The 72089-nt window shown below is 45.5% G+C and overlaps 1 protein-coding gene across 1 annotated transcript; it reads right to left on the reverse strand.

Annotated features, from left to right (window-relative positions):
* Window positions 1-17075: 17075 nt before the first annotated feature.
* LOC121282033 (disintegrin and metalloproteinase domain-containing protein 12-like) lies at window positions 17076-52024 on the reverse strand. The gene is made up of 14 exons (XM_041195390.1): window positions 51882-52024; window positions 45910-46025; window positions 40223-40311; window positions 35045-35123; window positions 32783-32859; window positions 32093-32225; window positions 30835-30888; window positions 29305-29376; window positions 28072-28244; window positions 26483-26564; window positions 22748-22884; window positions 20862-20967; window positions 18304-18355; window positions 17076-17810 (listed from the first exon to the last, which is right to left on the reverse strand). The coding sequence occupies exons 1-14, from the start codon at window positions 51934-51936 to the stop codon at window positions 17683-17685; spliced, it is 1353 nt and encodes a 450-aa protein (XP_041051324.1). The 5' UTR covers window positions 51937-52024; the 3' UTR covers window positions 17076-17682.
* Between the last annotated feature and the right edge of the window lie 20065 nt (window positions 52025-72089).

The following is a 72089-nucleotide window of genomic DNA, read 5'->3' on the forward strand; positions in this document are numbered from 1 at the left end:
GAAGGTGCAATAAATGTGAACAGTTTTGCCTACCTGTTTTAGGGGTTGAGTTTTGCCAGGAATTCTCTGTACATCATAGCGTTTTTCTTACCCAATGAAAGCGAAAGGTTTCTTAAGAAAAAACCCAGGTCCAAATGTAACCATAGCAGCCTGCAAGTTCCTTGGAGTGACTCCCGCTTTGAACATTGCTCTGCCTCAAGTGAGTTTCTGCCCAGATTCCGTTATAATTATGGAGGTGGGAGAGGACATCCTAGGCCTGTCATTGATAAAGGGAGGAAAGACTTGTGTCTTTCACAACCTCAGGATGTCCCAATTTACCTGACAGCCAAGTAAATACTTTTGGAGTGTAGCCACTATTGCACTGTAGAAAACATAGTACCCAGTTTGAACACAGCAAGTTCCCACAAATGGAATTAGATAATGGCCTGGGAAATTGTTTAGATAATGTTGGTTCGGGTATAATTTGCATATCCATGGTTCACGGAGGCAGCTGTTCATGTAGAAGTTCCACTGCCTTCAAACGCATCCAAATTCCATTAGTAGGATGTCAAAAATACGACTTGTGGTCTTTATGTCATTCATGAGAAGGGCCTGAATTTTCATTTCCAGGTCAGGAGAGCAGGGCAGGGACAATCCTCTGCTCTGAAAACCCAACCAAGGAAAAAGTGCCCCTGGAGGTCAGTTTTTCAGTCCAGGGCTTGTGGGGTGGGGGTAGGGAATGGGAAAGAGCGGGTGAAAATGGGAATTGTGGCGAGTTACCCCGTAAAGTGGCCGAATCCTGCCAGGTGCGGAGGCGGGGCTGGGCGAAAGTCTGGCCTCAGTGTGCCGAAACTTTGTTGAGGCTTTGAAGATTAGAAATAATACAAAAAGCAGCCCTCCAGCCCCCTGCCTCATAACCCGTCAGCCCCTCCACCCCCACCCCACACACACACACACACTCCCCATGCCCAATTCATGACAACTCCTGCTACCTCATGCCCCCCCACTCACCACTCTGTGGTGCCTCATACCTTCCATGCCAACCCACTGCCCTCCACCAAACCCCATGACTCCTCGTGCCTTCCATGCCAATCCAGGCCCCTCCATCCACCCCAAGGCCCTTAATAGCCCCTATGCCAACTTAGTGTCAACTCAAGCCAACCCATACCCCCTGAACACCACCCTTTGCTCTTATACCTAACATGTCAACTTACCCAGTATTCACCATGGGTGAACCTCAGGACTCGTGCCGAGAATAAATAAAGTTCTTAAGAGCCTATTGACGAATTCACTATTTAAAAAAAAAAACACCCTTGTTGATAAGAACCCATTTACTGCATTAAAATTCCTTTAATTTCTTATGAAACCAAGCATTTGTGTTCAAAGTCCCACTTCAAAAATGTATATAACCACTTGCAGCTGTCAAACTGATAGGCATCCTACTGTGATAATGAAATCAGTCATGCGGCATTAATCCTCTAATGATAACCCTTAGGTTTATGAGCAACAGAGTGGAACAGTAAGCACTGATTTTTTTTTTAGAACACTTTCTTCATTCTTTCATGGGATGTGGGCATCACTGGACAAGGCCAGAATGTTTTGCCCATCCCTAACTACCCTTGAGCTGAATGGTTTCTTAGGTCATTTCAGAGGACAGTTAAGAGTGAACCACATTGCTGTGGATCTGGAATCACATGTAGGCCAAGCAAGGTAAGGACAAGAGATTTCCTTCCCTAAGAGTTTTCAAAACAACAATCAGTTTTATGGGCACTATCACTGAGGCTAGCTTTATATTCCAGATTTATTAACTGAATTTAGATTCTATCATTTGCCATGATGGGATTGGAACTCATGTTCCCCAGGTATTACCCTGAGTCTCTGGATTACTAGTCCAGCAACATTGCCATGACACCACCATCTCTCCTATAACCACAGACTGCTTTTTTGACCATTCCAATTAGTTTGACAGTTCTAATGAGTTTATGCACATTTTACCCACATTCATATCTATTTTTACAATCACAAAGCACATCTTAGCACTCCCAAATGGCACCTTATTCTCCCAATGCTGTCCCAGGACCACATCCAAAAGGAAAACTACCTCTCCAAAGAACTCTGGCAGCTTTAGAAATTCTCTATCTGGCCTAAAGTGCACGTGTTGTGTTTTAGACATATCACTAGCCAAAATCAAATCTGACTGAGGCAGTTGCACTTTAACATGTGCAGTTGTCTCCATGAACTGCAGAAGTGTAAATTAGAACCTGTCCCCATTACCCAGCCTTGCAAAAATGATGGGGGCTGGGCTCTTGGGGCAGGTCTCCCAAATCTGGGCCTCCACTGCCATTTTTGCAAAGACTGAGAACCTTTCTGTCTACATTAAAATTCAGGCCAAGGTCTAAACATACTGGAGTTATTTGGATGGATTGGGTGCATTTTTGGAAAGCTAAAGTGGCCTTTCGGATAGGACCAGAGAAACATTTTGGAGAGGTCAAGTGCCCTTCGGGGGATCAAGTTCCTTCTCGGATTATTAAAAATAGTCATGAAGTGGCCTTAGTTGACTTGGATGGTGGATGAGGATTGTGTGGCAGCTCTGAGGGGTGAGGGCTAGACTGTTCTTTGTTTTCTTGCAGCTGGGACAGTCATAATAGGGTTGGTAACAGAATGTGCCTGTTAAAGGAGTCGTCATAGTCTTCTGTGTGTTAACATTAAATTTTTATTAACTATATCTAATTATATAGATGTTATGATCAGAAGTCATGGCTGCCACTGACTACATGGTGGTAGCTCTGGAAGTTTCAGAGCAATTTAGAAGTGGTCAAAGGTTAATACATCAAACCTCTGGAAAGTAACACTCCTTGCATTGTATAAACATTCCAACCAAGCTAACACAAAGTAGCTGAGATGTCTGCACCAGCCAGCTATGGACAAAGGCAGAGCTATTTGTGACTCCTCGTCACCAACATTGTGCTAATGGTTCTACAGTTATCTGCTGGAAACACAATGGGCTTAAACCAGGGGAGCCACCTTAACTGAATAGCTTGACCTGAAACCACCCTGTCACAGACTGAGACTTGAGATGTTTGAATTGTTTTAATTGTGCAGGCAAGCTCTGGCTGGGTTGGACAACTGGCCCTCATCTAACCTGACTCTGCTGGGAAGAATTTGTATTATTGCCCACAGAACTGCAGCAATCTCTACCTACTTCATTTTGGGATATCAACACCACCGGAAAAGCCAACCTTACGCCATCAGTTTTCACCTAGCCGAACTCTGCAAAACAATTCCTCATAGGACTTTGTATTGTGGTATTTGGTCTGGGTCCCTTTCTTTCTCTTATACCTCTTTTATTGTATGAGTGCAAAAAGAGGCGGAGGTTGCAAAACCCTTTTCAGCATTTTGTGTGAGTGTAAAATAAACCAACCCTCTTATTTTTATTCTAAACCTGGAAAAATTTATCAATTTTGCTTCCAATTTCCATCCCTCCATCACCTTCACATAGCTCATCTTCGATACTTCCCTTCCCTTTCTTGAACTCTCTATCTCAATTTCTGGTGATAGACTGTCCTCCAATACTCATTACAAAGTACTCATTACAAGCCCACCAACTCCCACAGCTACCTCAACTACTGTTCCTCACACCCTGCTTCCTGTAAGGACTCCATCCCATTCTCTCAGTTCCTTCGCCTCCGTCGCATCTGCTCCAATGATGCCACTTTCCAAAACAACACTTCTGACATATCTTCCTCCTCCCTTAACCAAGGTTTCCCACCCACTGTAGTTGACAGGGCCCTCAATTGTGTCCGCCCCATCTCCCATGCCTCTGCCTTCACATCTTCCTTTCTCTCCCAAAACCATGATAGGGTCCCCCTTGTCCTCACTTTTCACCCCACCAGCCTCCACATTCAAAGGATCATCCTCTGCCATTTCTGCCAAATCCAGCATGATGCCACCACTAAACACATCTTCCCTTCACCCCCCCATCCGCATTCCATAGGGACCGTTCCCTTGGGACACCCAGTCCACTACTCTATCAACCCCAACACCTCATCCCCCTCCACGGCACCTTCCTGTGCAACCGCAGAAGGTACAACACCTGCCCCTTTACCTTCTCCCTCTTCACCGTCCAAGGGCCCAAACGTTCCTTTCAGGTGAAGCAATGCTTCACTTGCACCTCCTTCAATTTAGTCTACTTCATTCGCTGCTCCCAATGCGATCTCCGCTACATTGGAGAGACCAAATGCAGACAGGGTGATCACTTTGCAGAACACCTTCGGTCTGTCCGCAAGCATGACCCAGACTTTCCTGTTGCTTGCCATTTCAACACACCAAGCTGCTCTCATGCCCACATGTTCGTCCTTGGTTGTTGCAATGTTCCAGTGAAGATCAATGCAAACTGGAGAAACAGCACCTCATCTTCCGACTAAGCACTTGACAGCCTTCCAGACTTAACAATGAGTTCAACAACTTCAGATCATGAACTCTCTCCTCCATCCTCACCGCTTTTTACCCCCTTTTATCAACATTCATTTTTATTTTTATTTGTATTTATTTTCATTTTTATTCATTTATTCATCGTATTATCTCCAACTTTTATCCTATTTTTGAACTTTTTCCCCACCACCCTCCCCTCCCCCCACAAGGGTCATCTGCTACTTGTTCATGTTGTTCTTTCCAGGGTGCTTACCCTTGTCCTGCTATTATCTCATTCTGCTTTCTTACCTTAATGCCACTATCAGTACCTCCTTTAGCCCTTGCCCCTACCATTAGCTGACCCTTTGTCCTTTTGTTCATGACATCTTTGTCAATCTCTCCTTTTCCCCTACCTATCGCTGGCCTTCTATCCAGCTTCACTTGCTCCACCCACTTAAACAGTCTAAATTTCATCACACTTTTACTTCTCTTCAGCTCTGGAGAAGGGTCATATGGACTTGAAATGTTAATCCTGTTTCTCTCTCCACAGACGCTGTCAGACCTGCTGAGTTTTTCCAACATTTTCTGTTTTTGTTTCAGATTTCCAGCATCTACAGTATTTTGCTTTTATTTTAGTTTTCCTCTTATTTTTACCTTATCTCAAGTCTGCTTTAAGGTTAGTAACAGAGGATTGGACCACTCCAAACCAGAGGGTTGGGGAAAATACACCACCACTTACGAAGGGGGAAGTCAAAAATCAGAAACAATTTTCTATTTATGGATGGGTAATGAGTAGAAAAATAAGGGCAGTTCTAACTTAAACCCCCACCTGTCAGTAACATACAGATATACAGTAAAGAGTACAGGCATGTGCTAGCTCCATGCCTAGCTCTTAACACATCTCTGTTCAACACCACACTGACCATAGACCTGTGTCATGTGCCTTCTTATATCACCTGCGTGGATGGTGCAGTACTCAATCTTACATTAACAATGTATATACCAGATCCTTATACTATACTTCCCCACTCCCCACCCCCCAAGTCTTTATCCCATGGATATAGAGTTACATTAGCTTACTTCAAGTCTTACATTGTTATAAGTATTATGCATTTACTTTATTGTTACAATTTTAATGCTTTTCCAACATTATTGCTATTACAGTATTAGCATTAGCAACTTTCTCATTATCCCATCGCCGCCCACCCCCCACCACCTTCAAGTCCTTGAAGTTAGAGACTCAAGCAGCCTCGAGGCCCTATAACCCTTCTACATCTTGTTAGCTGTTCTGTTGGAAGAGCTCTGTTGGTTCTGGTTCTTGCTGTTGGCTTGAAGGTTCGACTGGCTTTTGGGTATGTTATCACTCATTTCTTCCACAGTTTTATGTTGAACCACACCTGGTCGATTTGGCTGTTGCATTGATCCATGGTTGCAGTTACTCTCAATCATTTCTTGCGGGACAGATGAACATTGTATTCTTCTACTAGGCGCTGCATTTTCTTCTTCTTTCTCCGTGTGAGCCATCTGTTATGAACATTGCGGTGGGTAAAGCGGAGTTATTTAAAAATCCCAGAGGGAAGCTTTAAACAACTGTCATAACCTATAATTTTAAGTGTTAGGTTTGAGATGCGACTCTAAATTCAGGAAACAGACCACCAGTTCTGGAGGTTTAACATTAAACTGAATGAAACATCTTATTAATTTACATGGGTTAAACTATGTATACCCATGGCTTCAAATTACTATTATCAAAGCTTTTAACGAATTCCCAAACTAATCTCCATTAGGCAACAGCAATCCATAGACTTAACCAAATACCAGACAAAGCATTTTCACCTTACGCATTCAAAATGAGGTTCCTTTCACTTTGGTTCCTGTGGAGCCAGTTGGAGGCTTACAGCTGCCTTTTTATCTCATATTATCTTCGCTCTGCACACCTGAAAACTGCAGAAGTTACACCTACGAGCCCCGTTGAATGTTAATTCTCATTGTATCAACAACCTCTGAACTAAACCTCTTTAACAATAAAACCCCTTTCATAGGACCAATTTTATTAGTAATATAAACATATTGCTTGGTATCTGCTAGATAGGCATCAGTTTTCACCCCACTTCTTGAATGGTCTATTCAAAAAAATGTACGCTATTTCTCTTGCGTATCAAAACTAGTACACATCAAAGTACCCAGACTAACTGGCTTAATCCAATTAAGACACATCCACAGACTAAACCTCTATTTTACAAGAAAATATTTTCCAATGATATTATGTACATTAATAGCTTCATCAGACCATCCCAAAGCCCTCTGAGGTTGAGGAAGAGCATTCTTGTGACAAGGCGAAAGTTTTGTGGTACGCTTACCTCTGTGTTTTGTTGTCAATGGTGAGAGACTGGGGAGGCAGTGGCATAGTGGTATTGTCACTGGACTAGAAATCCAGAGACCCAGGGTAATACCCCAGGGGTCTGGCTTCAAATCCCACCATGGCAAATGGTGAAATTTGAATTCAATAAAAAATCTGGAATTAAAATCTAATGATGACCATGAAACCATTGTTGATTGTTGTAAAAACCCACCTGGTTCACTAATGTCCTTTAGGGAAGGAAATTTGCTGCCCTTACCCAGTCTGGCCTACACGTGACTCCAGATCCACAGCCATGTTGTTGACTCTTAGCTGCCCTCTGAAATGGCCCAGCAAGATACTCAGTTCTCAAGGGCATTTAGGGGTGAGCAATAAATGCTGACCTTGCCAGTGAAAAAAGAAAAAGGTTGTGGTATGCTGGCTGGAAGCTGTAGTGTGTACACAGTCGGCGCTGTGTCGACCAGATGTACCATTGTCGTAGTTGGAGGTAGAGGCTTCGCAAACTGCTGATCATTCTCTGGTATTACTTCCACCAGAGGTGTGGTGGTAATTACATGGGCAGCAGGTTGATCTGACCATTAGGGGATTTCTGGAACCTGCACCAATAATGGACAAACCTGCTTCACAAAGAGAGATAGAAGGTGAAATCCAAGCCTGAACACTCCTAATGTTCGAGTATTCAGGACCGTGTGGCTGTGGCTGGCTAACGACAGGGGTAACCTTGACGTCCTCTGATGTCTGGAGGAGATACAGGTGACACAGGCATCCCTGCTCAGGAGATAGAAAGGCACGTACATCAGCTCAAAGACTTGTTTGCTACCATACCTCAATGGCTCCAGGGTCATGTCGATGACCAGGAGTCGTAGTCCCTCTGCCCCATAAAGTTGAGTGTCTGTTGGTCAAAGCCAGAAGTATTTAAGCCATGGTTCCTTGTCTGACAGGGCTGGCACCTGAATCTAATTTAAAATTTGTTAGATGGCCATTTACCAGGTCGTCAGTATTTCAAAATTTAGAACCACAATCTTTAGCCTCACCCAAAAAGCATGGGAGTGTGTCTTCAGCGTTTTAGGTTTCGATCCTGTTGAATATTTGTGGGCTATCTGTGCGATACGGGGGTTTTGACTTGCGCAGTTTACCCAAGTATCCTTGTCAGTTGCAGCGGAAGAATTGGGCTGTACTGACAGGACACTGATCTCTCCTGTGAGGGCGCTTTGCATCATAGTGCTGGTAAGGTCACTCTGCTGGGCGGTTCAGGAATTGCTTGCCCTGCCTTGGATTGTCCCTGCTTCTTTGTGAACTGATAAGCTAGACTGAGGGTTGGCTTCTGCCCCATGTTGTATTCTCTCCCCTTAGGATTGTCCCGTGTTGCTCACGTAGCTCAGGCAGACTAACTAGTGGGATTGTATTGTCTAGGGTAAGATCACCTTTAGCTTGTAGGAGGTCAGAGAGTGAATTGTCTGCAACACCCACCCCTTGATTTATTCAGTGATGTGAATAGCGAGGCGTTTAAATTAACCACAGGCTTGATGTTTAAGGACTTGGACAACCGTGAGGTTCCTGAGAGTTGAGTAAGTTAATTATTAACTTTCCTTTCTTTTCCACTTGGAGGCCACATGTTGAGGTTTAGAGTCAGGGATTGGGATTAGCAACAGGTTTCATTCAAAGTGCGCTGCTGACTGAATTAGTAAAAGGAGCCTCTCATGACTGGCTGTGGCCTGGGAGTTAAAAAGATTTAGCTCACTCTTGCAGGCTATTGACAATGCATGCTAAAGCTGGACTTTATGGAGTCTTCTGCTGCAATAAAACTTCTGTTCCTAGCTCTTCTGCCAGGAGCTTTCTCTGGCAAATTTTCTCAGCGTCTGTATCTTCAGCTGGGAGCTTCTTTCAGTTCATTGAAGATGATCTTTTTCTTAGTTTCTCAGCATTCTTGTGAGGCTGAGGGTTTTTTTGATCCCTAGCTTCCATCATGTTGTGATAATGTTGGATACAGGACATGTTTGTTAATCTACTACACTCAGTCCCACATTAATCCTATTTAGACAATTCACATCTAATGAATTAGATGTATATCAGACCCTTATGCTACAGGGGATAAGTGCTGGAGCACCGAGTCCAGTCTCTCAGGCAGCCCACCTCCACCCCTAGCAGCCCCTGTGGTGACCTCCACAATGCTTCCAGAGTCTTGAGGCTGACTCCTGATAACGTCCGCCCCTCCCACCACACCACCCACCCTGAAAAGACAATCAGATCATCTGGGGCACTTTCTCCTGAGCCAGGTTTGCAGAGTTGGGAATTTTACCTAATCTGCACTACTGACTTGGAAGCAACAATTCGGGTCCTGGTCTGGGCTCCCGTGTGTGCAATGCCTCGTGAGATGATTGGCATGATACAGTAAAAAAGGAAAGGCCAGGATTGGCGATCAACCTAAGATTTTTTAAAATGTTTTCATGGGATGAGTCGCGGGCTAGGCCATCGTTTATTGCCCATCTCTAATCACCCTTCACCATCTTCTTGAACCGATTCAAACCACGTGTAGTAAGTACACCCACAGTGCAGTTACGGAGGGAGTTCCAAGACTTTGACCCAGTGACAGTGAAGGAACGGGGAGATATTTCCAAGTCAAGATGATGAGTGGTTTGGAGGGGAACTTTCAGGTGGTGCAATCTGCTGCCTTTGTACTTCTAGGTTGTAGGGGTCACGGTAGAAGATTTGGAAGGTGCAGCCGAAGGAGCATTATGAGTTGCTGCAATGCATTTTGTAAATGGTACACATTTCTGCCACTGTCCGGTGGTGGTGGAGTGAATGTTTGTGGAAGGGGTGCCAATCAAGCGGCTTGCTTTGTCCTGGATGGTGTCGAGCTTCTTGAGTGTTGTGGGAACTGCACTCATCCAGGCAAGTGGAGAGTAATCCATCACACTCCTGACTTGTGCCTTGTAGATGGTGGACAGGCTTTGGGGAATCAGGAGGTGAGTTACCCTCTGCAAAATTCCAAACTTCTAATCTGATCTTTTAGCCATAGTTTGTATATGACTGGTCCAGTTCTTCAGGTCAATGGTAACCCACAGAATGTTTGTAGTGAGGGATTTAGCAATGGCAAGGCCATTGAATGCCAAGGGGAGATGGTTGGATTCTCTTTTGTTGATGGTCATTGCAACGCACTTGTGTGACATGAATGTTACTTGCCACTTAACACCTCAAGCTTGAATATTGTCCAGGTCTTGCTGCATGTGGGCACAGGCTGCTTCAGTATCTGAGGCATCACAAATGATGCTGAACATTGTGCAATCATCAGCGAACATCCCCACTTCTGACCTTATGATGGAAGGAATGTCATTGATAAAGCAGCTGAAGATGGTTGGGCCAAGGACACTACCCTGAGGAACTCCTGCAGTGATGTACTGGGACTGAGATGACTGGTCAAAGAACCACAATCATCTTCCTTTGTGCTAGATATGACTCCAACCAGTGGAGAGATTTTCCCTGATTCCTACTGACTTCAAATTTTTCTCGGGTTCCTTGATGCCACACTCGGTCAAATGCTACCTTGGATGTCACAGTCACTCTCACCTCACCCCGGGAGTTCGCCTCTTTTGCCCATGTTTGGACCAAGGCTGTAATGAGATCAGGAACTGAGTGGCCTTGGCAGAACTCAAACTGAGCGCCATTGAGCAGCTGATTGCTGCGTAAGTGCCACTTGCTAGCACTGTCAATAACCCCTTCCATCACTTTACTGATGATGGAAAGTAGACTGATGGGGCAGTAATTGGATGGGTTGGATTTGCCCAGCTTTTTGTGGACAGGACACACTTGGGCAATTTTCCACATTGCCGGCTAGATGCCAGTGTTGTAGCTGTACAGGAACAGCTTGGCTAGGAGCACGGCAAGTTCTGGAGCACAAGTCTTCAGTACTATTGCAGGAGTGTTATCAGGGCCCATAGCCTTTGCAGTATCCAGTGCCTTCAGCCATATATTGTTATCACATGGAATGAATGGAATTGACTGAAGACTGATATCTGTGATCCTAGGGACCTCAGGAGGAGGCTGAGATGGATCATCCAACTGGCTCTTCTGGCTGAAGATTGTTGCAAATGCTTCAACCTTGTCTTTTGCATGATGTACTGGGCTCCCCCATCATTGAGGATGGAGATATTTGTGGAGCCACCTCCCCCAGTTAATTGTCCATCAACATTTACAACTGAATGTGGCTGGACCTCAAAGCTTAACTCTGATCCCTTGGCCCTGGGATTAATTAGCTTTGTCTATTGCATGCTGTTTCCGCTGTTTGGCATGCAAGTAGTCCTGTGTTGTGGCTCCACCAGGTTGACACCTCACATTTAGATATGCCTGGTGCTGCACCTGGCATGCCCTCCTGCACTCTTCATCGAACCAAGGTTGGTGGTAATGGTAGAGTGGAGGATATGCTGGGCCATAAGGTAACAGGTTGTGGTTATATACAATTCTGCTGCTGCTGATGGTCCACAGCACCTCATGGATGCCGAGTTTTGATTCGCTTGGTCTGTTTGAAATATATTCAATTTTCCCTGATGTCCTTTAAGGAAGGAAATCTGCCATCCTTACTTGGTCTGGCCTAAATGTGACTCCAGACCTACACCAATGTGGTTGACTCTTAGCTGCTCCTCTGAAATGGCCAAGCAAGCCACTCAGTTCAAGGGCAATTAGGGTTGGGCAACAAATGCTGACCTTGCAGGGACACCGACATCCCATGAAAGAAGTAACAAAAAACGTATTAACTATGGGTGAATGAGTATTGTCATATTGTTCATCTTTTCTTGTTGAATAACTGTTTCCTTCTTTTGTTAGAAATTCATCAGCTAACCCCTGTGACTCTGTTCAGTAGCTGCTACTCCACGTATCTAAGCAAACAAATAAAATTTAGGATCTACCAAGCTGGGTTCCACTTTGGGATCAGGCTTGTCTAGGGGTAACCTCAGCTTGGATCATAACACTCCAGGGCATTACCCTGTATCTTTGGAACAATACCACTATGCCACCATCTCCCCCGGTTTTCCAAACCCCAATATTAATCGGAGGAAAATTGTAGCAAGCATGCTCCCTAATACCCAGTTGCATGAAGTTCTGCACTGAGATAACTGAAGAGGAAACTGGGCCCTGTAATTTCTGTCTTATGCCAACACCCACAATTTAATCAAAGGTCTCATTGATTTCTTGCCTGTTTTGCTAATTTGGAGGATCAGAAGGCAGAGAAGTGGTCGATTTAAAAAAAAACAAATCAGCCCTGAGACAGGCTATAAATGAAATCTATACTACATTTCAGGTATCATTTGCTTTGGAGCTTTCAACTCTAATCTCATCTCCTTCATGCCTTTGTGCATTTTTCCTCTTTGAGCATTTATCTACTTAAATCAACAACGCCTTTGATTTCCATAGCATCTTTAACAAAGCAAAATATCCCAAGACCCTTCAAGCCAACATTGACACCAAGCTACTTAAGGTGTTATTAGGACAGCTGACCAGAAACTTGGTCAATGAGGTAGGTTTTAAGGAGGAGAGAGAGGTCGAAATATGGAGTGGCCTAGGGAGGGAAATCATCAGCCTAAGACCTAAGCAGTTGAAGGCACGACTGCCAATGGCAGGGTGATGAAAACTGGAATGTGTAAGATGACATACAGGATTGGGAGAAGCACAGAGGTCTTGGAGATAGGAAGACTGAAGGAGGGAATAGAAATAGGAAGAGTGAGGCCATGAAAATCAATAAGAATTTAAACATGGAAGCATTTCCAGACTGCACCCAATGTAGATGAGTGAGCATTTGACTAATTGTGGATCAAGATGCCCTAGCAAAAGTGGAGCCAATGGGAATCAGGGAGAAAACTCCACCGCTTGGAGTCATGCCCAGCACAAAGTAAGATGGTTATGGTTGTTGGAGGTCAGTCATCTCAGCCCCAGGACATCACTGCAGGAGTTCCTCAGGGTAGTGTCCTCAGCCCAACTATCTTCAGCTGCTTCATCAATGACTTTTTTTCCCCATCATAAAGCCAGAAGTGGGGATGTTTGCCGATGATTTCAGTGTGCAGTACCATTCACAACTCCTCAGATACTAAAGCACTTCACTCAAGAAGCTCGACACAATCCAGGACAAAACAACCACTTGACGGGCACCTGTCTGACCTTTGACCCAGAAGAAGGACAGTAAGGAAAATTTATAATTTCTTAGAAATGTCAATGGAATTTGTAATTATTTTTAAGAACATTTGAAAAGGACTTGTAAAAGTTTTCATCAGTTGTAAAGGGATCAGTTGTACCTTTCTTGGATAATAAAGTCTGGTCCATGTGACCTGGCAACCCTTGACCTGTAAGCTGTATCAACAGGAAGGAAATTATGATGCAGAGGCCATGTGGTCAGGCACAAAGGAGAGCTGCAGGCACAAAGGAGAGCCACAAGCAGAAGAGCTGAAGGTTGGGGCCCAGATGCCGACACAAATAGAAAGCAGGTAGAGACAGAAAGAGGAACTCAAAGAACTTTATGAGGAGAAGAAGCAAACCCCTCTCTGCAAAAAGTGGTTATTATTTTGGGTTGGCAGAAAAGGAGACAGGTGCTTGTGGAGGCAATGTATGAGCAGATTTTCAATAGTCCACAGCATGGAAAGCTGTGTGAATATCCCTCGGACACTAAGGAGCTAGGTGTTTTTCCGGAAGAGAAATCATGAACCAGGGTGTAACGGTTGATCAATTGAGAAGGAACTCTGAAAAGCTACACCATGAGGACTGTCACAATCTGAGGGAGAGAGAAGTCGTAGACAGGCGTCTTGTTGATGATAATCATACCCATAAAATTCGGAGGTGAAAGCTGTTGCCGGATCGGACTCCTGACATACCCTGCATGAATAAAGAGCACCATATTATGGAACTGTGTGGCTGTGTGGTGCCATAAACACTGGCCGAAGTTTTTCCCTTGATGGGTGGGCAGTTGAACTCCGCTGCCAAAACCAGGCCTGCCCAGCAGCCTGCCCCTGTGCCGGGGGGTGGAGGGATTTCCCATCTGTCACAGTGTGTTCTTTCACTCATGCGCACGAAAGAGCGCACTGCTCTCTGAGACTAAGTGCTATCTCAGGGAGAGCACTGACAGTGTAAAAAACTTGAAACATATAAAAATTATTATCATGCCCCCCCCCCCCCCCCATATGACAATGTCACGCGAGATGGGACATGTTAATAAATATCACATAAAGTTTATTAAAGTTTTTTAAAACAGACATGAAACTTCATCCCGCCGGTGGATGAGGTTTCATGTACTATCAGAAGCCCGCTGGGGCTCCTGGCCTGCCCGCCAGCCTTAAGCTTGGACGGGCAGGGTCTTTAATTATCTTAATGATCCTGTCAATGGCCTCAATTGGCCATTGACAGGTCAGCGGGTGTACAGCTGATTTTGCTGTCTTCCCGCCTTCCCGAATATTTAAATGGGGCGAGATGATGTCGTGGATTCCTCCTGACATCATCCCGCGTCATTTTCCCATCACTGAGCAGGCCCCGCCCCCAAATCGCTGAGGGGAAAATCCTGCCCACCGGAGGGGAAACGCTTGTGGCTGTGTAAGATTTTTCTTTATTGTATTGACTAGTTAAAGTGAAATTTTCCTTATTACTTAAAGTATCATTTGCCTGTTAATTTATGCTTAATATACATTGATCCTGATTCACGTTAAAGTAAAAGTTACAAAAAGTGAAATCTTGTTAATTTCTTCTCTGGGGGTCATTTAGTAAATGTTGGTTGTTATTTTGGTTTACACTTTTCCCCCCCCCCCATGGGGCAACTGTAGCAAACCCCATTCATTCCCTGCACCATGGCTACAGTGTGTACCATCTACAAGATGCACTGCACTGTGGATGCACCTTATTTCTTATTAGTTCTAGAGGTGTTAGCATTACTGGCATTATTTCCCATGGCCGGAAAACTCCCCCTGCCTGGGGTGGGGGTTGTGCGGGGGTGGGCGGGAACCCGATCGGTGCGCCCAATCGGGTCCATGCCGCCATTTTAAGTGGGCGGGCTTTAATTGGCCCGCCCATTGTGACACGCGCCCGGTCCCTGTACGGGCCGGGGGAGAGGGTGGTTCCCTGTGCTCTTTCGAGCATGTGCGTGAAAGAGCGCAGAGATCTCCCCGAGGCACAGAGGTGTTCAGTGTGAAACTTTTAAACAAAGGCTTTTAAAACTTTTAAACCACGTCCCCTCATGTGACACTATCTCATGAGCTTGGACACGTCAAAGAATAAATGTATACATTTTTATTAGATTTGAAAACACTTTCATGAACCCTTATCCCGCCCGTGGATGAGGTCCCATGAAAAATGCGAAGGCCGCCTGGGCTCTTAACCTGCCCAATAACCTTAAGGTTGGACGGGCAGCTCATTAAATCAAATTTATTAGGTTTTAAATGGCCTTAATAGGCCTTTGACGATTCGGCAGGCACGCAGCTGACTCGGCTGCGCGCCCGCCGAACTGAAAATCTAAATGACGCGCGGTGACCTCGAGACGCCCACCTGACCTCACCCCATGCCATTTTACGCGTCGGCAAGCGGGCCCTGCTCCTCCCGCTCGCCGACAGGAAAATGCTGCTCCATGTGTCTGCTGCCCTTGTCTTTATAGGTGCTAGAAGTCGCGGGTTTGGAAGGTGTTGAAGGAACCTTGGCAAGTTTGCTGCAGTGCATCTTGCAGATGATACACACTGCTGCCACTGTACGTTGGTGGTGGAGGGAGTGAATGTTTAACGTGGCGGATGGGGGTCTCGGTCAAGTGGGCTTCTTTGTCCTGGATGCATCAGACTTCTACAGTGTTGCTGGAGCCGCACTCATCCAGGCAAATGGAGAGTATTCAGTCACGTTCTTTGTTTGTGCCTTGTGGATGGTGCACAGACTTTGGGAGTCAAGATGTGAGTTATTTGCTGCAGGATTCCCATCCTCTGACCTGCTCGTGTAGCCACAGTATTTATATGGCCAGTCCAGTTCAGTTTCTGGTCAATCGTAACCCCCGGGATGTTGACAGTGACAGTAATGCTGTTGAATGTCAATGGGAGATAGGTTTGTCGTGTTAATATAATGATATCGTACCTTGGGCTTTTTTACTGTACAAGTCACGAGGCACCAATCGCTCATAAGAGATTGGGTAAACACGTTGTGAGTTCATTTATTTAGACTAGGCGCATGAGAACAGTAATAAATAGGGAAGACATCAGAACTGTGTGTCTGTGCTCTGCTCGAAGCAAAAGTGAAACTAAGACTGGATCACATGACACACTCCCCTTCTAGTGATGCCATGCTGATATCCTTTAAAGGCACATTACAAAAAGGTTCTCTTCTTTTGGAAACAGTCATTGCCTGGCACTTGTGTGGCCTGAATATCAAGAGCCACTAATCAGCTCAGGCTTGAATATCGTCCAGATTTTCATCACATGGATTGAAGCGGTTCAACGTGGCTCAGCACCACCTTCAAAAGGGCAATTAGGGAAGGACAATAAATGCTGGCCCTGCTAGCGATGCCCACATCCTGAGAATGATTATTTTAAAATCCATGTTGACTCTGTCTATCAGCTCAAATTTCTCTGTCTACTCAGTCACCCTGTCCTTAATTATAGATTCCAATAACTACCTCACATCAGACTAACAAGTCTATAATTTTTTGGTTTCTTTCTCACACCTTTTTAAAATAATAACACATCAACAAACAGCGATCCCCACATCCCAGGAATGAATATTTAAATAGAAAAGCTAAACTTGTCTAGAATAATGATGAAGATCAATGATGCAGAGACAACAGCACCTATTATTGGAAACAAGTAAAATGGATGTCAAGAAGCTGAAGCCTTTCACAAACATACAAAAACATTTTATTTCACAGATGACAAATTTCACATTTTGCAGATCGAAGTTTCTGACTCTCTAACACAAGTCAGAAAAATCAGAAACAATTTTTAGATCAACAATATTTATTCAGGTTAACAATAGCAGAACGTGAAATCGATGAGGTTTATTCTGCAATCGACAAAGTTGAGGTTTTTCATCCTATTTCTGTGCATCTTGCTTTTAGATTATGAGCACAGAGCAATGAACAGCATATGCTGGAAGTTTGAAGCAAACACAGAAAATTCTGGAAACAGTCAAGAATAATGAGCGTGTTTATGTGTGATAGAGGATATGTACAACTATGTGCGTCCGACTGCAATGCAGTGACAATTCCTGTTTAAATAAGTTTTCACATTTTGGGGATTACTCAAGTTTCACAGTAACTGAAAGGGAAACTATAAGATTGAAACTCTACCCCCCCCCCCACCCCCACACCCCCCCTCCAAACCAGCTTATATTTCACCTCTTTTCTATTTTTACTTAGTTCTGTTGAAGAGTCATACGGACTCGAAACGTTAACTGTGTTCCTCTCTGCAGATGCTGCCAGACCTGCTGAGTTTTTCCAGGTGTTTTTATTTTTAGATTGAAACACATCCTGGGTTTCTATTTGAACATCTTAATTAATATTAGCCAAAAAGGTCAGTGTGAGTTTTAAGTGTAGTCACTCTGGGTTTTAAGATTGCCTGTCTTCTGTTTGTTGGGAGGCTTTAAAGCTGCAACATCTTCATGGAAAAATGTCTTTGACAAAACTTTAGACACCGGCAGGGTTGGTTTTGAAGGTCGGTGGTAGCAGATCAGGAGCCCATCATACACCGTTTGATATTCCTATCCACAGGGGAATAAATGTACAGAAGGTGATTGCAGCAAGCTTATCTTTGTGCCACTTGTGAATGATGCCTATCTTCTTTCCATTCCCTGAGCCAAATCAGGCAAGAATGAAGGAAGGGCTGGTCCTGAGAACATGTCTTTCTGGAGACGGGCGGGTGTGGGGGGCACCATTAGATAGCTCCTTGAAAAAGAGATATGAAGGAGTTCTCTGTATCTCGCAAGCAACCCTTTAATTAGACAGGGCTTTGCTGAGAGAGACCTTTGAAAGAGTGATAGGTGCTTGGATCACCTTTCTTCTGGAAAGCTACCATCACAAGTCCGGCAATAATGATGAAGAGCAACGATACAGAGGCAGCAGCACCTATTATCAGAAACAAGTAAAACGGACATCAACAACCCTTCTGGAAAAACAAATGTATCATTTCCATGTTTTGCCAAAATGAACAAAAATATTCTATTTCCCAACTCCGACACATTCTTTTCTATCAGTTTTACATTTGCCCTCATTCCACACCTGCTATGGCTTTAACTGGCCTCCTTCAGGTGGTGTGTGATCTAGATGATGAGTGTAAGCAAGAGAAGAACATCAAGTATATATCCCTGATGTCATGTACTATTGAACCTGCTTACCTTCACTGGCTTTACAAGCAATGCATTCCTAATCATAAAGTTTATTTTTTAATGCTGTAAATTGTTATCGCCCTTCTGGTTCCTTTCCCAAATTCCTTAACCAAAGGATAGTTTGGTTACCAACTATCCTGCCTGTGGAAACTGTGTCCCCTTATTTACCCTACCCAGCAATTAATCGCGTTCTCTGTCCCCTTGTTACTGAGATCTTAATGACACGTACTTACCAATTTTATAGTGCATTGAGATATCGTCATGTACTAATGCGGCAGTGATATTCTGAGAAAACAAAACAATGAAACTAGTTAAAGTCAAAATACTGCGGATGCTGGAAACCTGAAATAAAAACAAAAATTGCTGGAAAAACTCAGCATGTCTGACAGCATCTGCAGAGAGAAAGGCAGAGTTAACGTTTCGAGCCTGTGTGACTCTTCTTCAGAGCTAGTTACCCTGACTGCTCAGGCGCTGCCTGAAAATAATAACATATCCAGGGACACAGCCTTCAGGCTGGTGAGGGGGAACTCAAACAGGATACCGCAGCTGATCAGCATGGGAGAGAACATAGCCTGGCAACCCCTCTGTTAACGAAGAGTCAATGGATGAGCCTCAACTACTTCATTAAAGAGATATTTCAGAAGGAATTGGAACAGCTTTGGTGGGAGGTCATTAATGGCAACTCACTTTGAAATTCATGTTACCAAATCCTGTTGAGGACCTTGGGCAAGTGTAACTCAATGACCAATCGGTGTTCAAGATCAGAGTTTGAATACGGGGACTAAGTAAATCAGCCATGCCAGGAACCGTACTGCTAATCATGATCAGGCCAGAGCCTTAAAGACGATGAATAACTTGTGACTTAATAGCAGCTTCCATAACTGCTCAGGAAGGAAATGATTTCGGTCAATGGGTGTTTATGTGACCAGGAGGCTGTTTACGATGGGGTTCCACAGGGCTCAGCATGAAGTACCTTGCTGTTCGTGGTATAAATCCATGATTTAAGCTTAAGTGCAGCGGGCATGAATAAAAAGTTTGCTGATGATTCAATAATTAGCCCCGTGGTTGATTGTGAGGAAGAAAGCTGCAGGCTGCACAAAGATATCAATGGGCATGGTCAGGTGGATAGAAAAGTGACAAATGGAGATCAGTCCAGAGGAGCGGGGGTAATGAATTTGGGGAGGACAAAAAGGCAAGGGAATACATGGGAGGATATTGAGAGGCATAGAGGAATAGTCGTTGGACATGATGTCCACAGATCTTTGAAGAGGACAGGACAGGTAGATAAGGTAGACAAGAAGGCACACACGATGCTTTCTTTTTTTGGTTGAGGCCTAGAATATAAGACCAAGGAGGTTATGCTAGAACTGTACAAAACATCAGGGGGAACCACAGTTGGGGTCCAGCATCCCAGTAAAAAGCCTGCTCACAGCATCGCAGAAAGAATGTGATCGCACCAGGAAGGGTACAGAGGAAATTTATGAGAACGTTGCCAGGGATGGAGAATTATAGGTATAAAGAAGGATTGGTTCGGCTATGATTGTCCTCTTTGGAACAAATGAAGCTAAGGGGAGATTTAATAGAAGTGCATAAAATTATGAGGGGCCTAGAAAGTGTGGATAGGAAGGTCCTACTTCCATGAGCAGAAAGGCCGATAACCAGGGGGTATAGATTGAAAGTAACTGTTAAATGGGTTGGAGGGGAGTTGGGAAGTAAGTTTTTCAGTCAGAGGGTGGAGGGGTGTGGAACTCACTGTCTGAAAGGGCAGTGGAGGCAGGAACCATCATCACATTTAAAAAACACTTGGATATGCACTTGAGGTGTCATTACCTACCGGGCTACAGCTCAAGAGCTGAAAGGTAGGATTAGACTCGATAGCTCTTTCCAGGCCAGCACAGGCATGATGGGTGGAAATAGCCTCCTTCTGTGTTTAAATCTACTTGTTTCTCGTGTTTCGAAATGTAATAGGGCAGCGGTTTGCAGAGAGAGTGAGATGGGACAAACGCGTTTCCGAAAAGATGAATTTCGAGTAAAAAAGGTTGAAGAGATGAAACAATTGTGTGCTGGGTGTATATCTTAACCAAATGGGCTGATTAGACATTGAGTTAGACAGATTTTTGATCTACAAGGGAGTCAAGGGTTATGGGGGACAGGCAGTAAAGTGGGGTAAAGGCCCCAACTAGATCAGCCATGATCTCATGAATGGCAGAGCAGACTGGAGAGGCCGAATGGCCTACTCCTGCTCCTATTTCTGATGATCTCTCCAGCACTGAAAGTGGCAGTGTGCTAAATGCAGTTCAAGGAGAAAAACGGTGCCTCCCTCTTAAGGAGCACACGTTAAAATTTTAAAAATTAAAATGTCTACACTGGCCAAAGTACTTTTGTCAAGGGGCAGCCCCACCACTGGCAGTCCACAGCTGGTGGACTCTCCCACTGCACTGGCACCGGGAGGTTGCCTCCTCTCACAGACTGTGTTCTGACCACTGCCTGCCAGCTGGAAAATTGTATCTGACGTAGGAGAGGAGCCTTAGTAGGCCATGCAATTACCTTTATTGGCTCCCCGCTGTTTTCAGGCAGATAGCCTCCACCCCTGACTTGGCCTTCTCCGAAAGGGATTGGAGCAAGACGATGCAGGCAGTCTGGGAAATTCCAGGCCTACCCACTTCCACTCTCACCCCCATCGCCCCAAAAGCCATTTCCCAATTCCCTACCTTGCCGAATAAGTTGAAACTGGTTATCCAAGTGGGGCTTTTACTATGGAGGAACCAACTTGTGAGACATTCTCACTCACCATGGAGCAATTTGGTTGATTCATTAAACAGCTGATGTTATGATGCTTCAAGAACTGCTCGAGGTATGCTTTACTGCAGCTGCTGAATACTGGGTTCATCATCCACCTGCACAAAAGAAAGCACATTTTTGAAGGGAAAAGAAAAATACTTTGGGAAAAATAAGGCATTCAACAAACATGCTTACATCGTTTTATTTTTAAACATTCTTGGAGGGATGCACAGGATGGTATCGGGGGTCAGGGCCTTCAGTTATCTGGAGAGACTGGAGAAGCCAGGATGGTTTTCCTTGGGGCAGAGAAGGTTAAAAGGAGTTTTTTTAAAAAATTCTTTCATGGGATGTGGGCATCGCTGGTAGGGCCAGCATTTGTTGCCCGTTCCTAATTGCCCCTTGAACGGAGTGGCTTGCGAGGCCATCTCAGAGAGAAATTAAGAGTCAACCCACATGATAATAACTCATCAAAGAAATAAACTTCCGATAGGGAAAGGGAAGGGGAATGGACCTAAGTGGATGGCTCTCGCAGTGATTCAGCACAGCCAGTGACCTTCTGGGTTGTCATCATTCCAACCCCCAAACACAATTTGCTCCTTTGCATTCCTGGATGCACTGAGCCCTGAGCCTGAATCCACCCGCACAGTGACCCCTCGCCCAAGTTCCATTCTTCGTGCACGAAGAGGCTGGTTCATCTGACTGGAGGTTGTAGAACTAGGAGCTGGAGCCTCAGGATAAGGGATCTAGAGCATGCAAGACCAAGATGTATGGATCTTTGGACACTAAGGAAATCGAGGGATGTAGGGATAGGGCAGGAAAGTGGAATGGGACTAGAGGCAATTTAGCCCATCATGTTCCTGCTGCCTCCCCCCATGCTGTAACAATTTTATGACCCTACCTTCTAGCACGGTAACCTCAACAGGGTTTTGGTGAGTGATTGTGGAACAGGTCAACTGTTAGTTGCAGTGTTCTTCCTGATTGCCTCTGGGTCCCACTGAGCATGTTGATTTGGCTTGGATGATGGTCTTCTCGTTGGGTTTTAATCCCCCAGTGGGACTTCACTTTACAGCGTAAGGTGACATGTGCCAGTGCAGTACTGAGGGACTGCCAGATTACTGGCAAAGCCACATTCTGATGGCAGGTTGGCAGGAAGGCCCTGTCTGCTGGGTGCAGGCCATCCCATTGGGATTTGAGTGGAATGGAATCTTAACTTACAGGGTCTCCAGTGGAGCCCCACCCAGGTCCAGCTCAGCATTTCCCCTGCTGAGGGTTAAGATGCATACCCCTTGGGAGAGAAAGAATCAATTGAACTACCATCAACTCTAACATGACATATATGTTTATAAATATTTTGCCTTTCTGCTTCAAGAGCATAGGTCCTCCTACCCCATTTACACTTGGGTTCCTCACAATTCATGGTCTTTTTTGGGTTGAGACACAGATAAGCCAATTGTGTCGGGCATCATGTCCATCACAATTGCATTATGTGTCAATCATGTGATAGTCCTGCTTTTGGAGCTATTTTAACCATCGCTGATTGGAGGGTTCATTCGTTTCTATAAAGAACAGTCACTAGATTTTAAAGGATACCCCACCACACAAAGTGCTTTGAGGCTTCTCGGCAGGCTGACAAGGTGCTAAGTGAACACATATCTTGCCACATGATGGGGATCATTTTAACTTTGGCTGGTAGTCAGTGGCACTCAATGATGACATTGCAAACAAGAAGCAGGAGACGTCCACAAACAGGCTGTGTATTCGATATTACCTATCAGTCAATGGTAAAATCACCCTGACTGGTTTACACATGATCGTTACAAAGAAAAGGATTTTAATTATTTTTTTTATAATGATCTATAAAAGATCATTAACGAGGGAAATGTTAATTGTCCTTACACAGCTGATGTTGCCAGCAAGCACTTCCCAGAGGCAACAGGGCAGTGACAAGTGGGTGCGTCATGATACATCCCCAGGTTGTGACCGATCTCATGAGCGATGTATTTAGCCACCTCTCTGGTACTAGCCCATGTATCCTGCAAATGCAACAAAAAAATGGCATTCATTAGCATGGTACTTCCTGATGCATAAAACAACATCTGCACCTTGGTATGTAGGCACAAATCTTCACATATACTGTGATTTCATCAACAGAACCTTTGAGGTTTACAGCTCAAAACAAAGTATTCAGCTCACTCTTTACTCGAGCAATCAAAACAAATAAGCAAGTGTGGCTGGGGAGGGGTTAAACTAAATTGGCGGGGTGGGGGTGGTGAGCACCAGCATAAAGCAGTAAAAAAAGAGAAATAAGGTGCATAAAGTGAGAGTGTTGTACGGTGCTAGAGAAAGCAGTGGTACGATGCTAGATACAAGCAAACTAAGAAGTACTAGGAGGAATATAAGATAGGACTACAAAGCACTTTAGGAAAGATATGAAGGTCTTTGAGAGAGTCTGGTGGAGATTTAGTAGAATGGTTCCAGGGGTGGTGATGGAAGTGGGGGCTTTAGGTTGGGTTGGAAAGGCTGGGATTGTTCTCCTCGGAGCAAAGGAAGTTGAGGGGAGATTTGATAGAGGTGTACAAGATTTTGACAGGTTTAGGTAAGGTCCAAAAGGAAAAACTGTTCCCATTAGCTGATGATACAAGGGCGAAGAGACTCAGATTTTTTGGCGGGAGATGCAGGGGGAATATGAGGAAGAGCTTTTTTATGCAGCGAGTGGTGACGACCTGGAACACGCTGCCCACGAGGGCGGTGGAAGTGGAAGCAACCAACCTTCAAAGGGAAGGGCACTTGAAGAAAATAAGAGCAACAGGGACTGAGTGGGAGAGTGGGACTGACTGGATTGCACTGGGTGGGAGCCAGCATGGATTCAATGGGCCAAATGGCATCCTTCTGTGCCACCAATGACTGTATGAATCCAATGCCATTGTCCCTCTCTCTCGCTCTCTCCCTTCAACCTCTCTCTTCCTCTATTTCAAATATCCCTTCAGGGATGTCATTGTTTCTGCCTCATTAACCCCCTAAGCCTCAACAGCCCTCTGTACAAATATTTCTTTTAACCAATCGCGAGACCTTTCTCACTGACGATTTTAAACTGATCTTGTCACAGATTCCCCAACCAGAGGAAATAGTCTAACTACCTGATTCAAACTATTCGCTGTTTAAACGAATCTCAATTAAATTTATTTTTAGCCTTCCCAGTGAAATTATTGCTCCAGGTCTTTTAATTCACGTCATAGTCGACCAACCGGAGACATATTTCCCTCCCCACCCCCCCCACCCGCCGACGGCTGTTAGATGAAAAGAGTTTTATTGTCTTAATCCAATTCCAAGTGGGAATACACACGTCGTGCGAAACTGGCTGCGATTCTGCTCTACGTGGGCAACCCTAGTGGGAGAGATCACAGGGTCGGCAGGTGTGAGAATCGAGAAGTGTCGCACTCTTGTGACGTCAGGGCGGAGTTTTTAGCTCGGTGGTTTGGGGGTGGGGGGGGGGGGGTGCAGGTGTGCGCCCGACATGACCGAGTGTAGAATGGCGTGCAACGCTGTCGGCCGAGCATCCCGACATCATCGCGCAGCTTGCGCAATGTTTTGGGCCACGGGCAGGGGCTGGAATCGGCAGCGTGTCCGCCGACAAATTGAGGTGCCTTATCAAGGCCGCTAAAGATGTAATTAAAAGGAATGTTTCACTGTCGGCCCAACCTTACGGTTGGCGGGTGGGCGAAAAAGGCCAAGCGACCTTCACGCTTCTCAGGGAACCTCATCCACGGGCGGGATGAGGTTTCCAACATCAAATAAAGATAAAATAAAAATGTTGAAATGCATTTAATGACACGCCCCTGCTCGTGTGACAGGGTGTCACATGAGGGGACATGTTTTACAACATTTTTAAGACCTTTACTTTTTTATTTTGAAAACTGTTCATCTCTCGTCCAACTGTTCCGAGAGCTGCCTCAGGGAGATTTTCCAACAGTGAACCCGTGCGCATCTGCAAAGTTCACACCCTCGCCCTCCCCCCATCTACCCCACCCCACCCCTCCCCCGCAATACAGGCAGCGTTGAACGCTACCACTCGTGTTTCACGCTGGGCGGGCCAACATGAAATTGCAGTCCGGCCCCGACCATGGGCATCGAGTCCACCCAACAAGAGCAAAATTCTGCCCTCTGTGTTTGGACAGACTGCAAGGGGGAAGGTAAGGGAGCTGCAGCTGCATCGAACCCTTGCTTCATGCAATCCTATATCGAACCTGCGTAAGAATTGAGCCTTGCCATTTCTGACCCCGGTATATTTAACATGTGCTATAACTGACCTTTGTACTCATTCTTGGGATGTGGGTGTCACTGGCTAGGCCAGCATTTATTGCCCATCCTTAATTGCCCTTGAGAAGGTGGTGGTGAGCTGCCTTCTTGAACCGCTACAGTCCATGTGGTGTAGGTACACCCACAGTGCTGTTAGGGAGGGAGTTCCGGGATTTTGACCCAGCAACAGTGAAAGAACAGCAATTATATTTCCAAGTCAGGATGGGGTGTGACGTGGAGGGGAACTTCCAGGTGGCGGTGTTCCCATGTGCCTGCTGCCCTTTTTCTTCTAGATGTTTGTGGTTATGGGATTGGAAGCTGTTGAAGGAGCTTTGGAGAGTTGCTGCACTGCATCTTACAGATGGTACACACTGCATCAATGGTGGAGGGAAGGAATGTGGTGGAATGGCTACCAATCAAGCGGCCTTGTTTGTCCTGGTTAGTGTTGAGTTTCTTGAGTGCTGTTGAAGCTGCACTCATGCAGTCAAGTGGAGATTATTCCATCACACTCCAGACCCTACAGGCGATAGACAGGCTTTGGGGAGTCAGGACAGGAGTCACTCACCACAGAATTCCTAACCTCTGACCTGTTCTTGTAGCCACAGTACTTATATGGCTAGTACAATTCAGTTCCTGGTCCATAGTGATCCCCAGGGTGTTGATGATGAGAGATTCAGCGCATTGTGATGCATCTGCTCCTCACCCTCGCTACATACCTGACCCATCCCAGAAGGAAAAAACAGTAAAAACTGGGAAATAAGAACACTGGTCCGAACTGGTCTCATTTACCTTAAAATGGAACACTAGTAAAACTGGGAAATAAGAGTTAGCGTTTTGAGTCCGTATGCCTGGTGTTGAAACGTTAACTCTGTTCCTCTCTCCACAGATGCTGTCAGACCTGCTGAGTTTTTTCCAGTACTTTCTGTTTTCGGTTCAGATTTCCAGCATCCGCGGTATTTTGCTTTTATCTGGGAAATAAGAGTACTGGTCCGAATTGTTGTTTTTTCCCCTTCTGGGGTGCCGTGGACCAATGCTTTGTCTAACTCATGTTACATCAAACATTATCTGATCCATGTTATATCTGTTTCACATATTGTCTGACCACGTCATACTTCATACGATTCAGATTGTGTCTGATTTACATTTCATCTGGTCTTCGCTTTATCTGATTCACCCTTTCTCTGAGCCGTACTTCACCCTATTCATGAATGATCTCACCCGTGCTATAATCAGATCTTAATGCTGACACACGGGTGCCAAATTGACCAGCGTTCACCTCAAAGAACCACAACATTTCGTTCTAAGGTTTTTTGCCTAAACAAAATAAGGTCATACCATGACAACACCTCCACTTCTCTCCTCCGAGCACATAGCATTCATGTAGGCTTGCCCTATCGACTTTTGGAAAGATACACCGCTGGAGAAAAAAATATATAAAGGGAAAAGTTTGTTTTAGTGAAAGGCAGGCAGAGTTTGATATACAGCAGCATTGACAGCAAATAACCCTCCTTTAAATAAACAAGCATTGGAAACGTTAATATCTCCAAAAACGCTTCATTTGGTCAGGAACCTTCACTGTCGCTGAGTCAAAATCCTGGAACTCCCTCCCTAACAGCGCTGTGGGTGTACCTACACCGCATGGACTGCAGCGGTTCAAGGAGGCAGCTCACCACCACCTTCTCAAGGGAGCAACTAGGGATGGGCAATAAATGCTGTTAGGGAGGGAGCCAGCGATGCCCACATTCAGTGAATGAATAAAAAAAACACAGGACTTGTACTGAAGACACAAGTCTCCTGGCTACCAAGATAAAAACAAAAAACTGCGGATGCTGGAAATCCAAAACAAAAACAGAATTACCTGGAAAAACTCAGCAGGGCTGGCAGCATTGGAGGAGAAGGGTCATGAGGACTCGAAATGTCAACTCTTTTCTTCGCCGATGCTGCCAGACCTGCTGAGTTTTTCCAGGTAATTCTGTTTTTGTTTCTCCTGGCTACCAGCCTGTCTTAATAAAAAATGCAATGCGACAGCTCCCCCTGGTGGCTCATTGGGGAGATACATCCAAAAACATCCTATAGTTTATTTACCATGGAACTATGTCAATATTTAAGGCATAGTAACATTCCCTTGCCCCCCCCTCCCCATCGCACAGTCATTTAAGAAGAGAGACAGGTGTTAAGTGAGGAAAGTTATTGAGGGCTGTGGGAGATGAAGTTGAGTTCGGGATATAGGGCTGGGGTAGAAAAATGAAGTTGAGTTATAAGATTAAAGGTGGGGAAGAGCATAACTAGAGGCCATCGATATAAGAGTCACCAAGAAATCCAGTAGGGAATTCAGAAGAAACTTCTTTACCCAAAGAGCGGTGAGAATGTGGAACTCGTTACCACAGGGAGCAGTTGAGGTGAATAGTATAGATGCATTTAAGCTGGATAAATATAAGAGGGAGAAGGGAATAGAGGGTTAAGATGATAGATTTAGATGAGAAAAGATGGGTGGCAGCTCGAGTGGAGCATAAACACTGGCATGGACTGGTTGGGCCAAATGGCCTGTTTACGCTTTATATTCCATGTAATCCTACGAAAGAAAGATCAGCCGTGATCTTATTGAATGGCGGAGCAGGCTCGAGGGGCTGAATGGCCTACTCCTGCTCCTATTTCTTATGCTCACATGTGAAGCTGAGATGAGACGGAAGGAATGGGAGGAGACTCATTTAGAGCTTAAACACCTGTTGTTTCTGCGCTGTGTCTATACCAGGGGATTGAGGAGCGTGGGTGCTACCTGGCAGACTTTGGGATCCGTTTGTGCATTACAGTGGGTGCTTTCGGATCCATAACCTGTCTAAGGTAAACTTTCCCACACAGTGATGCTGGTCTAAAGCCAGCAGTCTACAAATGGTCATTGTACAGTGGCACAGGCCCTGGATTACCTGATAAGCTGGGCGTTATCGTGGTGCTTCCTTGGAACAAGCTCTTTGCTTCGCCATTTCATGAAGTTCAGCAGAGCCTTTGAGGTATCCTGGCTGGAGCTAATCTTGTTTTCGGTTGTCCAGATTTCTATGCCAACGAGAAAAATCTGGATATTTAACTCCTTGTGATAGATCTGAAAAACACAGAATCCCAACAGCGGGCTTAGAACCTGTAAACCAGCCTGAAGAATTTCTCACCCAGGCCTTCCTCCCCTCATTGCATCAACAGCGACACAGCCATGAGGGGACTGGGCTCCAAGCTCACCCTATAATCCCTCCAACAAGCTTCCTCACTCTACCACTCATTCTCAAACTCTACTTCCTTCGCTCAATTCTCCGTTTCAGCTCTGCGATGACTCCGACGACAAATGCGCTTTCTAAAACCAAACTGTTGCAGATACTCTTGCCTCAAGCGCCAGTGCGAGAGGCGCCATCACAACAAGGGTTTCAGCGACCTAGGATGAAGGCGCACCCACATCTTACCTGGGATGGGCAATAAGTTGCGGCTTCGCCAGAGTCACTCACAGCCCGCGGTCAAAAGCTTTGCTGCTTCTGCGGAATAGGAGGACTTGTTGAGGGGTTTTTTTCTCACACGGCAAACTATAGAGTTAACCGGTTGCCATGGCGGTACTGAGTGGAGGATCATTGTGAGAAACTTTAAGCGTCTAGCGACCCACAGTGGTCGTGCTTGGTAATTACAAAAGGTGAGGCTGCACTTGGCTTGTTTCTGGGTATGAGACAAGACATAGTGAAATGTGCTTTATTGCACTCTTGTTCGATTGCCCTATTGCTGCTCTATACTCCACGAACCATCGCATTGTTTTTCTAACGAAAAATAAGTGCTCAAAGAAAATGTAAAAACTTTACACAGTTTTTTTTGAACTGCCCTGATTATTTTTTTCCCTGTTGCTCTCAGGAACCCAAACCATTTATCATCCTCCCTGCCTTCAGTGTATAGAAATCAAGACCTGGGGGCAGTTTCCTACTCTAACCCATTCCTTTCCGGGGCCTCGGCTTCTTAAATCCACCGCTCCTCCCTTTCCCTTACAACCGATATTCTTTTAAAACCCGAGGTTGGCTGTTTTGAGTGATATATCTTGTGCCATACTGAACTCCTCCATCCTTAGTCAGGTGCTGCATGGGCTTTGACCTTTCACCTGGACTCCCCAGTAAGGAAGGTATTGTTCCTATTACCTGATTAACATGATGTGCGAGAGTGATTAGCCGCTCCTGGGTCTTTCTGAGGTCTCCTTCGTTTCGGAGGAACTGTGAGAAACAGGATGATAGTGAGCGGTTAGTCTCTGTTTACGAAGGGAATGTCATTAAAGCACTTATGAAAACTGAACAAACAGTTTTATTGTTTTGTTCTCTTTACACTCCTCCCCCTCTGAAGGAGCTGCCTCGACGTGAGGCTTAAAATGTGGCAGCTTTTTTCATTAGCAGCAAACAAGTTCAACAAGCCTAACAAAGTCTCTCACATTCCTAACTTCTCACCATATCTCACAGTTCACTCTCTCTCTCTCTCTCTCTTTCTGAAATCAAATCAAAAGAACCATCCTTGCTGTTGCTCTTACACAAAGACAACCTGTAGTGGAACACCTGCACAACCATTTAACAGTTAGACTGCTGGTATAATCTCTATACTCTTTTTACCCCCCCCCCTTGGAGAATGGTGGGGCGTGTTGGAAGAGTTTTACAGGCTGATTAACAGCCTGCTTTAAGCCACAAGAATGCTCCTTCTGTGACCTGCAAGGCCTGGAGTAAGGCTTGAACCCAGAGCCTTCAGGCTCAGAGCACTACTAACTGAACCACTAACTAGATAACCAAGTATCACACACACCCACATAACCAAAATGTACTTTGAGAAATTAGGACCCTCTACGTGTAGCAGAAAACCAGAGAATAGCCCCATAAACCCTGTCTTGAACCCAGTTACACTGATCATTTCATTGACCTTCATGACAACTTGGTCCTACAAACTCTCTACCTGTATAAATTCTATTCAACCTTGCTCCTTACTCTTAAACTTCCAGTCTTTAAACCTGTGTCTCTCTGTTATTTGAGCTCTTCTCCCTGGTGAATAATATTCTCCGATCAACCTTGCCAATTCCCATGGCAAATCATGGACCAATGATTAGATCATTCCCAAGTCAGCTCTTTCTCGAAGTTTCAGTGAACATGTAAAACGTAGGCCTTTCTTGTCTCAACTCTCCTGCCTTCCTCTCCTGCAGATGCTGATAATGGAGGAGTGCAGGTTCATAGAGCCAGGCAGTCCTATAGTATCTCACCCAAGTCACAATTTGCTAACCAGGAAAGTAAGCTACCTCTCTCATCTGGTGGGGAGGGTCCTCATAGCTAAGACTGACCCCAGTGTCCACGCAGTCACTTCTCAGCAGCCGAGTAACTGGGTTGTGCTTTGAAACGAGAACCTTGGCTGGTTTCTACCCTCCAGCCCCCACCGACACACCAGCAAAGCCCTTACAAAGCCCGTAACCATGGGGTGCTAAAGCCAAGGTAAGCTTTGACCAGGGATCAAACCTGATCCCATCTGTATGTTCAGATAGCCGGGCAATGCATTTACCCATTCAATTGTCAGGTGAAGGTGAAGGGGATGGCGATTGAGGGACATGGAGTTGAAGCACAGTTTTTCCATGACTTGCTGAATGGCAGAACCAGGTAGAGGAGCTGAATACTCTTCTTCTAATTTCTAAGAAAAAAAATTACCTCCTCTCTGTCAGCCACCAGGAAGAGCTCGATGCTGAGATTGGTGTTGCGACTCTGGTAAAGAAGGACAAAGAGAAAGAACTAGCTTTATATTCCATATTTATTAACTGAATTTAGATTCTACAAGCTGCTGTAGTAGGACTTGAACCTATTGTTAGCCTGGGCATCTGGATTACCAGCCCAGTAAAATTACCCCTACCCACCTTCCCCCTGTCTCTACCTTATTGATCCCCTTCATCATTTTATTAGGTTACTTCTTGGCCTCCTCTAGTCTAAAGAAAAGAGCCCCAGCCTGTTAGTTCTTCCCAATAATGACAACCTTGCAGTTCTGGTAGCTCCTTCTGAATCTTTTTTTTCACTCTCTCCAGTGCCCCTGTACCTTTTTTTTATAATCGAGCAATTGGTAGAGCTGAATTATTTAAAAATCCCAGAGGGAAACTTTAAACAACTGTCATAACTTATAATTTTAAGTGTTACGTTTGAAATGCGACTCTAAATTCAGGAATCAGACCACCAGTTATCAAGGTTTTACATTAAACTAAACGAAGCATTTTATTAATTTAGACAGGTTAAAATATACATACACATGGCTACAAATTACTATTATCATAACTTTTAACAAATTCCCAAATTAATCTCCATTAAAACAACAACCCAAAGACTTAACCAGGCATCAGGCAAAGCATTTTCACCTTACAAATTTAAAATGAGTTCTTTCCACTTTGGTTCCTGTGGAGACAGTTGGAGGCTTACAGCTGCTTTTGATCTCACATTGCCTCTGCTCTACACACACCACGCTACTGAAGTTATACCTACCACCGCTCATTGAACGCAAACTCTCATTGTATTACCAGCCTCTTCTAACATTCAACCCTTTCATAGTACCAGTTTTATTAGTAATATAAACATATTGCTCGGTCTCTGATCGCTAGATGCCAGATTTCACCCTGTTTCTTGAATCCTCTATTCAAAAGATGCAAATGAACTCTACCTTTCTGTTTACATCTCAAAACTAGTACACATCGAAGTACCCAGACTAGCTGGCTTTAATCCAAGACACACCCACAGACAAAATCTCTATTTTAAAAGAAAAATATTGTCCAATAATATTATATACATTGATAGCTTCATGACAGAGACCAAAACTGTTCACAATACTCCAAGGGTGATCTAACCGAGGTTCTATACAAGCGCAACATCACTTCTCTGCTTTTCAATTCCATCCCTCTAAAAGTAAAGGTTAGACTTGGTTTCTTACCATGAGGTTCTCGGGGGACAGGGAAACGTGCCTCTTTGTGTGGATGTGCTCCAATCGGCTCACTTTGTGTTTGTGGCTGCTGCCTTCCACAGGATCGATGGCATATCCCTGGGCTCCGATCAATATGTAACCACTGCAATAAGAGGCAATTGTGAGATTCTCAAAATGACAGGGACTTCATTTTCACAAAGGTCAGTAGATATTGCATTAACAGAAAGAAAAGACTGGCATCTATATAATCACATTTCCTCACCGCAGGATGTCCCACTGATACAGCCAATGAATCACTTCACTCCTGTTTTGTCGGAAACACAGCAGCCAATTTGCGCACAGCAAGGTCCCACAGACAGAGATAATGAAATGGTCTGTTTTAGCAATCTTGGTTGAGGAATAAATATTAACCAGGACACTGGGGAGAGGTCACCTGCTCTTCTTCGAAACAGTGCCATAGGATCTTTTAAAGCCACTCGAGAGGGCAGGTGGGGCCTTGCTTTAACGTTTTATCCAAAAGACAGCACCACCAGTAGTGCAGCACTCCTTCTACACCACACTGGAGTGTCAGCCTAGACTGGGAGTTGAACCCATAAGAACATGTGACTTGGAGGCAATAAACCACAGCGAACATTTTCATTAATCAGATTGCGTGCACTGGTTCACTCACTGACTGAAGTTTGAGGCTATAATTTCTACCTGAGGCCTTGGCAGGTGCAAAGAGACACTGAAGAATCTTCTTCTCCCTCAATGAAACCCATGTAGCAGCAGTGATTCTGGAAAAGAATTCAGAAGTGTCTGATTCAATGCTTTAATTCTCCAAGAATATTTAATACCTTTTTACATCCCTCACAATGTCAACCCTCCGTATTGGGAAGTTTAATGTTTCTTCCATTTTCCTTCCAGTTTGTTATCTCGAAGATGTTCACACCTCTCCATGGTTCTGTTCCAAAGGTTGTTCTCCAGTACCTCCTCCAAGCAGCCTTGTGTGATCTCAGCTATTTGGCGATGGGATTCATCACAGAGCAGCATGACCATATATCACGATCATCAATGCATGCGCAACGCTAACAGACGCAAGAATTAGGAGCAGGAGTGGGCCAAACGGGCCTTGAACCTGCTCCACCATTTGATAAGGTCATGGCTGATCTGACTGTAGCCTCAAATCCACTTTCCTACTTGCCCACCCATCCCCCGCCACCCCCCCCCCAAACCCCCACCCCCCCCAACCCCACACCCCCATAGCCTTTGACTCCCTTGTCGATCAAAAATCTATCTAACTCAGCCTTGAATAAGTTGAATGACCCAGCCTCCGCTGGTCTCTGGGGAAGAGAATTCCACAGACTAACAACCGTCTGAGAGAAAAAAAATTTCCCCTCATCCCTGGGTGGAATCATCCCACATTTGGACGAAGTGCGGTAGCGGGCCGCAAAAAAAAATTCGTTTTAACCGTCGGCCGCAGTGGCGGGGCTTTCACGCCGTATCGTCCCCTTCCCACCTCATTCATTAGGCAGCCACAGGAAACACACCATCTCGCAGACAAGCGGCCTCCCATTTGCCCGCAACATCGTTCCCTCGCCACTTCCTCACGCCTCCTGGATACCGTGGAGGCCCGCCCCGATGCCCTCTTACCCCGGCCCTGGCTGCAGGAGGCCCAGCAGTCTCACCACTCCGGCTTGGGAGGTGGCAGCAGAGGTGGTCAGTGCCAAAGCTGCAAGAGGTTGGCCATCCAGTGCAGAAAGAGGATGAATGTTCTCATCCGTGCCGCCAGGGTGAGGCAACCGTCTCATCACTCTAAACTCACCCGCTCGCAAGCCCATCACACATTCACTGGCATCTCACTCACTGCCAGCTCAAGGGACATCACCACTCACTCTCTCACACACACCCTCATGTCCCCATCTAACCTCATCTCCTCTGGAGACTTGTCTCCTCAGCCCTCACCATCTTGAGGCCAATTGCACAGATCAACATGTGCCCCACACACACCCTGGGATACCCCCTTTCCCCAGTACAGCCCTCATCCTGCAGGGCATTTCTCCCCCCCGCCATCCCAAGCAAGCCCTAGCCCTGCAACTGTTGAAAAGCAGTTACATGGTCTGCTAGGTAGAAACCTGTCCACGACCCTCCCTAAAGGTGATGTGGTGCTGCCTGAGAAGCCTGGCGCCGATGACCACGAGGCAAACCAACCTCGAAAGTCCCGGGTGAAGTGTAGCTCGCCAGGCGCACATCGCTTGTGTACAGTTGTGAAACACAGCGGTGTGCAATCACTCCAACATGCCCGGATGATCCTGCGTGGGAGAATGATTCCGGTGAGCAGCGCCTATAACGAGATGCTAAAGTATTGAAATCAGATCCCCAACGTGCAGCGGGAAACTTGGCCCGCCATTGGTGGGTGGAGCAGACAATCACAAACCGCGGTGATGACGGTGTGAAACTGATTTGTGGACTTCTCGCCATATTGTCCCCCCTCGCCCGCCATGATACCGGACGCCAATGGGGCCAGAAAATTCCAGCCTCAGTTCTTCAATGGGAGACTTCTCATTTTTAAACTGTGTCCCCTAGTTTGAGACTCCCCACAAAGAGAGACATCCTCTCAGCAGCCACTGATTGCTGAGCAGGGATCAGGATGGGGTTCACTGGGTGTTATTCCCACCCTCTCCCCCATCCCCCGATCAGGGACTCAAGGTACGCCAGGGACATTTGGAGCTTCCTCCTTCACCTCCCTGGCTAAGCTCAGCACAGTCCAGGGAACAAGCCTAGCAACCTCCGTGACTCAGCTGTTTCCAAAATTATTGCATTGAATCATGGGAGTAGCCCTTTCCTTTGGAGTGTGTTGACAAGATAAAATGAGAAGAGTCTGGAGCGGAGCAGTAACACTGCCACAGACCAGTTGGACTGACTGGCTTGTTTGTGTGTTGTAAGTGTGCTAAATCGTTCTATCTTAAGTTCAAGACTCACCAGATGGTGCCGTCCCTCTGTTGCCATGGATCCATCTGCTAAGTAATGTGATTCGCTGTAGGTCTTGGTCAACAGGTCCCTGTTGAAATGAAACAGAAAATCTTACACTCTAACATGTGGTAAATATTCACAGAATCACACAGTGCAGAAGAGGCCCTTCGGCCCATCGAGTATTGCACCGACACGAGAGAAACGCCTGACCTACCTACCTAATCCCATTTACCAGCACTTGGCCCATAGCCTTGAATGTTATGATGTGCCAAGTGCTCATCCAGGTACTTTTTAAAGGATGTGAGGCAACCCGCCTCCACCACCCTCCCAGGCAGTGCATTCCAGACCGTCACCACCCTCTGGGTAAAAAAGTTTTTCCTCACATCCCCCCCTAATCCTCCTGCCCCTCACCTTGAACTTATGCCCCCTTGTGACTGACCCTTCAACTAAGGGGAACAGCTGCTCCCTATCCACCCTGTCCATGCCCCTCATAATCCTGTACACCTCGATCAGGTCGCCCCTCAGTCTTCTCTGCTCCAACGAAAACAAATTATTTGAATGTTTTACTCAGTCCCACCATTGGCCAGACAAGGAACAATATGCATCTCTTTATCCTTAATTGTTCAGTGAGGTGATTAGGTTAAGTTTTATCATGGCTCAGTGGATAGCACTCTTGTCTCTAAGTTGGTTCAAGTCCCACTCCAGAGATTTGAGCACAATCGAACACTCCAAGTGAGGAGAGCTGCACTGGCAGAGGTGCCATGTTTTGGATGAGATATTAAGTTACCTGCCCCCTCAAATAGATGTAAAAGATCTCATATTTGAAGGTAGGCGGGGGTCTCTCCCTGGTGTTCTGACCAATATTTATCCTTTGATGAACATCACTAAAAATAAATGATCTGAATAGCCATTTTACCCTTGCTGTTTGTTGGATCTTGCTATGCTATGGATCTTGGAAATGTATCACTGTTCCTTCGCTGTAGCTGGGTCAAAATTCTGGAACTCCCTCCCTAACAGCACTGTGGGTGTACCTACACCACATGCCTACACATGCGGTTCAAGAAGGCAGCTCGCCACCACCTTCTCAAGGGCAATTAGGGATTGACAATAAATGCTGGCCCAGCCAGTGAAGTCCACATCCCTGTGGATAAAAAAAAGCTTCCTACATTACATTACAACAGTAACTACACTTCAAAGGAAGTAATTGGCTGTCAAGCACTTTGCAACATCCTGAGGTCGTGAACGCTGCTACATAAATGCAATATATGTATATAAATGCAGCATATCTGTCCATCTATGAAGTTGGCAGGACATATTGAGAGAGTGGTTAGCAAAGCTTATGGGAGCTTGGGCTTCATATAGAAGCAAAGAAGTTACGCTGAGCATTTATAAAGCCCTGGTTAGGCCACAAGTAGAATATTGCATTCAGTTCTGGTCACTACATGTTAGCAAGGCTAGGAGGGTTCTTGAAAGGGTGCAGAGGAGGTTTGCCAGAATCGTTCTCGGGATGGGGGACTTTAGCTACAAACTTAGGCTGAAAAGGCTGGGGATATTCTCCTTGGAACAAGGGAAATTGAAGGGAGATTTGATAGGCGTTTACAAAACTGTGACAGTTTTGGATAAGGTAGACAAGAAAAGACTGTTCCCATTAGTTGACAGTACAAGGACTAGGGGACACAGATTTAAGGGTTTTAGATCGCGAGTGATAATGACCTGGAACTCCCTGCACGTGAGGGTGATGGAAGCAGAAACAAATCAATGATTTCAAAAAGAAATTGGATGGACACTTGGAGAAAATAAACCTGCAGGGTTATGGGGATCGAGCAGGGGAGAAGGACTTGATTGCTCCGGGAGTCAGTATGGACTCAATGGGCTGAATGGCATCCTTCTGTGCCAAAAATGATTTTCTGACTCTCTGAGTCTTTACTGTGGGAGAAAGAGAATTGCAACAAGGCTGATGTATTGTCAGAGGCAATATTCACTTCATGGACAACAGTTATATTTGTACACTATATGGCAAACATCTCACGTAATAGATTCAAATCCAATCATCAATTGGGCACTGGCCAAATTGGAGCAGTCCGTGCTCCAACCAACCTAGTTTTGCCTTAAATGTATTTTTGTGTGTAACTTTCCACAACCACAAAACAAAACAAAATCTAAAAGTGAAGTAAGAATTGAATGCATGATGTCATGCTGAGTCATCTCTTTCATTGACTTAAGCAACAGGCCGCTTACTCAAATTATTTTGAGTCAGAATGAAGTTTTATCTGGTTTTTGGCCAATGGGGAAGGTAATGTCTAATTCACACGGTTGTTTGAAGCTTGAAACAGATTTGGCCAAGAGGTGTGAGACCGCCTTCCAAGCTAAAACTATCCCATTGGACACCATCACCGCAGCATTTCCAATGGCTGAATGTTAGATAAGCAGAAGGCACAGATTTAAAGAAGAAGAAGAGTCATACAGACTCGAAGCGTTAACTCTGCTTCTCCTTCCGCAGATGCTGCCAGACCTGCTGAGTTTTCCCAGCAGTTTCTGTTTTTAATTACAGATCTAAGGTGATTGGCAAAAGAACCAGAGGCCGCATCAAAGGGTGGTTAAAATTTGAAATGCACTGTCTGATAGAGAGATGAACGCAGATGCAATGAAAGCCTTTAGAAGGGGATTAGATAAACAACTGAAGGAGAAAATGGGTGTGAGGAAGGGGGAAAGAGTGGGAGGAGTGGCACTGACCGGACTGTCATTTGAAAGCCCAGGCACTGGCTCAATGGGCCAAATGGCTACCTCTGCACTGAACTATTCTATGATTCTATGGCCATATCGCCAGGTCTGCCAGCACTACCACAGGACCGGGCTGTGCAGTCCCATCGAGCCTGTTCCGCCGTTCAATTAGATCACTTGTTAGTACAGAACTTAAGTATCGCTGTAAAAGAGACATGCTGTCAAAGCTTTAGATCTTGCACTCGTCAGGGCGGATGCAAGAATACAAAAATTCAAAGGGAGCAACAATTATTACTGCATGAGAAAAGGGTGATGATTGGTTGGCAAGTCGACTCCGATTGGTCGAGCCATTGCCATGAAGAATGCGCCAGGGAGCTCTGCAGAGCTCCCGTGGAAAGTGTCATGAACCCAGCAGTAAAACTCTGATCAGCTGAACTCCAGTCATTCTGAGTTTCAGCCTGTTTCAAACTTGCAGCCTATCTAAGCACATTGTTATTTATTAACTCATATCACCTTTGTTAATAAATAAATGAACATCATAAAATATCTATAAATTATTCAATTACACTATTTATTCTTCCTTAATCATTTGTGTTCATTGCATGTAAGAAACTGGTTCTTAGGATGGTCATAGCATCTAACCTCTTCCCAAAGTTTAACATCCAATACCTAACATTCACGGAGAAATGAAAGAGAAACTATTTCCAGTGGCAAGAGGGTCAGGAACCAGGGGCGATTGGCAAAAGAACCGGAAGTGAATGTGCAATGAATTCCCTCCTCTCTTTGCTGGCTGCAAGGATCCACAGCAAAATTGGTTTGGGCACCAGTCCCTAGTGGGCATGGGTGCCCAGCACCTAGTGGGCATGGGTGCCCAGCACCTAGTGGGCATGGGTGCCCAGCACCAAAACTGGCTCAGTTTGTTCCATTCATGAAATTATACAATCATGCAGCACAGAAGAAGGCCATTCAGCCTGTCTGACCTGTGCTGGCTCTTTGGAAGAGCTATCTAATTCAACTCACAAGACCAGCATTTGTTGCCCATCCCTAATAGCCCTTAAATTGAGTGGTTTGCTAGGCCATTTCAGAGGGCAGCTAAGAGTCAACCACATTGCTGTGGACCTGGAGTCACACATGGGCCAGACCAGGTAAGGACGGCAGATTTCCTTCCCTAAGGGACATGAGTGAACTAGATGACAATGGTCACCATTACTGAGGCGAGCTTTACATTCCAGATTTATTAATTGAATTTAAATTCCACTGGGTGCCATGGTGGGATTTAAACCCATGCCCCAGAGCATTAACCTGAGCCTCTGGATTACTAGTCCACTGACATTACCACTACACCACCGTCTACCCAGTCCCCTGGTTATCGGCCCATTTACCAGTGGGGACAGTTTTGTCCTATATACTCTCAAAACCAAATCAGTTTGGCAATCTTATTCAGAGAGCCCACAATATGGTTCGATGGAAAAATGTCACACCAGTGAAGTAGGGAGCACATTTCTCGGCACCCCAGAATATTTCCTGTATAATTTCCCCTCATCTTTTTCTGAAAGTGCTGTCTCAAGTTGGAGTCTTACTGGTCAGAGTGTTCCTGCAATACTCTATTGGAATGACAAGTCTTCCATTATGAGCCCTGAAATGAGGGTTGGAAGAGCATACCTGAAAAAGGCATAAAAGCCAAACTCAGCCTGACATTTGCACACACACATATTCTCCAGGCAACTCACTGGATGGTAACCAAGAGCTAGAACCCTGGCCCATCTGCCTGACCCATTGTATATATTTTTTAGATTGATTCAGCAGATGGGCATTGTCCATTCTTGTGGTTATAACTGAATGTCTTGCTAAATCACTTCAGAGTCAACCGCACAGTATGGAGCAAAGTCACTTATATAATCACACTAGACAGAGATGACGGGTTCCCTTCCTTGAAGGATGTTGATGAACCTTTTGGGTGTTGGTTGTTTACACCAATCTGGCAGCTGTCTAGATCAAGTCTTCCTGGTGCCAATTATCAAATATTTTTGGAATTAATTATTCATTGACAGAAGAACCAGAGGGTACGTGAAGAGCATTTCCTTTTCATGGAGCGAGTTGTTATCATTTGGAATGCACTGCCCGAAAAGGTGGTGAAAATAAATTCGGAAGGGAATTGGACATAAACATATATAAAGGACAAACCCACAGGGCTACAGGAAATAACAGGGGGAATGGGACTACTTGGATAGCTCTTCCAAAGAGCTGTTACAGGCACAATGGACTGAATGGCCCCTTTCTGTGCTGTATGATTCTATAATAACTTGCCACTGTGCAATTTGAGCTCACAAACTCAGTTCTTGGCTGTGGTGTTCATTAGATCCTGTCACAGTGGTTGGAATCACTAGGTGACGAAATGGTACCAACTAACCTGGAAGACAATCCTTGTGTCACCTAGTGTCTCTTTACAATGAGAGAAGTGCTTACCGTGCCTTCACCAGGTGCAAGACATGGTCCTGACCTCTGAACTGCAGCAAGTACCGTACTTGGTCCTCCTGATCACTCTGCAATTCCCACTGAAAAGCAATGGGACAGAAATGCCCATCAATAGGCAGTACAATCACTGAAAGAGACAAAATGCATCTATCCTGAAGCAAAATAGCATCAAGAATATTGGAATATTATGGGAAGTTGGGAGACGTTGGAAGTTAAAAACAGATAATACAGGGCAACACCCAGGGGTTTGGGAAGCACCTATGGAGAGGGAGAGACACACACACGGATAACTGGCCGGATTTTGACCCTGATCTCGGGAACAATTTCAGGTCCCAACCCCACTTAAGGCCATTGTGCGATGTCCGTTTGATTTTCCAAGAGGCAACAAATTAGTGCTTCTCCTCCGCAATACCTGTCCAATTGTAGACCGCAGGTACAATCAGGAGGCAAGAGTTAGAAGTAGTCGGCCCTGTATAAAGGGCACCAATCAGCCATCCACTTGGCTGCAGCCAGACTTGTCTTATCAGGGCGGGAGCAAGTTTTCATAGAATATACGTGACAGCCTCTGATGGAAGGATAGCCCCATCAGTTCAGCGAATCACCTGATATGCATCATACGCTGTCCTTTTATTGTTTCATTATAATCTCGACCTTCCTCATCACACACTTTTTGGCTCCATACCTTTCTCCCTTGTTGGAATGTACCTAATCTGAAACATCTCTTCCTTAAAGATCACCCAATGTTCCAGCTGTTCCAGTACAGTTTTTCCTGTTAGTCTCTGGTTCTATTTTATCCTGACCAGATCCCTCCTCATTGCATTAACGTTAGCCCTCTTCCAATTTTATTAAATTGTTCCATACTTTTCTCCTTTACTAATCTATGCAATGATCACTCTTACCCAAGTGTTCCTCCACAGACACTTGGCCCGCCTCATTTCTTAGCGCCAGGTGCGACAATGTCTCCTTTCAAGCTGGACCAAGATCGTTCTGCTCAAGTAAGTTCTCCTGAACATTTTTCAGAAGTTCCTGCCCCCTCCTTCTCCTTTAACATTATTCCTATTGAGATTTGGGTAATTAAAGTCCCTCAGTATCACCACTCTATAGTTCTTGCAATTTCCCTGCAGATTTGTGCCTCTATCTCTCTCTCCGCTGTGGGGTTGCACTCAGTGGTCAGCAGCCATCCCTTCAAAGCAAAGATGTCAGGTGCCATGATCGGCAGCGGCACCTGTGACAACCCGAGGATGAATGAATCATGACCAGTTGCCAGGGAGTCTGGGTGCAGACGTGAAGGAACTGGTCACACACCAGCTGCATATTGAATGAGTGGGATCCCTTCCGGTTGATAAACGTCCAGGCTGGTGGCTCTGTTAGCTGCATGGGTGCTGCTGATGACATCCTGCACCTGAGTGAATCGTGCCATGGCAGAAAAACCCCACAGTCCCCTGTGCCTGACTGGCTGTATCTGTGGTGAAGATAACGAAGTCTGACGCCTTCTCCTGCGGGGCATCCACCACCCGTGTGATTCCACTGCGGCAGCTGATGGCGAGGCCTCGCAGAGACCCGCAAGCTGACCCCGAGGTGAACCAGACGCTCGGCAATTCAAGGTCCCCATCGCCAGCAAAGTTACTGGAAGTGGGTGATCCCCTTGCACCTTGAGACCGAAGGTTGTCCCCCGGGAGTGCGCACAAATCATTTACAACCTAACCTCAATAGGCACTGCCATCAGCAGCATTGCTGCTCGGACGTGCTCAAGAAGCTGATCGCCTTCTTTTCCCCCTGCCCGTCATGCAGTTACCCAGCTCCCTCCTAAACGCAGCTGCGCTACTACTTGCCTCAACTACCCCCTGTGGTCGCAAGTTCCACATTCTCACCACTCTCTGGGTAAAGAGGTTTCTCTTGAATTTTATATTGGATTTAGTACTGACCATCTTACATTGATGACTCGCTGGTTTTAGTCTCGTGCTTAAGTGACAACATCTTCCTTCTTTCTCCCCTATCGAGCTAAAAATATTAAATATGACCACATCCGTTTACTAAATTTAATAGATTAACGACTTGGGATTTCCGGTTGAGAAATCGGCCTTGTTGCATAAACTACTGAGCAATGTGGCAAAGTGCCAATTTAAAGACACAAACATGTTTATTTTTCTTTAGTCACAAGATTCAGCAACTGAGATGACAAAGATGCTGGTGCTAACTTGCTGGCAGGCGGCTGAGACATTTATTTTTCTCTGACGTGTCACAGAAAGGCAACATAATCCAAAAGCTTGTCACTTGCATTTAAGAAAGAGAATCTCTGCCAATAGCCTGGGGTCCTTTATCGGCCTGATCTGATTTTCAGCCAGTTACAGTGAGTGTCACCAGAGGGAGATGAGGAGAACCTTTTCCCCACAGTGAGTTGTTTACGACCTGGGACACACGGCCTGGAACTTTCAGAATGGAAGTGGTAGTGGATAAATACGTGAAAAGGCAACTAAAAACGTACAGGACCATGGGGGAAAGAGTGGGACTTGAGCAGTGTCAGCTTGGGCTCAGCCATTGGCCCTCTCAACCCTGAGTCACGAGGCGTTGAGCTCAAGTCCCGTTCCAGGGCTTGAACAAAAAAAATCGGGGCTAAATTGTTTTGAAGAAGAGCAGGGGAGTTATCCCCGGTGTCCTGGCCAATACTTATCCCTCAATTAACATCACAAAAACAGATTATCTGATCATTATCACATGGCTATTTATGGGAACTTTCTGCACTCAGATGAGCTGCCACGGATCCCACATTACAAGAATGACGACACTTCAAAGGTACATCGTTGGCTGCAAAGCTTTGAGACAGCTGGTCATCAGGGAAAGAGCTATATAAGTGCAAGCCATTCTTTTAATTGGAAAGTTCTTTCAAAAAGATGGAACAGCCATAACAGGCTAAATAGCATTCTTCTGTGCTGATATAGAAACAAAAAACTGCGGATGCTGGAAATCCAAAACAAAAACAGAATTACCTGGAAAAACTCAGCAGGTCTGGCAGCATCGGCGGAGAAGAAAAGAGTTGACGTTTCGAGTCCTCATGACCCTTCAACAGTTCTGCTGAAGGGTCATGAGGACTCGAAACGTCAACTCTTTTCTTCTCCGCCGATACTGCAAGACCTGCTGAGTTTTTCCAGGTAATTCTGTTTTTGCTTCTTCTGTGCTGTATCACTATGAATATGCTGCAGTACAATAACACATTTTTATTGATCATTCACCAAAGAAGTATCATTGCCTGGATAAAGTACAATGATTTGAAACTTTACAGTGGGAAACATAGGACAGTGGTATCATAGGAAATCTCAATTACTTCATCGTTTTTTTTTTAATTCATTCAAGGGATGTGGGTGTCACTGGCTGGGCCAGCATTTGGTTCCCATCCCTAGTTGCCCTTGAGAAGGTGGTGGTGAGCTGCCTTCTTGAACCGCTGCAGCCCATCTGGTGTAGGCACACCCACAGTGCTGTTATGGAGGGAGTTCCAGGATTTTGACCCGGTGACAGTGAAGGAACGGCGATACATTTCCAAGTCAGGATGGCGAGTGACTTGGAGGAGAACTTCCAGATGGTGGTGTTCCCATCTATCTGCTGCCCTTGTCCTTCTAGATGGTAGTGGTCATGGGCTTGGATGGTGCTAACTAAGGAGCCTTGGTGAATTCCTATAGTGCATCTTGTAGATGGTACACACTGCTGCTACAGAGCGTCGGTGATGGAGGCAGTTAACGTTTGTGGATGGAGTGCCATTCAAATGGACTGCTTTGTCCTGAATGGTGTCAACTTTCTTGAGTGTTGCAGGAGCTGCACTCATCCAGGCAAGGGGAGAGTATTCCATCACACTCCTGACTTGTGCCTTGTAGATTGTAGACAGGCTTTGGGGAGTCAGGAGGTGAGTTACACACTGCAGGATTCCTAGCCTCTGGCTTGCTTTTGTAGGCATAGTATTTATGTGGCCAATCCAGTTCAGTGTCTGGTCAATGATATGCTGATAATGGGGGATTCAGTGATGGCAATGCCATTGAATGTCAAGGGGCATTGGTTAGATTCTCTCTTGTCGGCGGTAGTCATTGCTTGGCACTTGTGAGGTGTGAATGTTACTTGCCTTGTCAACCCAAGCCTGGAATTTGTCCAGGTCTTACTGCATTTGGACATGGGCTGCTTCAGTATCTGAGCTGTTGTAAATGGTGCAGAACATTGATTTCAGTGAACATCCCCACTTCTGACCTTATGATGGAAGGAAGGTCATTGATGAAGCAGCTGAAGATGGTTGGGCCTAGTACAGTATCTTGAGGAACACTATTCTAGTACACTATCCTGTACTGATGTCCTGGAGCTGAGATGACTGACCTGCAACAAGCACAACCATCTTCCTTTGTGCTAGGTATGACTCAAACCAGCGGAGAGGTTTTTCCCATTGACTCCAGTTTTGCCAGAGCTCCTTGATGCCACACTCGGTCAAATGCGGCCTTGATGTCAAGGGCAGTCACTCTCATTTCACCTCGGGAGTTCAGCTCTTTTGTCCATGTTTGAACCAAGGCTGTAATGAGGTCAGGAGCTGAGTGGCCCTGGCGGAACCCAAACTGGGCATCAATGAGAGGTTATTGCTAAGCAAGTGCCGCTTGATAGCACTGTTGATGACCTCCTCCATTACTTTACTGAAGATGCAGAGTATACTGATGGGGTGGTAATTGGTCAGGTTGGATTTGTCCTGCTTTTTGTTTACTGGACATACCTGGGCATTTTTCCCCATTGCTGGGTAGATGCCAGCGTTGTAGCTGTACTGGAACAGTTTTATTTATTCTTTCACAGGATGTAGGCGTCACTGACAAGGCATCCTGAATTGCCCTTGAAATGAGTGGCTTGCTAGGTCATTTCAGAGGGCCATTAAGAGTCAGCCACATTGCTGTGAGCCTGGATTCCAGGCCAGTAGTAGTCTGTAGGCCAGACCAGATCAGGATGGCAGATTTCCTTCCCTAAAGGGCATTAGTGAAGCAGATGGGTTTTAGCAACAATCGTTTCATGGTCAACCATGACTGAAACTAGCTTTCAATTACAGATTTTATTAACTGAATTTAAATTTCACCAGCTGCCATGGTGGGATTTGAAACCATGTCCCTAGTGTTTTAGCCCAGGCCTCGGGATTACTAATCGGGTGGCACTACCACCACTCCATCACCTCTTAACACCTGAGATAAAATAGCTGGGGGAAAAATTTTACAGGAAAATATTAGGGGCAGTCTGTAAGATTGACTTGTACAGGAATAATGAAATATAACAACACATTGTATAACAAAGGAGCTCTTTCTAAAGTTGGGTGGAATGCTGATGCAGGGTAGCAGGGGCGATACTTTATAGCTTGCTTATGTTGTTCATACTCGCATCTAACTCAACTCCCAAACTAACAGCGCTGAGGTAACACATTTCACAACACAGACCACACTGGTTTAAGAAGTTGGCTTACTGCCACCTTCTCAAGGGCAGCTAGGGGTTGGCAATAAATGCTAGTGTTGCCAGCGATGCCCCACATCACCTGAATGAATTTTCAAAGAAACGCTGTTCACCAACTGAGCTGTTAACAAAGATGAGGTATGTCAGGACATTCAAAGAGATTTTAAGCGAGCCGCTGTTCACAGCTTCCTTTTTCATAGCAAACCAGTGAGAGTCAGCCTGACCTTTGTGATATTCTTTGATAATAAACTCAGGGGTTCAGTCAGTTTTCTTGCTTTGGCTATTTCATACGTGTGGGAATATATGGAACGTTTCTTCTGACTCTGCGAGCAGCACCTCCCTAAAAAGAAGAAATCGAGGTTATCGAATTTTGAAGAAGAGCCAAACGGACTCGATACATCAACTCTGTCTTTCTCTCCACAGACCTGCTGAGTTTCTCCCCAGCAATTTTTGTTTCTGTTTCAGATTTCCAGCATCCGCAGTATTTTGGTTTTTATCAAAGTCGGGGCAAGGCAACAGATTAACCAAGATACTGGGTGAACATGCCCACTTGGCCTCAAAGGTATAAAGGCAAGCTCAATGTAGGGCTGAGTAAAGCAGACCAGGCACTCACAGGCTTGATTCCGCACCCCCCCCCCCCCACCCCACCACCTCCCCTCCCCCCCCGCCAGTGCAACTGGGGGAGGTATCTGATTTGCAGAATCATAGGCCTCGATATTAACTCCCAGTGGCTGGAGTAAGGGGCTATGGGAGTTAAACATGAAACAGGACCTCAGCCTGAAGTTAGGAGGAGGATGTGTATTTAACTACTGGTGGCTGTCGCCTTGTGGCCTGTGAAACTCAGCAGCAAAATGGAAGCAGAAACTGGTGGCTGCAGAAGGTAGGTGTCTTACCATAGCACCCCTTGTGGGCCAGGAGAAGTGCAGGAATGCTTGTCCTGGCTGCTCAAGAAACCCTTTGGCCTGCTGTCTCCCAGTTGTGGTCTCTCTCTATCTCCTCCTGGGACTGGGGACAACCCTCATCTCTAATCAGCAGCCTACCCCTCCCCCCCACCCCCAACCACCTCCTCCTGATTGGCAAGAACCATCTCCCCACCGTGGTTGCAGCCTCCTGCCATTTGTTTTCCTGTTAAACCTGTCAACTTGATAGGCTGCTGGGGGGGATTTTATACTAACACACACACACACACACACACACACACACACACAGACACGGGAGTATCACCTTTCCTGGCTGCACAACGCACCAACATTCAGCTGAAACCAAATTGCCATAACCTTCCAGTTAATAATTGTTTATGGTGAGCTGGTTTAATGTATTAATCTTAAATGCACAATTTAAAATAATTGGCAAAAGAACTAGAGTGTAAATGAGATTTTCTTCATGCACAGAAAGTTGGAACACACTAAGGATGGTGGAATCAGATTCCATATGAACTTGCAAAGGCAATAAGACATGTAACTCTTTTGAGTAAGCTGTAACTCTTTCGAGTACAAACACGTTTCCATCTGTTTCAGATGAAGTTACATTGTTTCATAGTTTACCATAGTGAGATTTGAACTCTTGATAATCTTTTAAATGAAAACCAAATCAACAAAATTGGGATAAATCAGGCACAGCCCCTAATTCAGGTCAGCTGTAAAACCAAGGACAAAAGTTTAAAGGAACCTTACAAACTTTAAATCAAAATGTGATTAAAGGGGTCAACAAAATACCCCAGTCCCCGCGGTGCCCACCGAGCACGGAAGGCCTCAAGAGTGCCAGCAGACACCGCGTGCTCCCTCTCCAGGGACATCCGGCAGCGAACGTAGCCGCGGAAGAGGGACAAACAATCGGGCGGGACCCCCCCGTCGATCACCCGCTGCCTGGACCTGTTAATGGCCAACTTGGCCAGGCCCAGGAGCAGGATCACGAGGAGGTCCTCCTCCTTCCTGACCCCCTTCCGCACCGGGTGTCCATAGATCAGGAGCGTGGGGCTGAAAAAATTTCATGAATGGTTCAGTAACTCTTTTGAGTACAAACATGTTTCCATCTGTTCCTATTCAGATGAAGTTACATTGTTTCATAGTTTGCCATTGTGAGATTTGAACTCTTGATCTTGGGGTTACAAACCCAGTACCATAACCACTTGGCTATTTAGGTCAAGCCCCAATAATACATGTAACTCTTTTGAGTACAAACCTGTTTCCATCTGTTTCAGATGAAGTCACATTGTTCCATAGTTTGCCATTATGAGATTTGAACTCTTGATACTCTTTCGAGTACAAACCTGTTTCCATCTGTTTCAGATGAAGTTACATGTTTCACAGTTTGCCATTGTGAGATTTGAACTCTTGATGTTGGGGTTACATACCCAGTACCATAACCACTTGGCTATTTAGACCAAGCTCCAATAATACATGTAGTTGAAGAGCACTATTTTGCAGGGTTAATGAGAAACTGCTGAGACTAATTGGACATCTCTTGAAGAGCCAAGAGGGTCAGGAGAGTCCACATGGCCCCCTTCTGGGCTTTAAGATTCTATAATTCTTAAGATCTGATTCTATTTTGCATATAAATATTTCCATCTGAAGAATGAATTAAAAATTAAGAATAAAACCATAATACTAAACTACACAGGTTTATAATGATAGATCAGCATTTTAATCTATTCAACCAATATTTTCTTTAATGTTATGCAAAGTAAATATTCTATCCAGGTAGAAGGAAAGGGACAAGCTCATAGCACAGGGAATGAGAAAAAAACAAAAAGGCAATGGGAAATGACAGTGGTATAAAGATTTATTAGTGCTATTCCTTCTGTTTACCATAGAGTTCACCTGGTACGATTTCTACCCAACCCATCTGTTTATCCGAGGAAGATTGTTGTTACCCCTCTTGTAAAGGTAAATAGAGTTTTATTCAAGAATATGGATTAATTCTTTCATCCTTAACACATAACCAGTTGCTTTCATGGCATCACATGCGAACATACATATGAACATACATACGAAAAAGGAGCAGGAATAGGCTTTTCAGCCCCTCAAGCCTGCTCCACCATTTAATAAGATCATGGCTGATCTAATAGTAACCTGAAATCTGCCACCTACCCCAGATAACCTATCATCCCCTTGCTTAGCAAGGATCTATCCACCTCTGCCTTAAAAATATTCAAAGGCTCTGCTTCCACCACCTTTTCAGGAAGAGAGTTCCAAAGACTCATGACCCTCTGAGTGAAAAAAATTCACCTCATCTCTGTTTCAAATGGGCAACCCCTTATTTTTAAACAGTAACATTGCAGCTGACAAAAAAAACTATCACCTTTATCTCTATTTCTCCTTCTAACTCTCAATGTCCTCTCTTTTAAGGATGTTAATTAGCAAGAATTAATCCATATCCTTCAATAAAACTCCATTTACCTTTACAAGAGGGGTAACAACAATCTTCCTCGGATAAACAGATGGGTTGGGTAGAAATCGTACCAGGTGAACTCCATGGTAAACAGAAGGAATAGCACTAATAAATCTTTATACCACTGTCATTTCCCATTGCCTTTTTGCTTTATTCCCATTTCCTGTGCTATGAGCTTGTCCCTTTCTTTCTACCTGGATAGAATATTTACTTTGTCTAACATGAAAGAAAATTTTGGCTGAATAGATTAAAATGCTGATCTATCATTATAAACCTCTGTAGATTAGTTGCTTGGCCTTCCTTTTCCCTTTTGTGGCAACAATTGGGAATTGTAGGCCAGGATTTTCCAGTCCCCTCACAGCAGGGCTGGAGAGCCATTGAAATCTCCATTCACGTCAGCAGGACCTGAGGATCCCACCGGCATGAGAGGCTGGAGAATTCCACCCCTGTAATAGTGTCTATTCCACCAGCTGCAGGTTTCTGCAAAAGCTGGACATTTCCCTGAAATATAACATTCTGCGATCTGCGTGTTTGTACAAAGCCCGGAACTGCCCTTTAGGGGTCTCTTATCGAACTATCTATTCACACTCATTTTGTTCCTATTTATGACGTGACGGGATTGAAAGTTGGATGGTGTATTATCAACAGCAAATGTTCCATGTGCTTAACCAAAGTAAAATAAATGGGTTAAAATCTTCACTAAACTAGCAGATAAGGGATATCATGCAAGGGCATTAAAATATTTTTCACTCAGACCTATATTATGCTAATAGCTGATATGCTTGTTATGGTTAAATACATAAATGGATACATTTATATATTCACATTCATGGACACAGGGTACTTATGAGGTCACAAAAATAAAAATACCTGGAAAAACTCAGCAGGTACTTGTGCAACTTTAAGCTCTAATAACTTTGTATGCATGGATGCAAACAGTATCCAAACGTATAATAATGTTTAAACACTATACAGTTCAAATTCCTAGACTTCAACACAACCATCTTCTGAAAGGCAGTTTTTGATTCAATTTCCCAACTAGGTAAAAACATTGCCATGAAATCTAAGTGACTTCATAAATTGTATTTGTGATCCAGGCTGCAGGTATTTGACCTGCATTGCTTTAGAACTTCATGAATTGTGACTTCCTATGCCATTTAAAGTTTGCTTCTATCACATGTACATTTAAGGTTATGAAAGCTTAAAGTTGCTCAAGAACTTTAACCTGAATAGTATATATGTGTGTGTGAGAGTGTGTGTGTGCGCGTGTGTATCTACGTTTGTCTTTGCATGGGTGTGTGCATATTTTTTTTAATTAATTTATGGGATGTGAGCTTCGCTGGCTATGCCAGCATTTATTGCCCATCCCTAATTGCACTTGAGAAAGGTGGTGGTGAGCTGCTTTCTTTAACCGCTGCAGTCCATGTGGTGTAGGAACACCCACAGTGCTGTTCGGGATGGAGTGTATGTATCTGTGCATGTGTGTGCATGTTCAAAAAAAAATAAGAACAATGTAGTAAGAACACAGCCATGTTGTTGCAGCAAGAATAATATCAAACATTAAAAATCAGTTTCTATAACAATGCACTTTCTGTCAAAAGAGCACTGTACATATGTATTGTATATGATAATGCCTGCGTATATGTAAACACATAGGTCTCTCAACTACAGCACAACGGATGAATCTATAGCAAACAAAACCATAAAATTCTGAAGAAGGGTCACATGGACTCGAAAAGTTAACTTTGTTTCTCTCTCCACAGGTTGTGTTGGACCTGCTGAGTTTTTCCAGCATTTTCTTTTTTTTGTTTCAGATTTCCAGTATCCGCAATATTTTGCTTTTATCTCAGGGATGAATCTATAGATTGCTTTGGGTACTGAAATTGGGATGGGAGCATGTTATTAATAACAAATGTGAAGATCCTCTGTGCTTAACAAAAGTAAAATAAATGGCTTAAAATCTTCACTAAACTAGCAGACAAGGGGTATCATGCAAGGGCATTCAAATATTTCTCATTTAGATCAACGTTATGCCAATAGCTGATGCGTTTCTTGGTGCTGACTATATAAACGGCCACAATTTTGGACGTAGGGTATTTAGGAGATCCTTGTGCAACTTGCAAGTCTAATAACTTTGGATCTGCAGATGATAGGAGGAAATTGTAAACAACATCCAAAAATATAATTCATAATATTTTAACACTGTAGAGTTCAAATTTCTAGACTTCAACCTAACCACCATCTTCTGAAAGGCAGTTTTCAATCCAATTTCCCAACGAGTTAAAAATATTGTCATGAAATCTAAGTGATTTGTAGGAAAAGTATGAACAATGTAGTAAGAATAATATGGCCATGTTGCTGCGGTGAGAACAATATCAAACATTAAAAATCAGTCTCTACAACAATGCACGTTCTGTCAAAAGAGCACTGTACCTATATATAGTGCATTATCTATACATTGCTTTGAATACTGAGTTAAATGCCCAAACACATAGCACTGCATTTAAATATTTTTCCTCACTATTTTTCCATCTTCACATCTTAAAATTACTTCTTAATAAAATCAATATTTCTAAGCAGAATATTTAAAAGTTAATCAATAGTGAGACCTGTCTAGAAACAAATGTTATGTTTCACACATTAATACAATCAGTTATTCTCCTCTTTGGGAGACATCACATAATAAACAAAATAAACCTTTGTTGTTGTACAGTAAATTCTCACTCAAACCGCTCCCTATTGTTTGCACATATAAGTTATTTCTTGATTCAGGACCGCATTGCTCACTGTATTAATTGCACTGTACCTCTGGGAGCCAGACAAAGCAATAAGGTGAGGATGAGCAGCTGTAGGGGTTCCATTGCAGCTCCAACTTCAGATGGCCTCTCACTCTCTGAGTATTTGTGTTGAGAGTTTGGTCTTTTAATATCTGCTGCACTGCTTATACTTTGATCAATGATTCTCCCTGATGTTAGGCAATCAATTCCATGGAACTAACCCCTCCTACCATGAAATCTGATCTCTCTCTCTCATTTACTGATTCTTAAAGTGAGTAACTTTTCTGCCAGCATAATAGGATCATAGGGTTGCAAAGATTATTCTGTAAATCTTGGCTCACTCATCAGCAAAATGCACAAAGACTGTCCCCTAAAAAGAAATTCTACTCATCCATTACCATAGATCATGTTTACATTGCAAACAATGGAAAATTAAAATCAGAAAAACTGCTTGTCATCTCAGGATTTTACTGTTCGTTGCATGTCACTTCTGGCACTCATCTACAGCCAAAACCAAGTTAAGCCTTACATAGAATTTCACCAATTGTTGGCTCTTGGCACCAGATTGTAATAACAGAAATGACTACAACATTCAACTTACATTTAGATAGCACCCTTCAAATGAGCTGAGTTAAAAAATCAGTTAAGGCGATGGCCCAACTCTTTTCATATGGGCATAAAAGATACCTCATCGCTATTCCATACCGTGGCTCATTCGGTAACCCACTCACCGCTGTGCCTCCGAGGTGGTGGGTTCAAAAATCACTTCAGGGCTTGGGCACAAAATCAAGGCTGTGGGACTGCCGCCCTGTCAGCGGTGCCATCTTTGTCTTGAGAAGCTGGGCTGAACTTTACTTTGAGGAGCTGGGTGCACCCGGCCTGATCGGGCGTAAAATCGAGATGACAACAGGCGCATGTCCCGGCATCATCCCATGCTCACTTTCGGCAGGCAGGCACAAAAGTCGGAAGCGCGCGCAAGTAAGAGGGCAATTAAGCCCATTAACGGTGCAGTTACCTCCAATTTCTCGTGTCCCGTCCAACCTTACGGTTGGCGGACGGGCAAATCGGCCAGGCGGCCTTTACATTTTTCATCAAACCTCACCCAAGGGCGGGATGAAACCTCCGTTATCTGATTGAAACTTACAGGATACTGAAAGACCTGGATAGAGTGGACGTGGGGAAGATGTTTCCATTAGTAGGAGAGACTAGGACCCGAGGGCACAGCCTCAGAATATAGGGAAGACCTTTTAGAACAGAGATGAGGAGAAAGTTCTTTAGCCAGAGAGTGGTGAATCTATGGAATTCATTGCCACAGAAGGCTGTGGAGGCCAGGTCATTGAGTGTATTTAAGACCGAGATAGATAGGTTCTTGATTGGTAAGGGGATCAAAGGTTACGGGGAGAAGGCGGGAGAATGGGGTTGAGAAACTTATCAGCCATGATTGAATGGCGGAGCAGACTCGATGGGCCGAATGTCCTAATTTCTGCTCCAATGTCTTCTGTTCTTATGGTTATGAAATAAAACAATTAATATTTGCGGACAGCATTTTTACGAGGTATATTTTCAGGTGCTTAATTGTGAGGTCTGCAGAGCCCCGAGGCAACTCTTTCATAGCGCTCACCCACGGGCCGCGGTGATGTCATCGCCCGCCCTCTTCCTGCCCCCCACCACCACCCCCACACCGGCAGCGCTGAGCTTTTCAGCGTGCAGTTCATGCTGGATGGCCGTTAACTGGCCAGCCAGCCTGAACTCGTGGTCAGGGGCCGATCGTGGTCGGCGGTCAGTTTCCCGGGCACCCCCGGGCCTGACAATCTCGTGCGCCCACCAAAGGTAAAAATCAGTCCATTAAAACTGAGGCCCAATCTGGCGTCGTTAAGATCCCATGGCGCTATTTCAAAGAAGAGCATGGGAGGTATCCCCAGAATTCTGGCCAATACTTACCCCTCAATCGTTATCACAAAGCTGTTTGTGGGGTTTTGCTGTGCGTAAATTGGCTGCCGTGTTTCCTACGTTACATCAGTGACCGCTCTTCAAAAGTACTTCACCGGCTGGAAAGCACTTTTGGGGCATCCTGAGATCATGAATGGCGCTATATAAATGTAAGTCTCTCTTTCTCTTTCAGATAGGGTATTGCAGCAGAACTGAGGAGCATCAATGCAGGACAGGGTAGGTAACAGCCATGGAGAGAATCCCAAAGCAATCAGAAGAGAAAAGCTGAAGCTGCAGCATCACAACCGGCATGGAAGGTGAAACTGGGTAAATAGTTGGTCGTGGGGGGTTAAACTATGAATATCATTGGTTAGTATTTTCAGTGGTTAGAGTTTTAGTGTTGGTTAAGCTATTCAATCGCCTTAAAGCGTTTAGAAGCTGAAAGTTTTGAAGAAGGTGACAGAACAGCTAGAACACATTGCACACAGACCCTGAGCCAAAATGGGAACTCCAGAACACTGTGTATCCTGGAAAACCATACATTCAGGAAATGCCACCAACACATCTGGCTTGAGCTTTGAGCTCCTGAGCATGAGGGGGTGGTCACGTACTTAGGGGGAGACGGTGGAATAGTGCTAACGTGACGGGGATAATAATCCAGAGGCCCCAAGCTAACCCGCTGGAGACATCGGGCAGAATTTTAACCTTGTCCGGCGGGCTTGGGCGAGGGGCGGTTGGGAAGCTGACCAGCGCCCGCGATCGGGGCCGGACCCGAGACTTCATGCTTTGTGGGCCGACGAAGGCCCGTCCAGACTGAGATGCCAGCGGCAGCGCTCAGCGCTCAGCGCTGCCTGGTGTGGGGGAGGAGGCCGAGCGCGAAGCTTCGCACATGCACACGGGACAGGCGCTTTCTAATCTCAGAGCTGCCTCAGGGAGATGAACCGTTTTCAAAGTAAAAAAGTAAAGGTGTGGCAAATGTTATAAAACACGTCCCCTCCATGTGACTCTGTCACATGAGGCAGGGGCATGTAATTAAACATGTCTCAGAATGATTGCTTTGTTTTTATTGGATGTTGGAAATCTCATCCCGCCCGTGGATGAGGTTTGCAAAGAAAAATGCAAAGACCACTTGGTTGGACCGTAAGGTTGGACAGGCAGCCAAAACTTTCTTCTAAATGCCTTTTTACCGGCCTTTTAATTGTCGGCGGGCCGACTCCCACCGTGTGACTGCCGACCTTAATGTTGCCCGAGTGCTCGATCACGTCGGGACGCTCGCCAAGCTAAAGATTCAGCCCAGTGGTTCAAACCTCACCGCGGCGGCTGGAGGGGTTTCAATTCAATTAACAAACCTGGAACTGAAATCTATGCATGACAACTATCGCCGATTGTCATGAAAATCAATCTGGCTGACCGGTAACTGGTCATCCTTACCTAGCCTGGCCTACGTGCGGCCTACAGAGCCAGAACAATATGGTTGACTCTTGACCGCCCTCTGGAATGAGCCACAGGGTTCAACGGCAATTAGGGATGGATGGGCACCACTCATATCCCATGAAGGAATAAAGAGATTTTAAAAAGCTAAAAGTCTTGTGGATGACACGCTTTGCTCTCTACAGAGAGTTAGGAAGAGAGGGAGTGCTATCAGGTACTCCAGCAGAGACAGGCAAGCAGTGCAGGAACCACCTGGAAATACATTACTCGCTATACAGGATTAAGTTGTTGAATGCCAGTGAGGGTGATGACACTTCAGGGGAACTACAGGCAGAAGCAAACCCACAGAACCGTGAGAGCCACCTGGATTTCTCCCCAGCGCCACACGTTGGTGTGTACAGAAACAGGAAGATAGTATAGTTGGAGAGGTGATGCAGGAAGGAGGGCTTCAGATTCCTGGGGAATTGGGAACCAGTTCAGGGACTGGGCTCTCGTTCCTGAGCTATTGGCAGGTCTTATACTTGGATCCACAGATGCGCCTTGAATATGATGGATACGCAGTGCAAGCAAATGTAAGAGTACTTATCAACCATACCCATACAAACCAGGCTTTAGCCGCACTTCAGAAATACTCCTTCTGGACAGTGTTTGGGAGAGAGTATGAAATCACTGCCAACACCTTCTAAGGTAACCATCGAGCTGAAGAAGACTTGAATCACTGGGTTATTGTCACTGGAGATCCTAGTGTCCCACATGGCACCTTGTTTCAGGCACCTCTGCCTATTTGTAAGGATGAAAACTTAAAGGAAAAGCATCCTCAGGCATCACCTGACCATTCAGCTCAACAGCCCACTTGTTAATCTAATGAGCTATAATGGCTACACCTGAACAGGGCTGGGACCAATGTCCACGTGTGCAGTGGGGAGGGATTAATCCAGCTTGCTGGGGAAGGGCAGCCAGGATGTAGCAGCAGAAAGAAGAGAAAAAGTGCATTAAAAAAATTAGGAGAGGCAACTGACAAAGACTGAGAAAAGAATAGTGCAGAAAGAACAAGAATTAGATGGAAGAAAGAAACAAAACCGACGAGAATGCATGGGGTGAATTTCATCTTGTGAAAATGGGAGTGTAATGTAATATTCAGCATGAGACCTCGGGTCGTGATCCTGATGTCATCACTCCGGTCGGCCATAATACTGTGGGTGGCCGGGTTCCAACATCGGGAGCCTGCTCGCCACTTTGAAATGATCAACTAATGGCAATTTAACTTTGTTAACAGTCTAATCATCTGCCAAAATACATCCTGGATGCAATCATTCAGTCCCAACATGTAAAACACTCCAGGTGGGAACCTTGCTTTGTTTCATATTTGACTGTAAGGGCAGATATAAAGCCTGAAGTTGGGTCTGTGCCTGACTTCAGCAGGAGAGACTGCCGATAGGCTCTTGGCTGGCTATTCTGGGATGATCTAGAATCCCTGGACATTATCAGGGGTCTTAAGCACTCTAGTGTCAGCAATGTGTCAGTAGTTTGTCAATGTGCAGTTAGTCTGGGACCATCAGCGGCACACCCCGCCGGTCTGCGTTAGATACCCAGGGAGCAGCCATGATCCATATACTTTTAGGAATTCCCAGGTGCCAGCCATATTTACAGGACCTGATGCTTTGGAAGGATAGCTGCTGGGTGACAAAGGCTACCCATTAAAGAAGTGGCTCATGATGCCAGTTCGCAGTCCCAGGAATGACCCTGAGCGCCGATATAATGAGATTCACAACACAACCAGAGCCATCATCAATCAGATGATTGGTCTCTCAAAAAGGAAAGTTTTTTTTTATTATTCATTGATCGGATGTAGGCATTGCTGTTTGGGCCAGCATTTATTGTCCATCCCTAGTTGCTCTTGAGAAGGTGGTGGTGAGCTGCCTTCTTGAACTGCTGCAGTCCCTGTGGTGTAGGTACACCCACAGTGCTGTTAGGAAGGGATTCCAGGATTATGACCCAGCAACATTGAAGGAACGGAGATATACTTCCAAGTCAAGATGGTTAGTGACTTGGAGGAGAAAATCCAGGTGATGGTGTTCCTATGTATCTGCTGCCCTTGTCCTTCTAGATGGTAGTGGCTGTGGGCTTGGAAGGTGCTGCCTAAGGAGCCTTGGTGAGTTCCTGCAATGCATCTTGTAGATGGTACATACTGCTGCTACTATACCTCGGTGGCGGAGGGAGTGAATGTTTGTGGATGTGGTACCAATCAAGTGGACTGTTTTGAGTGTTGTTGTAGCTGCACTCATCCAGGCAAGAAGAGTATTCCATCACACTCCTGACTTGTGCCTTGTAGATGGTGGACAGGCTTTGGGGAGTCAGGAGGTGAGTTATTTGTAGCAGGATTCCTAGCCTCTGACTTGCTCTTGTAGCCACAGTATTTATATGAATAGTCCAGTTCAGTTTCTGGTCAATGGTAACCCCCAGGATGTTGAAATAATGGTAATGTCAAGTGGTGATGGTGAGATTCTCTCCTTTTGGAGATGGTCATTGCCTGGCACTTGTGTGGTACGAATATTATTGCCACTTGTCAGCCCAAAGCTGGATATTGTCCAGACCTTGATGCATTTGGACATGGGCTCTTCACTATTTGAGAAATCGCAAATGGTGCTGAGCATTGGGCAACCATCAGCGGACATCCCTACTTTTCACCTTATGATGGAAAGAAGGTTATTGATGAAGCAGCTGAAGATGGCTGGGCCTAGGACAATACCCTGTGGAACTCCTGCAGTGATGTTCTGGAAAATAGGCAAGGTTACTGCCATCTTCAACTTTGAGCAGAGCGTACAGAGGCTTATTTCTGGTTTGGCAATACTTTAAGCATTGTGAGATGTTACTCTAGAATGCAAGCTATACTAGACCTGTATTATGCAATGAGATAGGATTAATAGACAACCTCATCATGAAGTTACCACCTAGCAGAGGTCATAAAATGATTGAATTTTACATTCAGTTTGAGGGAGAGAAGAGTGGGTCCAAGACTAGTATTTTATGCTTAAATAAGGGCAATTACGATAGCATGAAAGCAGAGCTAGCTAAAGTGAAATGACAAATGTGGTTAAGGGGTAGGTCAATAGAGCTGCAGTGGCAGGTATTTAAAGGGTTATTTCAGAATACTCAGAATTCCAATGAGATTGTGGATCTGACAGTGTGATGTGCGCACCAGATTGTGATCCCAGGGCCACTCTAAAGCTAGATCCCGTCAAGGTGTGTATCTCTGCATTGGTAGAGCGCTGTGACGGGACTCAAGGAGGATGTCTTCAGATTCCTCTTCAGAGGTTTCTTCAGGGTTTGATTGGAGGCCCCGGGTCACGGACTCTATCGGCTGTTTGGCAAATGTGCCTGTGGAAGCAAGGGGAGATAATTATTCCATGGCAGTGGCCTGTGAAAGAGGACACATCACTCACGGCATGATTGTCTGATGGATGTTGCACTGCTGGATCCTCACTTGGTAGAGCAGTGCCGACCTCACCAGCAGTACAGGACTGGTCCATATCATGGCCGGCCAGCTGGATGACTCTGTTTTCAAAGTCCGTGAGGACCTTGATTTCGGGCAATCCTCTCTCTCTTGAGTGTCATTTTGTCCCGCATGGATAGAGATGAAGAAAGTGTAAGCAGGACGCCTGCCAGGCCAGACGATGAGAATGCCTGGCCTGTGTGGGTGGTGAGTAGTGCCATGGACGGGATAAGGACAATGAAGGTGTGTGTCTGAGAGAGTGAATGGTGATGCCCCTTGAACTGGCAGTGAGTGAGGGCCCTGTGGGTGTGTGATGGGTTTGTGAGTGGGTGAGTTGAGAGTGTTGAGAAGAGTGACTTACCCTGGTGGAACGGAGGAGATCATTCATCCCCTTGTGGCACTGGGTGCCTGTCCTATTTTGCAGGGCGTTGGTGCTGACCACCGCTGCCACCGCCTCCCAAGCTGGATTGGTCATGTTGCTGCCTGTCCTGCAGCCAGAGTAGGGGTTACAGGTCATCCCATCAGGTCTCCACGGCATCCAGCTCAAGGGGCCCGTCTTTAAAAAAAGTGGGGGGTGGGGGGGGTGGGGGGGAGCGGTGGTGGTGGGGAGAGGGAGGCTTTGGTCTTTTTTCCTTTGCTGGCCATGTCTCCCGGACAGCGGTGGTGAGCTGGTGGTGATGAGCGTTGTGCTGGCGGCTGACTTTTAAACATGGTGGCCGGCGTGACAGTGTGATGGGAGAATGGCGTGTTTCGTGGGAATGCATGAGTAATGTGGCGGGCTCAGGATAATACGGCGTGAAAACCCGCCTTCGTAGTCAGTGGGTGGAACGCTATTTTGCCTGCCTGCTACCACACTCAGTGCAAATCTGAGAACATTCAGCCCAAAGTTAACAAGTTAACAAGTCCAGACAGGGTCCATCCTAGATTGCTGAGGGAAGCTAGAGTGGAGATAACAGAAGCTCTGGCCACAATCTTTCAAACCTCCTTGCACTAGCACCAGAGGACTGAAAGATTGCAAATGTTACCCCCATGTTCAAAAAAGGGGAGAGGGATAAACTTGGTAACTATAGGCCAGTCAGTCTAACACCAGTGGTGGGAAAAACTACTAGACAAAAAAAAAACTTTGTTTGTATAGCACCTTTCACAACCTCCGGACAGCCGAAGCACTGAACAACCAATGAAAATACTTCTGGAGTGTATTCACTGTAGCAATGTAGGCAGTGCAGCACGGCAAACTCCCAGGAACATAGCCCACTGGTGAAATTGACAAACACATGGCGGATGCAATTTAATGTGGATAAGTGTAAAGTGATGCACTTTGAAAAAAAACGACATGAAGAGGCAGTGTAATCTAAATGATATGATACTGAGAGGAGACCCAGCACAAAGGGATCTCCCTACCTCTGTAATTTCCTTTAGCCCTATCTCCCTCTGGGGCCTCTGCACTCCTTCAATTCTGGTCTCCTGCGCATTTCCAATTTTCATTACTCCACCACTGGTGGCCATGTCTTCAGCTGCCTTGACCCTCACCTTTGGAATTCCCTTCACAAACATGTCCACCTCACTATTCTCTCTCTCTCTCTCCTGCTTTCGCCATCTCCTTATAACCTAGGTCTTCAGCCTGGCTGTTGTGAACCCACACTATGTGCTGTCAAATTCTGTTTGACAGTCCACCTGTAAAATGCCTTGGGAAGTCTCATTACATCTGAAATGTAATTTTTTCTGACACAAATGTAAATGGTGGAAATTTGGATTATTAATAAAACCTGTTAGTAATACTCAGTAGACTATCGTCATTGGAAGGAAAACAAAGTAAAGGAAGGATTTTGTAATTTTGGGTGTGTCCGTCTTTACAATAGTTCTGTCCAAAAGAATAACCATTTTTATTTTCAGATGCCACCAGACATACGTTGTGTTTATATAATTACTGTTCTTATTTCAATATGCATAGTTTGGATTTTACTAATGCTGCTAGCTTCCTGACTTCCAGCACATGTCGTGCGTTTGTGGTTTGATATTGCATGTCTAGACTTAATTAGTTAGCAGTATTGTTCTTCATATTGCACAATTCTATAGAACTTCTCACTCCAACCTGTCTCTGTGGTTTGCTAAATTCAATTCTAATGTTTCCCGTAACTTTAAGGCCGGATTAATGATTCTAAACAGTTACTCTGTAACTCCTGTCGTCATGTGTGTGAGTTTCCCATTGCATGAGCTCGTATAGGTAGTGCCATAAACAACACTGTATGCTACGATAACACTGGAACACAAGAAATAGGAGCAGGAGTGGACCATATGGCCCATTGAGCCTGCTCCACCACGCAATACGATCATGGCTGATCTTGGGCTTCAACACCATTTTCCACCCACGCCCCGATTTCTCTTAATTCCCTAAGAGACCAAAAATCTGTCTATCACAACCTTAAATGTATTCAACGATGGAGCACCCACCGGGGTAGAGAATTCCAAAGACTCACAACCTTGAATGAAGCAATTTCTCCTTATGTCAGTTCTAAGCGATTGGCCCCTTATCCTGAGACTGTGCCCTCATGTTTTAGATTTCCCGACCAGTGGAAACAATCTCTTAGTATCTATCACGTTCCTTCGGAACTTTGTAGGTTTCAATGAGATTGTCTCTCATTTTTCTAAACTTCAGACAATATAAGCCAAATTTTCTCAGCCTCTCATCATAGGGCAACTCCCATGTCGCAGGCATGAATCTAGTGAACCTTCTCTGTACCTGTTCCAATGTGTATACATCTTTTCTTAAATGTGGAGACCAAAACCGCACACAATGGGTGGGATTTTCCTTTCTGGGACTAAGTTCCATAGTGGGGCTGGGGATGGGGAGTGTTTCCCACTGCAGAGGCCACCGGGAATTCATGCCATATAACGCAACCCTGCCTCATTAATTATGCAATAAGGGCTTTATTGCTGTTTCGCGGGGTGAGGCGGGCTGAATGGCGTGCTCCCCACCACCATATCCTGGCGCTAGATTTAAAAGGCGACTGGAGAACAACTTACCCGCCACGTCGATAGAGGTGGCCAGAAGAGGACAGGAACCTCCGCGCCAATGTTCAGCAACGCATCCTTAGGTGTCCTCCTCGACCAAATGGAGGCCAGGAAGGATGCCCTCTTTCAGTGGGCGGGAGAAGACATTCGAGCAGGGAGATGAACCTGCATGGGAGCAAGTCTCCGGTGCAGTCAATGGCAGGGCCTCCAGCTGAGGACTGCCCTCCAATGCCACAAGAGGATGAATGACCAAACGTAAACTGGTCGACCGCTTTGCAGAACACCTGCGGTCTGTCCGCAAGAATGACCCAAACCTCCCTGTCGCTTGCCATTTTAACACTCCACCCTGCTCTCTTGCCCACATGTCTGTCCTTGGCTTGCTGCATTGTTCCAGTGAAGCCCAACGCAAACTGGAGGAACAACACCTCATCTTCCGACTAGGGACTTTACAGCCTTCCGGACTGAATATTGAATTCAACAACTTTAGGTCGTGAGTCCCCTCCCCCATCCCCACCCCCTTTCTGTTTCCCCCTTTTTTTTTCCCAATAAATTATAAAGATTTTCCTTTTCCCACCTATTTCCATTATATAAAATAAAAAAAAAAACCCACTAGAGCTATACCTTGAGTGCCCTACCATCCATTCTTAATTAGCGCATTCGTTTAGATAATATCACCAACTTTAACTTTAACACCTATGTGTTCTATTGTACTATTGTTGTTGACATCTTTTGATGATCTGCTTCTATCACTGCTTGTTTGTCGCTACAACCACACCAACCCCCTCCACCTCTCTGTCTCTCTATCTCTCCGCCCCCCACACACACACCTTAAACCAGCTTATATTTCAGCTCTTTCCTGGACTTGAACTCAAGTTCTGTCGAAGGGTCATGAGGACTCGAAACGTCAACTCTTTTCTTCTCCGCCGATGCTGCCAGACCTGCTGAGTTTTTCCAGGTAATTCTGTTTTTGTTTTGTTATTAGGATGAATGACCTCATCTATGCTGCCAGGGTAAGTAAACCCTCAGCTGCTCACGCTCACCTCAATGAATGGTAGTGAGGACATGAGCCCCAGTGGCAATGTGATAAGGTGATGCCTCAAAGCCCCACTACAGTCCGTCTACCCTGCAGGTGGAGAGACCATTACGGCTCCCTCACCCTTCCAGACAAAGAGCTCACATGCCGTCTGGAAGGGGGTGGGGGAATGTGGAGGGGGAGGAGAGGGAAAGGGCTCAGGTGTTGAGGGCACCAGCAAGCTCTGCTAATGACATGCCTCTGTGAGCCTTATCCTTATATTTGTATGAGCATACCACTCTGGAGGGTACTGGGCCAGGATCCTTCTGGGCAATCTGCAGGGCACCAATAACATGCCACGCAATTCAATGAGTTAGTTTTAAGATGGGAAGCACCAGAAAGATATGTGAAATTCTTTTATACAATTAGATGCTAAATAGAATTGCTCTCAACCCCATCTTCGCTCTTCTCTTTGTGCAGGAGAAGATATGCCATAATCGGAGAGAGAGAGAGAGAATAGGGGAGGAGTTTGGCCACGCTTGAAAGATCTCACGGATTTCGAAAAGTGAGCAGCCCAGCTGGCAGGGGGTGGAGCGGACAGTTCCATCGGAGATGGAGAGATTGACTTTTGGCCTACATTCAGTAAGGATCCGTACATCTCACAGAAACCTCAGGGCCAAGGGTGCCTCAATGATGGAGGAAGCTCATGCAGTCACTCTCTCTCTCCTCTCCCACTTAAAGGTGCTACCAAGAAGAGGGCAAGGTCTGAGCCTCAGGGGGCCCTGTCCAGCTGCAACACAAGCCTGGAGAGCAGCGAGGGCATTGTGGATGACCAAAGCACACCAGGGAAACCATCACAGCGGACATCTGCACCCTCCACCAGCCCCGAGACGCAAACCTCAGTCGGTACTCGTTTTAGTGTAGGAAGGGTCTCACATTCTGGTGGTCACTGCGTGGACACATGTCTGCACCAGGAGGAGCCAGGGTCAGCCAAGCTCACCAGCACTTGGAGGAGTGCTGGGGAAAAGGTATCTGCAGGTTCTGAGTCCGATGATGGGCTCTGGAATTGGTCTTCCAAATCATGCTGGAGAGTCAGCAAGAGGCAAGGAACATCATCCAGAGGTGTCAGAGGCCCTCAACAGTATGGCATGAGAGGCAAAGGAGGCTGTCCGCCTGCTGACTGATGAAGTGGTGCTGACCTGTGCACGCATGGAGGTCTCCATGGGGAGGGTAACGGACTCCATGGAGATCCTAGTCTAGCCGATTCTGCCGGACATGCGCACAGACCTGAATTCCATGGCTGTAGCCATCAGTGAGCTTTTGCAGAGGCTACATAAGAGGGGGATGAGGCACCTCGACCTCCTTTCAGGTGCCCCTTGCCCTTAAGGATTCAGGCAGGGACCTTCAGGCACCCAAAGGGAGGAGGAGCGGCAGCTGGACACCTCTGGCACCTCCACTCAGGACTCTCTGAGTTTGTCACCCCTTCCAAATCCACTTTGCCTGTGATCCTATCAACCTCATCGTCTGTGACCGCAGTGGGAGCAAAACAGCCAAATTAAGCCGGAGCCCTCCAAGCCTCAGGCCTCCAGAGGACAGCTGCCAAGGTCATCCAAGGCAACAGGGCCAACTGTTCAGTCGACCTTCCCCCACCCCTGTTGCAGATACCCAGGGAGCACTTAGATGAAGTAGTAGGGAGAGAAAAGTTAAGAAGGTTTGATTTCACATGTGGTTGCACGGGTGCACTATAGTTGTCAATGTTATGACACTTTTGTAAATAGACTACACTTTCACATTAGTCATGTCTAAGGTGGTGTTTTGAAATAGTCCTTAAGCCTTTGCACATTACCAGTACCCCCCAATCTTCCTGGGGACATCCTGACCCCCAGAATCAGGCATATGCAGGGAAGCAAAGGTCTTTGCCAGGGTCTTTGCCAGCCATGTGTAAGCACCCTCCTGCGCACCCTGAGCCTTTGCCCTTCACACTTTCATCTGTCCCAGGGCCCTAGCACTGTAAGTACTACATGCTGGGGTTCCCCTTCAGTTGTCCAGTTAAGCTGACCTGTATCTCCGCCCACCCCCGATGACCCAAATCCCATGCAGCATCTCGAGATCCCCACCACTAGGCTCAGCATAGCTGTGACCAGCCATGGTGGTAGTGACGCTCTACTTGCACTCCAATACCTTTTCGCTTCCCCCAGTCCATCTCCAACAAGAGAGAATCTAACCATCACCCCTTGACTTTCAATGGCATTACCATCACTGAATCCCCCCCATTAACAACCTGGGGATCATCATTGACCAGAAACTAAACTGAACCAGCCATATAAATACTGTGGCTAAAAGAGCAGGTCAAAGGCTGGGAATTCTGCTTCAGTAACTCACATACTGACTCCTAAAAGCCTGTCCACCATCAACAAGGCACAAGTCAGGAGTGTGATGGAATACTCCCCTGGATGAGTGCAGCTCCAACAAAAAGCTACAACCATCCAGGACCATGCAGCCCGTTCCACTGGCATCCTGTCCACAAACATTCTCTCCCCCCACCACCATCGCACAAAGGCAGCAAGGTGTACCATCTACAACATAACATGTCCTTCAGGGAAGGAAGTCTGCCATCCTTACCTGGTCTTGCCTATACAAGACTCAAGACCCACAGCAATGTGGTTGACTCTTTAAATGCCCTCTGAAATGGCCGAACAAGCCACTCAGATGTAACAAACTGCTTCAAAGTCACAAAAAAGGAATGAAACTGGATGGACCACCCAGCATCGACCTAGGAAACGACAATGGCAAACTCAGCCCTGTCGACCCTGCAAAGTCCTCCTTACTAACATCTGGGGGCTAATACTAAAATTGGGAAAGCTGTCTCACAGACTAGTCAAGCAACAGCCTGACATAGTCATCCTCACGGAATCATACCTTACAGATTATGTCCCAGACGCCACTATCACCAACCCTGGGTATGTCCTGTCCCAACAACACAACAGGCCTAGCAGAGGTGACAGCACAGCGTATACAGTCGGGACGGAGTTGCCCTGGGAGCCCTCAACATCGACTCCGGACCCCATGAAATCACATGGTATCAGGTCAAACACGGGCAAGGAAATGTCCTGCTGGTTACCACCTATCGCTGTCCCTCAGCTAATAAGTCAGGGCTCCTCCATGTTGAACACCACTTGGAGGAAGCACTGAGGATGGCAAGGGTGCAGAAAGTACCCTGGGTCAGGGATTTCAATGTCCATCACCAAGAATGTCTCAGTAACACCACGACTGACTGAGCTGGCCAAGTCCTAAATGGCATAGCTGCTAGGCTGGGTCTGCAGCAGATAGTGAGGCAACCAATAAGACAGAAAACATAACTGACCACATCCTCACCAACCTTCCTGCCACAGATGCATCTCTCCATGACAGTATCGGTAGGAGGGACCACCGCACAATCATTGTGGAGACAAAGTCCCACCTTCACATTGAGAATACCCTCCATCGTGTTGTGTGGCACTACTACCATGGTAAATGGGATAGATTTCCAACAGATCTAGCAACTCAAGGCTGGGCATCCATGGGGTATTGTGGGCCATCAGCAGCAGCAGAATTGTACTCAAACACCATGTAAGCTCATGGCCTGGAATATCCCCCACCCTACCATTACCATCAAGGCAGGGGATTAACCCTGGTTCAATGAAGAGTACAGGAGGGTATGTCAGGATCAGCACCAGGCCTACCTAAAAATGAGGTGCAAACCTGGTGAAGCTATAACATAGGACTACTTGTGTGCCAAAAAGCATAAGCAGCTAGTGATAGTCAGAACTAAGTGATCCCACAATGGATCAGATCTAAACTCTGCAATCCTGCCAATCTAGTCGTGAATAATGGTGGACAATTAAACAACTCACTGGAGGATGGGGCTCTACAAATATCCTCATCCTCAATGATGGAGGAGCCCAGTACATCAGTGCAAAAGATAAGGCTGAAGCATTTGCTACAATTTTCAGCCAGAAGTGCCAAGTGAATGATCCATCTCAGCCTCCTCCAGAGGTCCCCAGCATCACCGATGCCAGTTTTCAGCCAATTCGATTCACTCCACGTGATAGCAAGAAATGGCTGAAGACATTGGATAATGCAAAGGCTATGGGCCCTGAAAATATTTTGGCAATAGACTTGTGTTCCAGAACTTGCCGCACCCATAGCCAAACTGTTCCAGTAGAGCTACAACAGTGGCATCTACCCGGCAATGTGGAAAATTGCCCAGGTATGTTCTATAAACCAAAAGCAGGACAAATCCAATCCAGCCAATTACTGCCCCATCAGCCTGCTCTCCATCATCAATAAAGTAATGGAAAGGGTCATCAAGTGCAATCAAGCGACACTTGCTTAGCAATAACCTGCTCACTAATGCCCAGTTTGGGTTCCGCCAGGGCCACTCAGATCCTGACCTCATTACAGCCTTGGTTCAAACATGGACAAAAGAGCTGAACTCCAGGGGTGAGGTGAGAGTGACTGCCCTTGACATCAAGGCTGCATTTGACAGACTGTGACATCATGGTGCCCTAGCAAAACTGGTGGCAATGGAAATCAGGGGAAAACTCTCTGCTGGTTGGAGTCATACTTAGCACAAAGGAAGGTGGTTGTTGTTGTTGGAGGTCAGTCATCTCAGCTCCAGGACTTCACTGCAGGAGTTCCTCAGGGTAGTATCCTCAGCCCAACCATCTTCAGCTGCTTCATCAATGACCTTCCTTCCATCATAAGGTGAGAAATGGGGATGTTCGCTGATGATTGTACAATGTTCAATACCATTTGCAACTCCTCAGATACTGAAGCAGTCCATATCCAAATACAGCAAGATGTGGACAATATCCAGGCTTGGGCTGACAAGTGGCAAGTAGCATTCATGCCACACAAGTGTCAGCCAATGACCATCTCCAACACAGGAGAATCCAAACATCGCCTCTTGATGTTCAATGACATTAACACCCCTGAATCCCCAACTGTTAACATCCTGGGGGGTTACCATTGACCAGAAACTGAATTGGACTAGCCATATAAATACTGTGGCTACAAGAGCAGGTCAAAGGCTAAATAACCCACTTCCTGACTCCCCAAAGCCTGTCCATCACCTACAAGGCACAAATCAGGAGTGTGATAAAATAATCCCCACTTGCTTGGATGAGTGCAGCTTCCAAAATACTCAAGAAGTTTGACACCATCCAGGATAAACAGCCTGCTTGATTGACACCATATCCACAAACACTAACTCCTTCCATCACCAATGCACAGTAGCAGCAGTGTGTACCATCTACAAGATGCACTGCAGGTGTTCTCCAAGGCTCTATGGACAGCACCTTCCAAACCCACGACCACTACCATCTAGACTGAGAAGGGTAGCAGGCAGTTGGGAACACCACCACCTGGAAGCTCCCCTCCAAGTCACTCACCATTCTGACTTGGAAATATATCGCTGTTCCTTCACTGTTGCTGGGTCAAAATCCTGGAACTCCCTTCCTAACAGCACTGTGGGTGCACCTACACCAAATGGACTGCAGCAGTTCAAGAAGGGAGCTCACCACCACCAAGGGCAATTTGGGATGGGCAATAAATGCTCACTCAGCCAGAGAAGCCCACACCCCATGAATGAATAAAAAAAAAATACCAGATCATAAGAAATAGGAGCAGGAGTAGGCCATTCGGCCCTTCAAGACTGCCCCACTATTCAATAAGACCTTGGCTGGTCTGCCGCAGGCCTCAACTCCTCTTTGTGCCAGCTCCTCATAGCCCCCAACTCCCTGATATTTTAAAAATCCATAAATACTTTCAGTGATCTAGCCCCCCCAACTCTCTGAGGCAGAGAATTCTAGACATTCATCACTCTGTGAGAGAAGAAATTCCTTTGTATCTCAGTTTTAAATAAGTATCCCCTTATTCTGTAACTTTGTCCCCTAGTTTGAGAGTCCCCCACTAGTGGAAATATCTTCTCAACATCTACCCTGTCAAGCCCCCTCAGAATCTTGTACATTTCAATGAGATAACCCCTCATTCTTCTAAACACTAATGAATAAAGGCCTAACCTGTTTAGCCGTTCTTGATAAGTCTACCCCCTTCAACCCAGGAATCAGGTAAGTGAATCTCTTTTGAACTGCCTCCAATGCTAGTATATCCTTTCTTCAATACAGGGATCAAAACTGTACACAGTGCTCCAGGTGCAGCCTCACCAACACCCTGCACGATTGTATCAAGACTTCCCTATTTTAAAAATCTAACCCACGAGCGATACAGGCCAAAATTCCATTTGCCTTCTAAATTACTAGCTACATCTGTATGTTAATCTTTTGTGTTTCATGCACAAGAACATCCAGATACCTCTGTACTGCACTTTTTTTGGAGTCTCTTGCCATTTAAATAATAGTCTGCCTTTTGATTTTTCCTACCAAAGTGCACGACTTCAATTTTCCTACAGTAACCTTCATCTGCCAAGTTTTTGCCCATTCACTCAACCTATCTATGCCCCCTTGCAGATTCCTTATGTCCTCCCCACATCATGCCCTCCCACATATTTTTGTATCATTAGCAAATTTGAATGCACTGCAGGAACTCACCAAGCCTCCTTAGACAGCACTTTCCAAACCCATGACTACTACATCTAGAAGGACAAGGGCAGCAGATACATGGGAACACCACCACCTGCAAGTTCCCCTCCAAGTCACTCACCATCCTGACTTGGAAGTATATCGCCGTTCCTTTACTGTCACTGGGTCATCATTTTTTTTTTTGCAAAAATATACTTTATTCATAAATCTTCAAAAACATTTCGAACATTTTAAATCACCATTACAAAAATACAAACAGGTTCAACTTTTACAAACTGAAACACAAGGTGTATCAGAAAAAACAATGAATATTTCAAACATTGGCAGACATACATTTTAATCTGTACAGACTGAGGGGCTCTTTACGGTTCCCAGCCCCCCAGTGCACTGTGGCAGAAAGGTCTTAGGCAGCGACCTTTCCCCATTGCGCCTTTGCGGCGGCTGCCCCAAGCTTAACTGTGTCCCTCAGCACGTAGTCCTGGACCTTGGGAAGTGCTAGTCTGCTACACTCAGTCAGGAACAACTCTTTGCGCTGGAAAACCAACAAGTTTCGGACAGACCAAAGAGCGTCTTTCACCGAGTTGATGATCCTCCAGCTGCAGTTGATGTTTGTCTCGGTGTGTGTCCCTGGGAATAGCCCATAGAGCACAGAGTCCTGTGTCACAGAACTGCTCGGGATGAACCTCGACAGCAACCACTGCATCCCTCTCCAGACCTTCTTTGCAAAGACACAATCTACAAGGAGGTGAACAACGGTCTCTTCCCCACCACAGCCTCCTCGAGGGCAATGTGCAGAGGGGGTGAGACTCCTGGCGGGTAGGAAGGATCTTACGGGGAGGGCCTTTCTCACCACCAGCCAAGCTACATCTTGGTGTTTGTTGGAAAGTTCTGGCGATGAGGCATTTTGCCAAATTACTTTGTCAGTCTGCTCAGGGAACCATCCCACAGGATCCACCCTCTCCTTTTCCCTCAGGGCCTTTAAGATGTTACGTGCCGACCACTGCCTGACGGACTTGTGGTCGAAGGTGTTTCTCTGCATAAATTTTCCCACGAGGGACAGGTGGTACGGCACGGTCCAACTACTTGGAGCGTTCCGCGGCATCGTGGCCAGACCCATCCTTCGCAACATCGGGGACAGGTAGAACCTCAGCATGTAGTGACACTTGGTGTTTGCATACTGAGGGTCTACGCACCGCTTGATGCAACCGCACACAAAGGTGGCCATCAGTATGAGGGCGATGGGCCCGTTTTTTCCCCCTTTATCTAGAGGCTTGTACATCGTGTCCATGCGGACACGATCCATTTTCGACCTCCAGATAAAGCGGAAGATGGCTCGGGTGATCGCCACCACACAGGAGTGTGGAATGGGCCAGACCTGCGCCACGTACAGCAACAGCGAGAGTGTCACTGGGTCATCATGGACTGCCGTGTTAATCTTGCTCTGTTTCATCTTCATTACTGGTGCATTCATACAGTTTGCTGGGCTGGTATTGTCTGGTACTCCTTTATAGTGAATATAGTTTGCCTCCAATTCAATTTTTAATCTCATTCAAAGCTATGCTGATTCAATTATGCAATTAGCTTAGCTCATCAGATGTCCCTGTTGGTTCTGAAATAGAAAATGTGGGTTCAGCCCTAGAACGTAAAATAAGCTGTTACCCATTTGCAAATATTTGTCAAAGCTGCCTTAGGTAAGGTGGAAATCCAGTTGAAGCAAGTTGTCCCCCAACCACTTGGCACTAAAAAGGCTATTTACATCTCAGACCTAATGCTATTGGGATGAACATCACTGAACATCAACTCAGATTTTGCTCCATTATCTCCCCTCGTGGTTAATTAGATTAGCACATTACATTGAGGCCCCATCTTTGTAAAAAGTTACCATAAAACCATATGACGTAGGAACAGAAGTAGGTCATTCGGCCCATCGAGTATTCAATGAGATCATGGCTGATCTGATATTCCTCAACTCCACTTTCCTGCCTTTTCCCCATAACACTTGATTCCCTTACTGATTAAAAATCTGTCAATTTCAGCCTTGAATATACTTAACGACCCAGCCTCTACAGCCCTCTGCGGTAAAGAATTCCACAGATTCGTCATCACCCTCTGAGGGAAGAGATTCCTCCTCATCTCTCTCTTAAATGGGCCACCCTTTACTCTGAGAAGTGTGAAGTAGAGCAAGGAGTGCTCCTAGTGATCTGGACAACTTTTGCCTCTCAACAAAATGCCACCAGAAGAAAAAAATAACTTATTTTTTCGTTTCTGGGTTGTTATTTTCCTTTTGGAAAACTTTTGGAACTAAAGGTCCAAAATCATCTGTTCTTCCCAAGCATGCTGCACATGTCATGACATAGAATTGAAAAGTAGGGAAGTTATGTTAACCCCATATTGAACCTTGGTTAGACTGTTCCTAGAATACCGTGTGCAGTTCTGGTCACCGCATTAGAAAAAGATATAGGAGCACTGGAGGGGAGCAAAGGAAAAAAGATATAGAAGCAAAGAAGAATATAAGGATGAAACCAGAAATACGTGGGTATGCATACCAGGAAAGGGTTGACAGGCTGGCTCTCTTTCCTCTTGAAAAAAGAAGGCTGAATGGTTGACTGAAGGCCTGAGGCCTGCAATCATTCATTTTTGCAATTTTATATTTTTGCATTTTATTTCTGCTTTGCCCGTATTGAATTTTTGAAAGTTGTTTGTCGATCTTTATTTAAAACTAAGTGTGCTTGTGCTTTTTATTATTCATTCACAGGATATTGCTGGCTGGGCCAGCACT

Source organism: Carcharodon carcharias, chromosome 1, assembly GCF_017639515.1.
Source record: "Carcharodon carcharias isolate sCarCar2 chromosome 1, sCarCar2.pri, whole genome shotgun sequence".
NCBI classification, from domain to species: Eukaryota; Metazoa; Chordata; class Chondrichthyes; order Lamniformes; family Lamnidae; genus Carcharodon; species Carcharodon carcharias.

Bases quoted from the DNA above. Each gene is read 5' to 3' on its own strand.
- LOC121282033 (XM_041195390.1), bottom strand. From the start codon at position 51,936: ATGGAACCCCTACAGCTGCTCATCCTCACCTTATTGCTTTGTCTGGCT. The intron at 35,124-40,222 runs GTAAGCACTTCT...TCATTTCAACAG, and splicing joins TTGCACCTGGTGAAGGCACG to GGACCTGTTGACCAAGACCT. The intron at 17,811-18,303 runs GTAAGTACGTGT...TTCTGATAATAG, and splicing joins CTCAATGCACTATAAAATTG to GTGCTGCTGCCTCTGTATCG.